This window comes from Phyllobates terribilis, unplaced genomic scaffold, assembly GCF_046119375.1.
Source record: "Phyllobates terribilis strain yellow unplaced genomic scaffold, ASM4611937v1 Scaffold_12__6_contigs__length_324123572, whole genome shotgun sequence".
Classification (NCBI taxonomy): domain Eukaryota; kingdom Metazoa; phylum Chordata; class Amphibia; order Anura; family Dendrobatidae; genus Phyllobates; species Phyllobates terribilis.
Window position 1 is genome coordinate 232,550,310 of NW_027362772.1, and position 72,089 is coordinate 232,622,398.

The window sequence follows — 72,089 nt, forward strand, 5'->3', positions numbered from 1 at the left end:
TAATAATAATAATAATAACAATAAAAAAAAAATATATATATATACAGTAAAGACCAAAAGTTTGGACACACCTTCTCATTTAAAGATTTTTCTGTATTTTCATTACTATGAAAATTGTACATTCACACTGAAGGCATCAAAACTATGAATTAACACATGTGGAATTATATACTTAACAAAAAAGTGTGAAACAACTGAAAATATGTCTTATATTCTAGGTTCTTCAAAGTAGCCACCTTTTGCTTTGATGGCTGCTTTGCACACTCTTGGCATTCTCTTGATGAGCTTCAAGTGGTAGTCACCGGAAATGGTTTTCACTTCACAGGTGTGCCCTGTTAGGTTTAATAAGTGGGATTTCTTGCCTTATAAATGGGGTTGGGACCATCAGTTGTGCTGTGCAGAGGTCTGGTGGATACACAGCTGATAGTCCTACTGAATAGACTGTTAGAATTTGTATTATGGCAAGAAAAAAGCAGCTAAGTAAAGAAAAACGAGTGGCCATCATTACTTTAAGAAATGAAGGTCAGTCAGTCTGAAAAATTGGGAAAACTTTGAAAGTGTCCCCAAGTGCAGTTGCAAAAACCATCAAGCGCTACAAAGAAACTGGCTCACATGAGGACCGCCCCAGGAAAGGAAGACCAAGAGTCACCTCCGCTTCTGAGGATAAGTTTATCCGACTCACCAGTCTCAGAAATCGCAGGTTTACAGCAGCTCACATTAGAGACCAGGTCAATGCCACAGAGAGTTCTAGCAGCAGACACATATCTTCAACAACTGTTGAGAGGAGACTTTGTGCAGCAGGCCTTCATGGTAAAATAGCTGCTAGGAAACCACTGCCAAGGACAGGCAACAAGCAGAAGAGAATTGTTTGGGCTAAACAACACAAGGAATGGACATTAGACCAGTGGAAATCTGTGCTTTGGTCTGATGAGTCCAAATTTGAGATCTTTGGTTCCAACCACTGTGTCTTTGTGCGACGCAGAAAAGGTGAACGGATGGACTCTACATGCCTGCTTCCCACCGTGAAGCTTGGAGGAGGAGGAGTGATGGTGTGGGGGTGCTTTGCTGGTGACACTGTTGGGGATTTAATCAAAAGTGAAGGCATACTGAACCAGCATGGCTACCACAGCATATTGCAGCGGCATGCTATTCCTTCCGGTTTGCGTTTAGTTGGACCATCATTTATCTTTCAACAGGACAATGACCCCAAACACACCTCCAGGCTGTGTAAGGGCTATTTGACCAAGAAGGAGAGCGATGGGGTGCTACGCCAGATGGCCTGGCCTCCACAGTCACCAGACCTCAACCCAATCGAGATGGTTTGGGGTGAGCTGGTCCGCAGAGTGAAGGCAAAAGGGCCAACAAGTGCTAAGCATCTTTGGGAACTCCTTCAAGATTGTTGGAAGACCATTTCCGGTGACTACCTCTTGAAGCTCATCAAGAGAATGCCAAGAGTGTGCAAAGCAGTCATCAAAGCAAAAGGTGGCTACTTTGAAGAACCTAGAATATAAGACATATTTTCAGTTGTTTCACACTTTTTTGCTAAGCATATAATTCCACATGTGTTAATTCATAGTTTTGATGCCTTCAGTGTGAATGTACAATTTTTACAGTACAGACCAAACTTTTGGTCTGTACTGTATATATACTGTATATTGTACCCATAAATAAATATTATTAAAAAAAAAAACAATAAAAGTACTGATATTTGGTATCGCCACATCCGGAATGACCTGACCTATAAAACTTTCCCACTAGTTAACCCCTTTAGTGAACACGTTAATAAAAATAAATAAAAAACGAGGCAAAAAACAATGCTTTATCATCATACCGCCATACAAAAAGTGGACTAAAACGCGATCAAAAGGACGAATGTAAATAAAAATGGTACAGCTGAAAACATCATCTTGTCCCACAAAAAACAAGCCACCATACAGCTCCATCAGCTGAAAAATAAAAGTTATAGCTCTCAGAATAAAGCGATACAAAAAATTTTTTTTTTTCTACAAAATAGTTTTTATTGTGTAAAAGCGCCAAAACAGAAAAAAGATATAAATGTAGTATTGCTGTAGATGTACTGACCAGAAGAATAAAGATGCCTCATCAATTCTACCACATGCGGAACGGTATAAAAAAAAACACAAAAAAAATATTTTTGAATTGTTGGTTTTTGTTTATTCTGCCTCTCAAAAATCGGAATAGAAAGTGATCAAAAAATGGCATGTGCCCGATAATTGGACCAATAAAAATGTCAACTTGTCCTGCAAAAAATAAGCCCTTACATGACTCTATAGGCCGAAATCTGGAAAAATTATAAGCTCTCAAAATATGGCGATGCAAAAACTAGTCTTTGGAAAAAAAAGTTTTTTAGTATGTGACAGCTGCCAAACATAAAAACCCAATATAAATCTGGTATCACATATACCGCATGAGGACAGCATAAAAAATAAATAAAACCAGTTCTTCACCTGCTGCTAATTTGTTCATTCTGCCTCCCAAAGATCGCAGTAAGGCTCGGCTCACATTTATCCTGCGCTCTGCGCTGAGTGCTTACGCCAAGGTGTCCATGTAAATCTCTGAAATACGTAATTCAGACAGAACCCCCATCAGAAGATTCCCTGTAATGAGTTAGATGGAGGCACCGTGGGTGCAGTCTGGCCTGTGATCCCACAGTGTCCATCTTTTTATTAGGCATGCATAAAAGTGTCATTGAACAAAGTTTTGTGAACCTCTGAAAAACAAGGACACAGCTAAACAGAGGCCAGATGGAGTCCAGAGTAAGGCCGGTTTCACACATCCTAATATTTCCGGTACCGGAAAAAAACAGTACCGGAGATATCCGTGTCTATGTGCACCTGTGTGACATATTTGTGGCAACCGTGTGCCTCCCATGTGCCAGAGCAGGAGCACACATACTTGGGCCTGGGAATCAGTGGTACAGTTAGCGCTATTCCCAAGTGACGGGTGCTAAACGCTGCTATCATCATTGTCCCCTGCTGGCACTGCGATCAGCGCGAGCAAGGGGCAATGTTGAGAGTAGTATTCTGCTCTCGCTGTGTCCTGGTGTAAAAATAAGAATAAAATAAAAAAAATCCTTATACTCACCTGTCCGAAGATGTTCCCCACTGTAACCCATTTGACCGCTCACGCCAAGGAGCCGGGGAGAACGACTCTCTCCATCGAGCAGGCCCTGGAACTATGCTCAGCGAGCCTTGTCCTGTCCCTCACTGAGCTCAGCACAGCTCCAGGGCTCACTCGCTGGAGCGAGTCATTCTCCCCGGCTCCTCTGCATGAGTGGTCAGGTGGATTACAGCGGGGGACATCTTCACACAGGTGAGTATTAGGATTTTTATTATTTTATTCTTATTTTTACATCAGGACACAGTGGGAGCAGAATACTACTCTCAACATTGTCCCTTGCTCGTGCTGATTGCAGCGCAAGCAGGGGATAATGATGAGGGCAGCGTTCAGCACCCGGTAATTGGGAACAGCGCTAAATTACGCTCATTCCCAGGCGCCGGTACATGTCACACTGATGACACACGGATGTCATCCATGTGTCATCAGTGTAGGACGCTTTTCAGCCCGTGCAGAGCGAAAAAAACAGACATGTCAACATGCTTTGCCCACGAACACACGGTCCGTGGAAACAATCTGACATGTGCATAGACTCATTCATTTGTGTCTCTGGTCCGTGTGGAAACTGTCACCACACGTACCGGACACACCGACATGTGAAAGAGGCCTAACTCGGCTGCCTAATTTAGTGAATGGATCCCTCTGGGGTTTAACCCCTTTACGACCAAGGGCGTATTAGAACGTATCTGTGCCCTGGGCCTTATGGACCTGATACGTATTAGTACGCCCTGGCGATTTCGCCCGCACACAGGCTGTGCAGGCGCGATCGCCGCCGGGTGTCAGCTGATTGTCACAGCTGACACCCAGGGCTATGTGCAGGGAGCGGTCCCACACCGCTCCCAGCACATTAACCCCCGCAATGCTGCGAGCGAAGTCAATCGCAGTCGATCGCAGCATTGCGGTGGCAAGGGGAGGTGATCGCCGATTCTCACCTCCTCTTCTGGCCTCCAGCGATGTCTGCCGCTTCTTCCAGGATGTTGCCATGATGACCCGATGTCGTCATGACAACATCCAGGTCACCAGACAGAAGGAAGATTTTTTGGACATGCGCAGTGCATCTCCAAACTATCTTCTCCCTGTCCAGCGCTGACAGCCTGCATTGCACAGGGATGGTGCTGCATTCCTGTGCCATGCAGGCGATCAGAGAAAAAAAAGTGAAAGTCCCATAGTGGGACAAAGTAATAAAGTATAAAAACTATCAGAAAGTGAAAAAAAAATAAAAAAAAAATTGCAAAAATATAAAAAAAAAAATAAAAAATATAATCCACCAAAAATAAAAATATAATGTACCCATCAATAAATATTATTATAAAAAAACAACAAAAAAAACAATAAAAGTACACATATTTGGTATCGCCGCGTCCGGAACAACCTGACCTATAAAACTGTCCCACTAGTTAACCCCTTCAGTGAACACGGTAAAAATAAAAAATAAAAAATGAAGCAAAAAACAATGCTTTATCACCATACCGCCAAACAAAAAATGGAATAACACGCGATCAAAAAGACAAATATAAATAAAAATGGTACCGCTGAAAACGTCATCTCGCCCCGCAAAAAACAAGCCACGATACAGCTCCATCAGCCAAAAAATAAAAAAGTTATAGCTCTCAGAATAAAGCTATGCTAAAAAATATTTTTTTCTATAAAATTGCTTTTATTATGTAAAAGTGCAAAACATAGAAAAACGATATAAATGTGGTACCGCTGTAAACGTACTGACCTGAAGAATAAAGCTGCCTTATCAATTTTACCACACGCGGAACAGAATAAAAAAAACCAATTCCTGAATTGTTGGTTTTTGTTTATTCTGCCTCCCAAAAATCGGAATAGAAAGCGATCAAAAAATGTCACGTGCCTGAAAATGGCACCAATAACAACGTCAACTCATCCCGCAAAAAACGAGCCGTCACATGACTGTCGGCCAAGATGTGGAAAAATTATAGCTCTCAAAATATGGCGATGCAAAAACTAGATTTTACAAAAAATGTGTCTTTTAGTGTGTGACAGCTGTCAGTCATAAAAACCCCATATGATTCTGGTATTGCTGTAATCACACCGACCTGAAGAATAAAGTCGTATAATCACTTATACCGCATGAGGAACAGCGTAAAAAATAAACTCTCAGGTTAGGGTTGGGCTAGGGTTAGGGCTGGGTTTGGGGTTAGGGTTGTGATGGGGTTGGGATTTTTTTCAAAAGTAAGAAAAAAAGATGATGATATGGCGACTAGTGTTGAGCGCAAGTGCTCGCTACTTGAGTTTGCATTGGGTGTTCTGGTATGCATTGAGTATCATGGGTATTTAAGTGACATGCTCGATTCTCCGCCCCATATGCTTCGCGGCCAAAAAAACTTTGCGGGGATTGCCTGCCATGCACGAGCGATCCCCGCATGTTTTTTTTGGGGTGTCTAATAACCGTGAAACATGCGGAGCAGGGACTCGAGCATGTCACTCGAGCACACGCTGTACATGGTGCATACCTGAGTACCCGATGCAAACTCAAGTAGCGAGCACTTGCGCTCAAGACTAATGACAACTTATTCAATATGATGACCTAATGTTATCAAATTCTGTGTCGTACCTCTGGGTTCAAAATGTTCACTATACACCTTAATAAAATCCTTGAGGGGTATAGTTTCCAAAATGGGGTCACTTGTGGGGGAGCTCCACTGTTTAGGCATATCAGGGGTTCTCCAAACGCGACATGGTGTCCGCTAACAAATTGAATGGAAAATCGGCTCAAATTGTTAGCGGACGCCATGTTGCAACATGGTGTCCGCTAACAATTTGAGCCGGCAATTTGTTAGCCGATACCATGTTGCATTTGAAGAGTCCCTGTGTGCCCAAACATTGGAGCTCCCCCACAAGTGACCCCATTTTGGAAACTAGACCCCCCAAGGCACCTATCTAGATGCATAGTGAGCACTTGGAACCCCCAGGTGCTTCACAAATTGATTCATAAAAATGAAAAAGTGGTTTTTTTTTTTCACTTTTTCATTTTTACGAATCAATTTGTGAAGCACCTGGGGGTTCCAAGTGCTCACTATGCATCTAGATAGGTGCCTTGGGGGGTCTAGTTTCCAAAATGGGGTCACTTGTGGGGGAGCTCCAATGTTTGGGCACACAGGGACTCTCCAAATGCAACATGGTATCTGCTAACAAATTGTCGGCTCAAATTGTTAGCGGACACCATGTTGCGTTTGGAGAGCCCCTGTGCGCCCAAACATTGGAGCTCCCCCACAAGTGACCCCATTTTGGAAACTAGACCCCCCAAGGCACCTATCTAGATGCATAGTGAGCACTTGGAACCCCCAGGTGCTTCACAATGAAAAAGTGATTTTTTTTCACTTTTTCATTTTTACGAATCAATTTGTGAAGCACCTGGGGGTTCCAAGTGCTCACTATGCATCTAGATAGGTGCCTTGGGGGGTCTAGTTTCCAAAATGGGGTCAATTGTGGGGGAGCTCCAATGTTTGGGCACACAGGGGCTCTCCAAACGCAACATTATGTCCTCTAAGAATTTGAGACGATTTTCCATTCAATTTGTTAGCGGATACCATGTTGCATTTGGAGAGTCCCTGTGTGCCCAAACATTGGAGCTTCCCCACAAGTGACCCCATTTTGGAAACTAGACCCCCCAAGGCACCTATCAAGATGCATAGTGAGCACTTGGAACCCCCAGGTGCTTCACAAATTGATTCGTAAAAATGAAAAAGTGAAAAAAAAAAACCACTTTTTCATTTTTATGAATCAATTTGTGAAGCACCTGGGGGTTCCAAGTGCTCACTGTGCATCTAGACAGGTGCCTTGGGGGGTCCAGTTTCCAAAATGGGGTCACTTGTGGGGGAGCTCCAATGTTTGGGCACACAGGGGCTCTCCAAACGCAACATGGCGTCCGCTAATTATTCAAGCAAATTTTACAATCAAAAAGTCAAATGGCGCTCCTTCCCTTCCGAGCCCTGCCGTGCGCTCAAACAGTGATTTTTCCCCACATATGGGGTATCTGCGTGCCCAGGAGAAATTGCACAACAAATTTTGAGGTCCATTTTTTCTTGTTACCCCTGTGAAAATAAAAAAAAATGAGTCTAAAGTAACATTTTTGTGAAAAAAGTTAAATGTTCATTTTTTTCTTCCACATTCCAAAAATTCCTGTAAAGCACCTGAAGGGTTAATAAAGTTCTTGAATGTGGTTTTGAGCACCTTGAGGGGTGCAGTTTTTAGAATGGTGTCACTTTTTGGTATTTTCTGTCATAAAGACCTCTCAAAGTGACTTCAAATGTGATGTGGTCCCTAAAAAAATGGTTTTGTAAATTTTGTTGGAAAAATGAGAAATCGCTGGTCAACTTTTAACCCTTATAGCTCCCTAACAAAAAAAATTTTGGTTCCAAAATTGTGCTGATGTAAAGTAGACATGTGGAAAATGTTATTTATTAACTCTTTTGTGTGACATATCTCTCTGATTTAAGGGCATAAAAATTCAAATTTTGAAAATTGCAAAATTTTCAAAATTTTTGCCAAATTTCCGTTTTTTCACAAATAAATGCAAGGGATATTGAAGAAATTTTACCACAATCATGAAGTACAATATGTCACGAAAAAACAATCTCAGGATCAGGGGGATCCGTTAAAGCGTTCCAGAGTACTTACCTCATAAAGTGACAGTGGTCAGAATTGTAAAAATTGGCCTGGTCATTAACGTGCAAACCACCCTCGGGGGTAAAGGGGTTAATCTGAATTATGTCACTCGGAGATTTAAATAGAAACCACGATATCAGTGCTCAGCGTAGAGCACAGGATAAATGGGAACATTTTACATAACATTTTGGATCACAATAAAAGCCTCGACTCAATCCACAAAAAAAGCAAGTCCCCACTCAGGTCCGTCATCTGTTAATGGAAATATAAGGGGCGTCCATGTTACTAGTAGCACAAAGACTCTGGAAAAGCGAAAAGGCACTTGTCCCCCAAAAGAAATTCAGCAAATTCTGTGCTCTCAAATACAAATGCCCACCTCCCTTTTGAGCCCCACCTTGTGCCTAAACCGCAGTTAGCATCCACATGTTTGACATTTTTGTAGCAATGAGAGTTCGCCTAATTTATGGGTGCATGTCTCCAGAAGAATGAGCTGGGCATAATGTACTGGTCACTACAACGGCAGTTTGCAATTTTCACTCAGCAGCATCCACTGCTGCTTGTTTCTGGAAAATACCCATGAAGTTAAAATCCTCACCACACCTGTAGATAAATTCCCAAAGGGGTATAATTTCCAAAATGGGGTCACATGAGGGGGGATTCTGCTCCTCTAGCATTTAAAAGCTGTGTATATGGAATCTGCATATTATTCTAGGAAAATCTGCGTTCCAGGAGGCAAATAGCGCTCTGTCCCTCCCGAGTCTCGCCGTGTGGCTAAGCAGTACTGCACATCCACATATGGGGTATTTCTACATTCAGCAAAAATTGTGTGACTAATTTTGGTGTCATTTTTACCCATTTCCCAGTGTGAAAATGTAAAATCTGTGGCTAAAACAAAACTTTGGTGGTAAAAATGGAATTATTCTTTCTTCACTGCTCAATGAGAGGTGTAGGTTGTAAAATGGGGTTTCTTATGGGGGGGTTCTGCTGTTCTGGCATCTTAGGCGCTCTGCCAATGTGACACGGCACCATCAAACCAGCCCAGAAAAATATCTTCAATATGGAACTTCTTCTCTTCTGAGCTTTGCACTGTGCCTCAAAAGTAGTTTTTAACCTCATATGGGGTATATTTGTGCTCAGGAGAAATTGCACAACAAATTTTGGGATCTATTTTCTCCTGTTACTCTTGTGAAAATAATTTTCTTTTGGCTAAAATAACATTTTTGTGGAAAAAATTAGATTTTTTTTTATTTTCACAAGTCAAGGTTATAATTTTCTATGAAGCACCTCATAGAAAACTACACATCTAGGTAAATTCATTAGGGGGTCTAGTTTCCAAAAAGTGGGCACCTGTTGGGCATTTCCACTGTTTAGGCACATTAGGGGCTCTGCAAACGCGACATAATGCCTGCAGACCATTCCAAGTCTTCATTACAAAACATCACTCCTTCTCTTCCGAGCCCTGACGTGCGCCTAAACAATGGTTTTCTCCCACATATGGGGTATCAGCGAACTCAGGAGAAATTGCACAACAACTTACAATTTCTCCTGTTACCCTTGTGAAAATAAAAAAATGGGGCTAAAGGATAATTTTGTGGAAAAAAAGTGATTTTTGTATTTTCACAGCTCTACGTTATAAGCTTTTGTAAAACACTTGGGGGTTCAAAGTGCTCACCACACATCTAGATAAGTTCCTTAAGGGGTCTAGCTTCCAAAATGGGGTCACTTGTGGGTTTTCCACTGTTTAGGCAAATCAGGGGCTCGCCAAATGCGGCATGCTGTCGGCTCTCAATTCCAGCGAGTTGCATAGAAAAAGTCAAACGGTGCTCCTTCCCTTCTGAGCCCTGCCGTGCGCCCAAACAATGGTTTTCCCCCAGACATGGGGTATCAGCATACTCAGGAGTAGTGTTGAGCCACCCCCGTAGTGTTCGAGTTCGGTTCGGTTCGTCGAACACCCGTGTGTTCGCCGAACTGTTCGTCGAACTGTTCGTCGAACACCTTCGAACACCGTTAAAAACAATGGCAGGCAAACAAAAACACATAGAAACACATAGAAAACACCTTCAAAGGTGTCCAAAAGCTGACAAACTGCTCAGAAGACATAACTAACACATGGAAAAGTGACAAGTACATATAGTCATGCGAAAATAAAAGAGGTGGAGGAGTAAAAGGAGGGGGAGACACAGATATAGGCATGTCATGCCCTTCTAAAATCCAAAAAGTGAGAAGCCGACACGGCCAGTCCGCTCCTGCCCGTGTCACCTCCGTGTCGCCGGGTTTGTGCCAGAGCCGCGGTGAACCCTGACGGCCAGCCCCCCTCTCCCAATACTGGTGCCTGTCCGCTGGTGGGTCGAGCGAGCCCCCCTGTGGTGGAGGCAGCTCTAAGCTTTTTAATTTAAATTGTCTCTCTAATTTGAATGAATACACTTTAAATCCATTTACAAGGATCTATTGGAGGGCAAGTCTCATGCCAGCAGCCGCGTAATTCCAGCTCCAGTAGCGTCCACTAAAGCTTCTGCAGTTAAAAAGCTTTTATAAGGATCGAGCTCGGCTGTCCACCGCAAGGCATCCTAATGCCAGTCCCAGCCCCTATGCCTTGGGGTGCCTCCTGATGCTCTTCACTAAGTATCCCATGGTCCCGAATCATTTCCTTTGAAAAAATTAAGTGTCTAAACTACAGGTGGTGTAGCTTGCTTAACAGCCGGGATAATCCGCTGACTAGCAGACACTGCTACTAGGCACAAAGTATTTCCTGGGCTAGATGCAGTTAAAAATTTGTAATTAGATACTCTCGTTGGATGCTGAGAAAGCATTCCATAGAGTCTCTTGGCACGCCATATATGATTCTCTTAAAAAGCTTGGGGTAGGGGTCTAGGGGACCCTTTTATAGCCAAAATCACGGCCCTGTATCGCAATACGTCACCTAGGCTGAAGATAAATGGAACTGTAGCACCCTGAGGGCTCGGTTGCTACAGACGTATTGCACCTCACCCAGAGGTGTGATATCTCACTCTCAGGTAAGGATGGAGTGTGGATCAGGACCCGACACCTGCATGCATTACACCACATTGCCGTGGGGCAGGGCGACCAATATGCCCCTGAGATGGGCACGACAGTCCCTGTCCCTGGCTGGAGTGGGGGGAGGGAACACTGAGGAAGGGGAACCCTGTAGTGCAGGAGCAGGGAGGAAGCAGTTCCTGGGTGCATTGAGAAGGGAGTATAAAAGGTGGGCACCATCTTAGTTCAGTGCAGAGAAGTCTGAGCAGAAGTGGCAGGGAGCAGGGGCTCTGCATGAGCTCTGCTCCGGAGGCGGACCTAGTAACAGAGGCCCAGGCCTGGAAGAGGGAGAAGGAAGGAAGAGGAGCGGAGAAGGCTCCAGGAACGAGGAATGAAGGGATCCCAGGGGTGCGGACGGGCGAGTCGCCACCGCACGCCCGAATCCACCTGCGTGGAGGGGTCAGGCCAAAGGGGGAGACCGGTCCCCGAACTAGTGGAGGCAGGAAACGACCCTCAGCTAGAAACCGGAGGCTCTGACATTTTATGTGGCGCAGCCCCTCGCTACACCCGCTAGGAAGGCACCACATAGGGTCAGGGAAACTGGCGCCAAGTTTACCAAGAGGAGGCCCGAGGCAGCCGGACAGAAGTGTTGGTAAGAAAGGCCAGACAAAGGACACACAAAGGGGGTCCTGTGAAGTGCTCCAAAGTTATCTGGGAGTTGTCTGAGCCCCTCACCTGGTGAGCACAGTACGACGTGGGCAGCCGTTACCTGCAGACGTGGTCTGGATAATAAGAACTGTGAGTAAAGGCCCTGGACTGCATCACTGACTCCGTGTCGTTACTGCTGCTGCCCTGCACCATCACCCCCATCCTCCGCATACACTGCCCTGAGGCTATACTCCTCCCGTGGGGAGTTATGCTACGCTCTGCTGCACCCACAACACCAGCCTCAGCGGTCTGCCCTGGAGCGGCGGTTCACTCTGACCGCAATCCACGGGTGGCGTAGTCGGACATTTAAACATCAAAACCACATAAATAGTTCCGCCACTGGTTTGACCGCCCTGAGCCACGGAACCGGGTTGCCGCCACGGAGACTACAACCACCAGCATCCACCAAAAAGGGTCCGGCTCCGGGTGTCCCAAGGCCCAGGGGGCGCGTCAGAACATTTTCATCACCTTTCACAATCACCAATGGGACAAGGCAGGGATGTTCTCTGTCCCCTCTCTTATACATCCTAGTGACGGAGCACCTGCTCTCATCAATTCGCCATAACCCCAATATTAGGTGGATTGAGGTGGGAGGCACCGAGTACAAGTGCTCTCTATTTGCTGATGATGTCCTAGTATATATCACTCAATCACATATATCCATCCCTGCTGTTATGGCTGAAATAGATCACTTTGTTACATGGTCAAATTTTAAAATCAATGCAGCGAAGTCTGAGGCCCTCGATGTCTCCCTCCCCAAATCCATATAGGATTCCATCCAGTCCAACTTTCCCTTTGCCTGTCCCTCACAGGGTATCAAATACTTAGGAATTCCTATTCATAGAGACCTCTCCCATCTATGTTATCTTAATTTTGGGCCCTTTATTGAACAACTCCATACAGACCACGGTTGGCAAGTTAGAACTGTAAGATTCACTACGTGAACCGCTGGTGTTTTGTGGAAAAGCACATGTACACTGCGTTCCAAATTATTATGCAAAAAGTGTTTAGGAGTGATAAGGGAAGAATTTGTTTGTTTGTCAGTTAAACTCATTGATGGTGATGTGTGTCAGGGCTCTTTATATCACTGTAAGCAATTGCAGACACCTGTGCTAATTAACTTGGCAGGTGTGTCCAATGAAAGGCAAGACTACTTAAGAAGGCTCTCTCACATTATTAAGCAGCCTACATTTTCTGCCAAACTGGGAAAGAAAAAGGATGTGTCGACTGCTGAGAAGCAACAAATTGTGGAGTGTTTAGGTCAAGGCATGACTACAATCAACATTGTGCGATGATCAGGATGAAGTGTCTTGGCAATCAAGAAGTATGTAGCTGATTCACAGTACACACGTGTGCGTGCTGATAAGGGCAAATTGAGGACTCTTTCCTACAGGCAATTACGTCAGGTTGAAAGAGCAGCGGCAAAAAAGCCTTGTCATAGCAGCAGACAAGTTTTTGAAGCTGCTTGTGCCTCCAACGTCCCCCGAACAACAAGATGCAGGGTCCTTCAGAGGTTTGCAGCTGTGCATACGCCATCCTGTCGACCTCCTCTATCCACTTCACACAAGCAGAAACGGCTCCAGTGGGCCAAACATTACATGAAGACTGATTTCAAAACAGTTTTGTTCACGGATGAGTGCCGTGCAGCGCTCGATGGTCCAGATGGATGGAGTGGAGGATGGCTGGTTGATGGACACCCCACGCAAACACGGCTACAGCGCCAACAAGGAGGAGGTGGAGTAATGTTTTGGGCTGGAATCATGGGGAGAGAGATTGTCGGCCCCTTTAGGATCCCTGAAGGCGCTAAAGATGAACTCCATAATGTATGTGGATTTTCTCAAACAGCACTTCCTGCCATGGTTCAAGAAGAAGAACCGTGTATTTCACAGCAAGATCATTTTTCTGCATGATAATGCACCATCTCATGCTGCACATAAAACATCTGCATCTCTGGCTGATATGGGCATAAAAGGGGACAAACTTATGGTGTGACCCCCATGCTCCCCTGACCTCTACCCCATTCAGAACTTTTGGAGCATCATTAAAAGGAGTGTCTATGATGGCGGGAGGCAGTTCACATCTAAGCAACAGCTCTGGGAGGGTATTCTGTCCTCATGCAAAACAATTGAAGCAGAAACCATCCAAAACCTGACAAATTCAATGGACGAGAGAGTTCAGAAGCTCCTTTCGAACAAGGGGTCCTCTGTGAAAATGTAACATCACCTAGAATAAAGTTTTGAGTTGAAAACTGTTTGATTTCAGTTTCTAACAACCTGCTAATGCTTATAATTTCAAAAATGACCATTTTTTTGGTCTTTATTAAAATGAAAAGGTTGATCGAAAAGTTTGGGGGATCTAAGAGTGTGGCAACCCAGTAGTCATGATTACTTCGAATTCTGACAATATGAGGGTCATGCTGCAGGTAGTGCAGCAAGAAGGCACTTATGTGTCTTGCGCATCTCGGAGCCCCAAAATTATTTTCCGGGCTAGATGCAGCTAAAAATTATTTTAAATTTTAAATCTGGTGAAGCTTTAGTATAGATGGCCTAATAGGATCAGTGCTGCACACTGCTGCAAAGCCCAAATTATTTTCCAGTCAAGATACAGATAAACATGATTAGTAATTTGAAAGCTTAAAACGGTTGGTAGGGTGATTTTAACCAATCATCAAGCTTTTACTCTCCCCAGGATGACACAGGGGTAGAAAAGTCGTTTCGGATCCATGATTTGTTCATCTTTATGAACGTGAGTCTGTCTACATTATCAGTGGAGAGCCGCGTGCGCTTATCTGTCAGCACACCACCAGCAGCGCTGAACACACGTTCAGACAGAACGCTGGCTGCGGGGCATTACAAGATCTCCAAGGCGTAAGTGGCTAGCTCCGGCCATTTATCCAGATTGGAAGCCCAAAAAGAGCAAGGGTCCAGTGACACAGTCGTGGCTTCAATGTTTACTTGGAGATACTCCTGTACCATCGTCTCTAGGCGTTGACTATGTGTCAGACTTCTTGTCTCCTGTGGCCTTGCAAAGGATGGGCTAAAAAAGTGGTGAAATGATTCCGCAAAATTGATGTTACCAGCAGATACTGTGGTTCTGTTACGGTTTGAGTGCTGAACACTTGACGGTCCCACGGTTGGCAAGTTGGAACTGTGAGATTCACTACGTGCACCACTGGTATTTTGTGTCAAAAGCACATGTAAGATTCTGCAACAGTCTCTGCTGATACTCCTGCATGCGTGCATCCCTTTCTATGGCAGGAATAATTTCTGCAAATTTACTTTTGTACCGGGGATCTAACAGTGTGGCAACCCAGTAGTCAGGATTATTTCTAATTCTCACAATTCGAGGGTCATGTTGCAGGTAGTGCAGCAAGAAGGCACTCATGTGTGTTGCGCATCCAGGAGCACCAAGTCCCTGTTGTGTTGGTGGCGAGGTAACAATCATGCTTCCTTCCTCTGTCCTCTCCCCCCAACCTCGCACAACAGAAATGTGATCAAGGTCTCCCTCATCTGATGAGTCTTCCATCAGTTCGTCCTCCACTTCTTCCTGGGCTCCTGCACCTTCCTCACTAGTTTGGCTGCTACCATGCGCCCTGGTAAAACCATCTCCCCCACCCTCACATGCCTGCCGCCTTGGTGCTGCCGACCGTCTGGACCTTGCAGATGTTAGCCCTTCCGCATACAACTCCTCCTCCTCTACTTCCTCCACCTCCTCTTGTGCCACCACCTGACTCCGAATTCTGTTTAACATGTGCTCCAGCAAGTAAATCACCGGAATAGTCATGCTGATAATGGCATCATCAGCACTAAACATCTTCGTCGCCATTTCAAAACTGTGCAGAAGGGTACATAGGTCCCTGATCTGAGACCACTCCTCCAGCGTGATTTGCCCCACCTCTGGATCTCGTTGGCCCAGGCTATACGTCAGAACGTATTGCACCAGGGCTTGTCGGTGCTGCCACAGTCGCTGCAACATGTGCAGAGTTGAATTCCACCGGGTAGGCACATCGCATTTTAGCCGGTGAAGTGGCAGGCCCAACGACTTCTGTAGAGATGTAAGTCGCTGAGCTGTGGGATGCGAAAGGCGGAAGTGAGCACACAGCGACCGTGCCCTCTGCAGAAGGCCATCTAGTCTGGGATAGGTTCAACACGTGAGCCATACAAGGCACGTGTGTGACATTGCCCCGGCGAAGGGCCGCACCCAGGTTTGCAGCATTGTCGCACACGGCCTTCCCTGGTTTCAGGTCCAGTGGAGACAACCATTCATGAAATTGGTTCTCCAGAGCTGACCACAACTCCTCAGCTGTGTGACTCACATTTCCCAGACATTTCAATGTAAAAACCGCCTGATGATGTTGAGCCCTACTGCCAGCATAGTAAGGAGGTGTGCAGGATCCCTTCTGCGCAGTTAGAAAGCTTGTGGCATGACCAGACAGGCTTTGGGTGCAGGTGGAAGACCGAGAGGAGGTTGAGGAGGCAGAAGCAGTGGAGGAACTTTGACATAAAGAGGATTGACGCACAACTCGTGGGGACGGCAAGACTTGGACAGCAGCCCCTTGTCCTGCTGTCACCATAGTTACCCAGTGCCCAGTCAGCGACATGTAACGCCCCTGTCCATGCCTACTCATCCAAGTGTCTGTGGTGAAATGCACCCTGTCACACACAGAGTTTCTCAAAGAAGCGGTGATGTTGTGTGCGACATGCTGGTGGAGCGCAGGCACACCTTTCTTTGAGAAGTAGTGCCGACTGGGCATCTGGTACTGGGGCACTGCGACGGACATAAGGTCTCGAAAATCCTCTGTGTCCACCAGGCGGAAAGGCAGCATTTCTGTAGCCAAGAGCTTGCAGATGGTGAAATTCAACCTCTTAGCTTTCTCATGGCTAGGAGGAAATGGTCTTTTACTTGTCCACATCTGAGGGACCGAGGGCTGGCTATTGTGCTTAGACGGGGTTGATAAGGGTGTCCCCGGCAAACTGCCGGTCTGTGAGGAAGATGCAGGCGGACATGTTAGGTTGCCTTGATCCAAAGGTGGTGCTATCGATGTCGGACAGCGCTCAACACCAGCTGGTGTTCCCACCTCCAAAGAAAATGATGACCTGCCAATCACGCTGGCTGTTGCGGGTAAAGAGGTGGCAGGTCTGCGCCCCAAAACAGGTGTGACTGCTGTCCCCCCAGTCACAGAGGATGAAGAGGCCGCGGATGCACAAGATATGGCAGACGGTGGTTGGCCCGGCCGGCTAGGCCGCATTGTAGCACACTGAGCTTCCCACTGCAACTTATGCTTCATGTCCATGTGCCGGTTCATGCATGAAGTACTCAAACTATGTATTTTTTGGCCTCTACTTACCTTTTGCTGACAAATGTTACAGATAACACGAGTTGGGTCATCTTTATCGATCTGAAAAAATGCCCAGGCTATGCAAGGCTTAGCACCCATGCGACCTGAAGAGCCACCACGACTTGTGGTGAGAGGCAGAGTTGTGTTTGAGGATGCAGTTGTTGACGTGCTTCCAGTACTACGTCTCTGTCCAGGAAGGCGCAACCTGACCTCGTCGTCACTAGCATCTTCCTCCACCTCCTCTGCTGACCTCATCTCTTGGCTGACTGTGGGTTGACAGTAAGTGGGATCTCCAACCTCATCATCATCACCCTGTGTGTTATCACACCCGTCGTCCTCAGAGCCAACCTGTTCCTGCCCTGACAAAAAACTAAAGTTGTCGCTCCAATCAGGTATTTGAGTCTTATCATCGTCTTCCTCATTGTCTCCACCAACAGGAGTTACAGTTTGGGAATGAGGGTCTACATTATGGTCAGAACCTTCTGCGTCTGGTCCTGGATCCGACTCATAAAGATTCTGGGCATCAGTGCAGATCATTTCCTCGTCTGGATTCACAGAAGCGCTGGAGTCGACCTCTGATTCCCAGGCTATAGTATGAGTAAACAGCTCTGCAGACTCAACCATCTGTTCTACCTCATACTCAGACGGGCAGCTGGAGATTTGGGAGCTGTGAGGAAGCAAGTGCGATTTGGGTGACACCTTTGAGGACTGGAGTATTTGTGATGTTGAAGTTGATGTGGAGGAGAGCCCACTTAAAGGAGCACTTGATATCCGTTGAAGCACCTGCTGTTTTTGTGCCTCATCTGGAATTTGTAGCGATTGGCGTGGCCGTAAGAAAGGGATCTTATCACATTGTCCGCTAAAAGAAGTAGACATTTTAGTTTGGCTGGAAGATGGTCTTTCTTCTGCAGATGTTACTGTTGCTTTAACACCTACCCCACGGACACAACCTTTTTTCCCCTTCCCAACACGCCTATTCCCCTTTCCACCAGCAGCAGGCCTTTTTCCACTCATTTTGGTGGTTAACTAATTCACAACTCTGGAGTTGTTTGCACAAAAAAACAATGGATGGTAACCGAGCAGAGCTGAGTGGCCAAACTGTGGTATTAGGCCAAAACTATTGGCTGGGTTAGATGCAGAAAAAAATTATATTCAATTTGCAACCTGATGGAGGTCAGTATAGATGGACTAATACAACAAGTCCCACACACAGCTAGAAGCCCAATATTTTTTCAGAGGTAGATGCAGAAAAAAATATATTCAGTTTGCAACCTGATGGAGGTCAGTATAGATGGACTAATACAACAAGTCCCACACACAGCTAGAAGCCCAATATTTTTTCAGAGGTAGATGCAGAAAAAAATATATTCAGTTTGCAACCTGATGGAGGTCAGTATAAGTGGACTAATAGAACAAGTCCCACACACTGCTAGAAGGCCAAATATTTTTTCAGAGCTAGATGCAGAAAAAAATTATATTCAGTTTGCAACCTGATGGAGGTCAGTATAGATGGATTAATAGAACAAGACCCACACACAGCTAGAAGCCCAATATTTTTTCAGAGGTAGATGCAGAAAAAAATATATTCAGTTTGCAACCTGATGGAGGTCAGTATAGATGGACTAATACAACAAGTCCCACACACAGCTAGAAGCCCAATATTTTTTCAGAGGTAGATGCAGAAAAAAATATATTCAGTTTGCAACCTGATGGAGGTCAGTATAGGTGGACTAATAGAACAAGTCCCACACACTGCTAGAAGGCCAAATATTTTTTCAGAGCTAGATGCAGAAAAAAATTATATTCAGTTTGCAACCTGATGGAGGTCAGTATAGATGGATTAATAGAACAAGACCCACACACAGCTAGAAGCCCAATATTTTTTCAGAGCTAGATGCAGAAAAAAATTATATTCAGTTTGCAACCTGATGGAGGTCAGTATAGATGGATTAATAGAACAAGACCCACACACAGCTAGAAGCCCAATATTTTTTCAGAGCTAGATGCAGAAAAAAATTATATTCAGTTTGCAACCTGATGGAGGTCAGTATAGATGGATTAATAGAACAAGACCCACACACAGCTAGAAGCCCAATATTTTTTCAGAGCTAGATGCAGAAAAAAATTAGATTCAGTTTGCAACCTGATGGAGGTCAGTATAGATGGACTAATAGAATGATGCTATGCCCAAAAGATTTTACTTCACTAGGTGCAGTAAAAAAATTGGTATTCTATACACAGGTGGTATATCTTGCAACACAGATAGGCTACTCCACTGACTAACACACTCTGCAATAGGCCAAAAAGGATTAGCTTTGCTAGATTCAGCCAAATGCTGTGAAAAAAACTTGCACAGCACTGGCACAGACCTGCCTGGCAAAAACTGATAGGAACTGATGTAACCTAGTCCTGAAAAGGACTCCAATTACAATTAGTCTTTACTCCCACAACCTATCTATTTAAGAGCACAGACCTGCCTGATAAAAGTCGTAGGAAATGCTGTAACCTAGTCCTTAAAAGGACTGCAATCACAACTATTCCCTACTCCCAAGCTATCTGTATATTTGTGCGAAAATTGGCTTGAAATTAACAAGGTATAGCGCACACAGCAACAGCGGTGCCGTCTAACACGCAGCTGCAGCAGTGAGAAAATGGTGGCGACGGGGAAAATGGCTTGGTCTTATAGGGCAAGGACATGTGACATACACTGCCAATGACACATGCCCTTGCTTGTGTGAAAAAAAGCACTTCGCTCCGTGTGTGCGCTGCTGATAGGCTGACAGATTGCACCTCCCCACTGTAAATGCGGGAAAGAGAAAAAAAAATGGAGATCTTCATTGTTCCTGCAGAGATCCATCCCCTGCCCCTCCCCCCACCCCGCTGTACACTCAAACTGCGTATTAACATTAATTTTCATCATTACTGAGAAAAAATCCAGTTATGATTTTGGTGCACGAACAGTTATCGAACATAACCTCGAACAGCCGAATTTTTCTCAAATTGTTCGTGTTCGCCGAACGGCTCGAACACCGCCCAAAACAGCTCGAATTTGAGATTGGCGAACAGTTCGAGTAGAACAACGCTCATCTCTACTCAGGAGAAATTTCACAATAACTTTTTGGGTCCAATATCTCCTGTTACCCTTGTGAAAATGAAAAAATTGGGGCTAAAAGATAATTTTTGTGGAAAAAAAGTGATTTCTTTTATTTTCACTGATCTACATTATAAACTTTTGTGAAACACTTGGAGGTTAAAAGTGCTCACTACACATCTAGATAAGTTCCCTGAGGGGTCAAGTTTCCAAAATGAGGGGGTTTCCACTGTTTAGGCACATCAGGGGCTCTTCAAATGCAACATGGCGTCCACTAATTATTCAAGCAAATTTTACATTCAAAATGCAAATGGCGCTCCTTCCCTTCCGAGCCCTGCTGTGCTGCCAAACAGTGGTTTTATCCCACATATGGAGTATTGGCTTACTCAGGAGAAATTGTTCAACAAATGGTATGGTGCAATTTCTCCTGTTACCCTTATGAAAATGCAAAATTGGAGGCTGAAAAACATTTTTGTGGGAAAAATGTGAACATTTTATTTTTACAGCACAATGTTATAAACGTCTGTGAAGCACCTGAGGGTTCAAGGTGCTCACCACACATCTAGATAAGTTCCCTGAGGGGTCTAATTTCCAAAATGGTGTCACAGTGGAGGGGTTTCCACTGTTTAGGCACATCAGGGGCTCTCTAAATGTGACATGGCGTCCGCTAATTATTCAAGCAAATTTTACATTCAAAAAGTCAAATGGCGCTCCTTCCCTTCCGAGCCCTGCCGTGCGCCCAAACAGTGGTTTTCCCCCACATATAGGGTATCGGCATGCTCAATAGAAATTGAACAACAAATTTTGGGGTCCACGTTTCCTGTTACCTTTGCAAAAATAAAAAAAATTGGGTCTAAATTTAAATATTTGTGAAAAAAGTTAAATATTCATTGCTTTCTTCCACATTCCAAAAATTCCTGTGAAGCACCTGAAGGGTTAATAAACTTTTTGAATGTGGTTTTGAGCACCTTGAGGGTTCAGTTTTTAGAATGGTGTCACTATTTGGTATTTTCTGTCATAAAGGCCTGTCAAAATGACTTCAAATGTGATGTGGTCCCTAAAAAAATGCTTTTGAAAAAGAATGTTGGAAAAATGAGAAATTGCTTGTCAACTTTTAACCCTTATAACTTCCTAATCCTAACAAAAAAAATTTTGGTTCCAAAATTGTGCTGATGTAAAGTGAACATATGGGAAATATTATTTATTAACTATTTTGTGTGACATATTTCTCTGATTTAAGGGCATTAAAATTGAAAGTTTGAAAATTGCAAAACTTTCAACATTTTTCGCCAAATTTCTGATTTTTCCAGAATTTATCGCCAGCCATATAAAATAAATTTTACCACTATCATGAGGTACAATATGTCACGAAAAACAATCTCAGAATCAGTGGGATCCGTCGAAGCGTTCCACAGTTATTACCTCACATAATTATACTGGTCAGAATTGTAAAAATTGGCTTGGTCATTAACGTGCAAATAGCCTTCAGGGGTTAAGCCCTCTTAGCGCTTAGATAGATAGATAGATAGATAGATAGATAGATAGATAGATAGATAGATAGATAGACAGACATTATTTTCCACAAATCAAATTTTTGGGAAAAATTTGGAGGAGTTGAAGAATACAAGTTTCAAAAGTTTTGCTAATCTGTATTACATATAAAGGTATTCACGGATAATATGGATTTACAGTTTTTCTTTTGATTAGCTGCAGTGATGTCATGTCATTATTGCGGCGTGACGCACATGTGACGTTGCGCCAGGTCAGTTAATCAAAAGAAGAGACGTAGATGCTGTCAGTTAAGAGTCGGTTCTTCCACTGCCGTGCAATGGTCACACAGCATGGTCGTGGCCAATAGAAAGGGACGTGCAAATTGATTCGCCTCAACTCTAATGATATTTATTATAAGGAAGATGAATAAACTGTTCTTTCTGGCGCCAGTGAATTATATAACGTATGCTTAATTTTATCATCTGCACAGGGTTTCTGGCAGTGCCTGAAAACAAAGGTACAGAGTGAAAACCAAATAATGGTTTTCTTCTTCCATGTGTATGCCTGAGGACCACCGCAGACAATGGAAACAATGTATTTGATGTAATTTTGTGCTCTGCGTGCATACAAACCAGTTTTAAAGAAATATTCCAGATTATTTCTGCTCTTCCTCCATACAATGCTGTTATCTGACCATTGCTGGTGTTTTTAGACGTGCTTTATAAATATTGAGAGTTATTCATCGTATCTCAGTGGGACATTATGGAGACAGAATAAAGGATCACCGCTGTCTCTGTGTTCTTTAAACTAACAAGGTTCTGCATTGTCAGGGAAACAGAATATATAAATATATTAACTGATATTTTTTCTGTTTTTCTTTTAACATGAAGAGACCAATGGCTGATTTATTCCGAATTGGGCTATTATGGGCGTTCATAATGGTAATTACCCAGAGAAAAGGAGTAAAGTTAAAAATGTTAAAAGTAAATTCCATTCAAAATTCACTAATTAGTAAAATGGATCTACTACGGTTATATAACCATAGGGTGGTTAATTCTTTACTTTTGGTCACTCAAATTCAAGTTTTCATGGCACGCTGTACTCTATGGGCCCAAATCATGAAGGTGTTTTCACCAGAATTCTGAAATATTTCAATTTTGTGATTTTTGCTGTTTTAACAACAGTCCCAGTCAACTCCACTAAAGTGGGCAGATCTGGGACGGAATGGGGCATGGCTAAGCCCACCTGGCAAATTCATCATAATTAATGCCACAAAAATGTGCGCCAGCCCCTGAATATTGGAACATTTCTGGCAAAGGGGCATGCATCTTAATTAAGTTAGGCACATCTTACTCTTCCAACCTACCTACATTAAGACTGGCGTAAAAAAGACCAGCTTGACTTATTCAGTATGGAGCATTAGTGCCACGCTTGGAAATCCCGACACTTACAGCCTCGGCTGCTACCAATGAGGTTATTAATGGTATCTGAGGAATATTCTGCCTTGCTGAATACAGTTTGGTATGAAAATCATCAAGATCCACTGCTGGCAGCTCCCTTTCCAATTTCAGACCAATGATGTCCCAGGTGTGTTCAACAGAAGACAAGTCTGGAGATGCTGCAGGTCACGGTAGCACGTTCAGTGCAACAGAACATTCCTCAGTCAACAATTAATAACCTCAATGATAGCAGCCAAGGTGTATTGGTGGCACTAAAAAACTATACTGGATAAATTGAGATGCTTTGATCATTTTGTTTCCATTTTTTCATTATGTGCATATCATTAACGTGTCTATCCATCCTGTAAGTTTCAGAATTCCATGACTTCTTGATATTGCAATTTCAATGTTGAGGAGTGTATTATTATTGTATTATTATAATAAGAGCTTTCTGCTCCATTTTAGCTTCTGACTTTTAGAAGAGAATCCTTGCAGTGCACAATGCGTGAACTGGGAGGATTTACAAGTCTGCAGTCATACAGAGTGACTGTAGACTTTTCATTTTAGACAGGACAATGCCTTTAAGTTTTGAACAGCCCCTTTAAGGATTTTGTCATGAATAAGAATACATTTTGGGGTATTTCGCTTTCTCTACTGGTAAAAAGAGAAGAGAATGTTTTGTATCATCTATATTTGTATTTCAGAGCTGGCCATTTATATCAATTTACTATAAAATACTTGTGCATGTCCACAGTTCAGATTGCATTATATGTCATAATTAAGGAGAAATTGAATTTTGGTTCTGTAAAATTCGGAGACATATGTTCCTTTCCATGACACACATTGCAATGAATATTGTAAACAAATATAAACTATTAGAACAGATTTAGAACAGATGATCAGCATTCTGGGGTTCAGAAGTGATCCAGCGCTGCAAATGTCTTGGGGACTCATCTCTGAAGAAGTAAAAAAAATCCAAGGTAATTAGAGGCAACACCTGCTTTGGAGCACCTCAGGTAAGAGCTATAATAACACAGGGCTATGACATTCTGTCAAGTGTCTTCACTGATGAAGTAGCCCTACAGCAGATGGATAGCTTCAATTATTTGGCTCCACGACAAATATAAATTGCATTCTCCTTTGAGATCTTTTTGCATCCTGGCAGTGGCTCAATCAACAATAGCACAAATGGTAAAGATGTAGATACTTTCACGTTTTGTCATATCAACAATGCAAAAATGTATTCTTGTGCTAAACAAAGCCATATTGGCATGCACATTAAAAACGAGGACAAACAGATGTCTGCACAGAGGTGAGGGGAGGAAAGTCTTGTGACGGGTTACATAATCACCAGCTTTCTGCTTTGGACAATCCATACCTGCTAAAAGGGTCGTCTTCCTTGGCAAAAAGTTGATCGCAAAGTGCCTCCCTGCTGGAACTCCCAGCGATCAGTTATAATTAGAGTTGAGCAAATCTGGCAAGATTGAAATTTGGCAAATCGCTTGAATTTGGAATGGAATTCGATTTGCACCGAAGTTATTGAATGCAAATCTAATGTTCCTTATTATGCACTGAGGTCTCTCCAGAAATCAAAATATAATAAACATATGGTGCAAAGTCAAAAATGAATCCTCACCTTGTCGTTCACCTATCCCACCGTCACTGCAGCCAACCGTGAAGTCCTCACCTCCAACCAACCTCTTTCCTCCATCCTCCGGCATAAAATGTCTTCTTTGAGCAAGGGTCCTCTTTGTGCATAGGGTGTACAAAAATAAAAATTAATCCTCATCTTGCCACTCACCTGTCCCACCGCCACTGCAGCCCAACATCTCGTCCTCACCTCCAACCAGCCTCTTCTTTCCTCCTTCCTCCAGCGCACAATGTCTTCTTTGGTAGTGTTGAGCCACCCCCGTAGTGTTCGAGTTCGGTTCGGTTCGTCGAACACCCGTGTGTTCGCCGAACTGTTCGTCGAACTGTTCGTCGAACACCTTCGAACACCGTTAAAACCAATGGCAGGCAAACAAAAACACATAGAAACACATAGAAAACACCTTCAAAGGTGTCCAAAAGCTGACAAACTGCTCAGAAGACACAACTAACACATGGAAAAGTGACAAGTACATATAGTCATGCGAAAAGAAAAGAGGTGGAGGAGTAAAAGGAGGGGGAGACACAGATATAGGCATGTCATGCCCTTCTAAAATCCAAAAAGTGAGAAGCCGAGACGGCCAGTCCGCTCCTGCCCGTGCCACCTCCGTGTCGCCGGGTTTGTGCCAGAGCCGCGGTGAACCCTGACGGCCAGCCCCCCTCTCCCAATACTGGTGCCTGTCCGCTGGTGGGTCGAGAGAGCCCCCCTGTGGTGGAGGCAGCTCTAAGCTTTTTAATTTAAATTGTCCCTCTAATTTGAATGAATACACTTTAAATCCATTTACAAGGATCTATTGGAGGGCAAGTCTCATGCCAGCAGCCGCGTAATTCCAGCTCCAGTAGCGTCCACTAAAGCTGCTGCAGTTAAAAAGCTTTTATAAGGATCGAGCTCGGCTGTCCACCGCAAGGGATCCTAGTGCCAGTCCCAGCCCCTATGCCTTGGGGTGCCTCCTGATGCTCTTCACTGAGTATCCCGTGGTCCCGAAGCATTTCCTTTGAAAAAATTAAGTGTCCAAACTATAGGTGGTGTAGCTTGCTTAACAGCCGGGATAATCCGCTGACTAGCAGACACTGCTACTAGGCACAAAGTATTTCCTGGGCTAGATGCAGTTAAAAATTTGTAAGTAGATAGTCTCGTTGGATGCTGAGAAAGCATTCCATAGAGTCTACTGGCACGCCATATATGATTCTCTTAAAAAGCTTGGGTTAGGGGTCTAGGGGACCCTTTTATAGCCAAAATCACGGCCCTGTATCACAATACGTCACCTAGGCTGAAGATAAATGGAACTGTAGCACCGAGGGCTCGGTTGCTACAGACGTATTGCACCTCACCCAGAGGTGTGATATCTCACTCTCAGATAAGGATGGAGTGTGGATCAGGACCCGACACCTGCATGCATTACACCACATTGCCGTGGGGCAGGGCGACCAATATGCCCCTGAGATGGGCACGACAGTCCCTGTCCCTGGCTGGAGTGGGGGGAGGGAACACTGAGGAAGGGGAACCCTGCAGTGCAGGAGCAGGGAGGAAGCAGTTCCTGGGTGCATTGAGAAGTGAGTATAAAAGGTGGGCACCATCTTAGTTCAGTGCAGAGAAGTCTGAGCAGAAGTGGCAGGGAGCAGGGGCTCTGCATGAGCTCTGCTCCGGAGGCGGGCCTAGTAACAGAGGCCCAGGCCTGCAAGAGGGAGAAGGAAGGAAGAGGAGCGGAGAAGGCTCCAGGAATGAGGAATGAAGGGATCCCAGGGGTGCGGACGGGCGAGTCGCCACCGCACGCCTGAATCCACCTGCGTGGAGGGGTCAGGCCAAAGGGGGAGACCGGTCCCCGAACTAGTGGAGGCAGGAAACGACCCTCAGCTAGAAACTGGAGGCTCTGACATTTTATGTGGCGCAGCCCCTTGCTCCACCCGCTAGGAAGGCACCACATAGGGTCAGGGAAACTGGCGCCAAGTTTACCAAGAGGAGGCCCGAGGCAGCCGGACAGAAGTGTTGGTAAGAAAGGCCAGACAAAGGACACACAAAGGGGGTCCTGTGAAGCGCTCCAAAGTTATCTGGGAGTTGTCTGAGCCCCTCACCTGGTGAGCACAGTACGACGTGGGCAGCCGTTACCTGCAGACGTGGTCTGGATAATAAGAACTGTGAGTAAAGGCCCTGAACTGCATCACTGACTCCGTGTCGTTACTGCTGCTGCCCTGCACCATCACCCCCATCCTCCGCATACACTGCCCTGAGGCTATACTCCTCCCGTGGGGAGTTATGCTATGCTCTGCTGCACCCACAACACCAGCCTTAGCGGTCTGCCCTGTAGCGGCGGTTCACTCTGACCGCAATCCACGGGTGGCGTAGTCGGACATTTAAACATCAAAACCACATAAATAGTTCCGCCACTGGTTTGACCGCCCTGAGCCACGGAACCGGATCGCCGCCACGAAGACTACAACCACCAGCATCCACCAAAAAGGGTCCGGCTCCGGGTGTCCCAAGGCCCAGGGGGTGCGTCAGAACATTTTCATCACCTTTCACAATCACCAATGGGACAAGGCAGGGATGTCCTCTGTCCCCTCTCTTATACATCCTAGTGACGGAGCACCTGCTCTCATCAATTCGCCATAACCCCAATATTAGGTGGATTGAGGTGGGAGGCACCGAGTACAAGTGCTCTCTATTTGCTGATGATGTCCTAGTATATATCACTCAATCACATATATCCATCCCTGCTGTTATGGCTGAAATAGATCACTTTGTTACATGGTAAAATTTTAAAATCAATGCAGCGAAGTCTGAGGCCCTCGATGTCTCCCTCCCTAAATCCATATAGGATTCCATCCAGTCCAACTTTCCCTTTGCCTGGCTCTCACAGGGTATCAAATACTTAGGAATTCCTATTCATAGAGACCTCTCCCATCTATGTTATCTTAATTTTGGGCCCTTTATTGAACAATTCCATACAGACCACGGTTGGCAAGTTAGAACTGTAAGATTCACTACGTGAACCACTGGTGTTTTGTGGAAAAGCACATGTACACCGCGTTCCAAATTATTATGCAAAAAGTGTTTAGGAGTGATAAGGGAAGAATTTGTTTGTTTGTCAGTTAAACTCATTGATGGTGATGTGTGTCAGGGCTCTTTATATCACTGTAAGCAATTGCAGACACCTGTGCTAATTAGTTTGGCAGGTGTGTCCAATGAAAGGCAAGACTACTTAAGAAGGCTCTCTCACATTATTAAGCAGCCTACATTTTCTGCCAAAATGGGAAAGAAAAAGGATGTGTCGGCTGCTGAGAAGCAACAAATTGTGGAGTGTTTAGGTCAAGGCATGACTACAATCAACATTGTGCGATGATCAGGATGAAGTGTCTTGGCAATCAAGAAGTATGTAGCTGATTCACAGTACACACGTGTGCGTGCTGATAAGGGCAAATTGAGGACTCTTTCCTACAGGCAATTATGTCAGGTTGAAAGAGCAGCGGCAAAAAAGCCTTGTCATAGCAGCAGACAAGTTTTTGAAGCTGCTTGTGCCTCCAACGTCCCCCGAACAACAAGATGCAGAGTCCTTCAGAGGTTTGCAGCTGTGCATACGCCATCCTGTCGACCTCCTCTATCCACTTCACACAAGCAGAAACGGCTCCAGTGGGCCAAACATTACATGAAGACTGATTTCAAAACTGTTTTGTTCACGGATGAGTGCCGTGCAGCGCTCGATGGTCCAGATGAATGGAGTGGAGGATGGCTGGTTGATGGACACCCCACGCAAACACGGCTACAGCGCCAACAAGGAGGAGGTGGAGTAATGTTTTGGGCTGGAATCATGGGGAGAGAGATTGTCGGCCCCTTTAGGATCCCTGAAGGCGCTAAAGATGAACTCCATAATGTATGTGGATTTTCTCAAACAGCACTTCCTGCCATGGTTCAAGAAGAAGAACCGTGTATTTCACAGCAAGATCATTTTTCTGCATGATAATGCACCATCTCATGCTGCACATAAAACATCTGCATCTCTGGCTGATATGGGCATAAAAGGGGACAAACTTATGGTGTGACCCCCATGCTCCCCTGACCTCTACCCCATTCAGAACCTTTGGAGCATCATTAAAAGGAGTGTCTATGATGGCGGGAGGCAGTTCACATCTAAGCAACAGCTCTGGGAGGGTATTCTGTCCTCATGCAAAACAATTGAAGCAGAAACCATCCAAAACCTGACAAATTCAATGGACGAGAGAGTTCAGAAGCTCCTTTCGAACAAGGGGTCCTATGTGAAAATGTAACATCACCTAGAATAAAGTTTTGAGTTGAAAACTGTTTGATTTCAGTTTCTAACAACCTGCTAATGCTTATAATTTCAAAAATGACCATTTTTTTGGTCTTTATGAAAATGAAAAGGTTGATCGAAAAGTTTGGGGGATCTAAGAGTGTGGCAACCCAGTAGTCATGATTACTTCGAATTCTGACAATATGAGGGTCATGCTGCAGGTAGTGCAGCAAGAAGGCACTTATGTGTCTTGCGCATCTCGGAGCCCCAAAATTATTTTCCGGGCTAGATGCAGCTAAAAATTATTTTTAATTTTAAATCTGGTGAAGCTTATTATAGATGGCCTAATAGGATCAGTGCTGCACACTGCTACAAAGCCCAAATTATTTTCCAGTCAAGATACAGATAAACATGATTAGTAATTTGAAAGCTTAAAACGGTTGGTAGGGTGATTTTAACCAATCATCAAGCTTTTACTCTCCCCAGGATGACACAGGGGTAGAAAAGTCGTTTCGGATCCATGATTTGTTCATCTTTATGAACGCGAGTCTGTCTACATTATCAGTGGAGAGCCGCGTGCGCTTATCTGTCAGCACACCACCAGCAGCGCTGAACACACGTTCAGACAGAACGCTGGCTGCGGGGCATGACAAGATCTCCAAGGCGTAAGTGGCTAGCTCCGGCCATTTATCCAGATTGCAAGCCCAAAAAGAGCAAGGGTCCAGTGACACAGTCGTGGCTTCAATGTTTACTTGGAGATACTCCTGTACCATCGTCTCTAGGCGTTGACTATGTGTCAGACTTCTTGTCTCCTGTGGCCTTGCAAAGGATGGGCTAAAAAAGTGGTGAAATGATTCCGCAAAATTGATGTTACCACCAGATACTGTGGTTCTGTTACGGTTTGAGTGCTGAACACTTGACGGTCCCATGGTTGGCAAGTTGGAACTGTGAGATTCACTACGTGCACCACTGGTATTTTGTGGAAAAGCACATGTAAGATTCTGCAACAGTCTCTGCTGATACTCCTGCATGCGTGCATCCCTTTCTATGGCAGGAATAATTTCTGCAAATTTACTTTTGTACCGGGGATCTAACAGTGTGGCAACCCAGTAGTCAGGATTATTTCTAATTCTCACAATTCGAGGGTCATGTTGCAGGTAGTGCAGCAAGAAGGCACTCATGTGTGTTGCGCATCCAGGAGCACCAAGTCCCTGTTGTGTTGGTGGCGAGGTAACAATCATGCTTCCTTCCTCTGTCCTCTCCCCCCAACCTCGCACAACAGAAATGTGATCAAGGTCTCCCTCATCTGATGAGTCTTCCATCAGTTCGTCCTCCACTTCTTCCTGGGCTCCTGCACCTTCCTGACTAGTTTGGCTGCTACCATGCGCCCTGGTAAAATCATCTCCCCCACCCTCACATGCCTGCCGCCTTGGTGCTGCCGACCGTCTGGACCTTGCAGATGTTAGCCCTTCCGCATACAACTCCTCCTCCTCTACTTCCTCCACCTCCTCTTGTGCCACCACCTGACTCCGAATTCTGTTTAACATGTGCTCCAGCATGTAAATCACCGGAATAGTCATGCTGATAATGGCATCGTCAGCACTAAACATCTTCGTCGCCATTTCAAAACTGTGCAGAAGGGTGCATAGGTCCCTGATCTGAGACCACTCCTCCAGCGTGATTTGCCCCACCTCTGAATCTCGTTGGCCCAGGCTATACGTCAGAACGTATTGCACCAGGGCTTGTCGGTGCTGCCACAGTCGCTGCAACATGTGCAGAGTTGAATTCCACCGGGTAGGCACATCGCATTTTAGCCGGTGAAGTGGCAGGCCCAACGACTTCTGTAGAGATGTAAGTCGCTGAGCTGCGGGATGCGAACGGCGGAAGTGAGCACACAGCGACCGTGCCCTCTGCAGAAGGCCATCTAGTCTGGGATAGTGGGCTAAAAATTGCTGGACAACCAGGTTCAACACGTGAGCCATACAAGGCACGTGTGTGACATTGCCCCGGCGAAGGGCCGCACCCAGGTTTGCAGCATTGTCGCACACGGCCTTCCCTGGTTTCAGGTCCAGTGGAGACAACCATTCATGAAATTGGTTCTCCAGAGCTGACCACAACTCCTCAGCTGTGTGACTCACATTTCCCAGACATTTCAATGTAAAAACCGCCTGATGACGTTGAGCCCTACTGCCAGCATAGTAAGGAGGTGTGCAGGATCCCTTCTGCGCAGTTAGAAAGCTTGTGGCATGACCAGACAGGGTTTGGGTGCAGGTGGAAGACCGAGAGGAGGTTGAGGAGGCAGAAGCAGTGGAGGAACTTTGACATAAAGAGGATTGACGCACAACTCGTGGGGACGGCAAGACTTGGACAGCAGCCCCTTGTCCTGCTGTCACCATAGTTACCCAGTGCCCAGTCAGCGACATGTAACGCCCCTGTCCATGCCTACTCGTCCAAGTGTCTGTGGTGAAATGCACCCTGTCACACACAGAGTTTCTCAAAGAAGCGGTGATGTTGTGTGCGACATGCTGGTGGAGCGCAGGCACACCTTTCTTTGAGAAGTAGTGCCGACTGGGCATCTGGTACTGGGGCACTGCGACGGACATAAGGTCTCGAAAATCCTCTATGTCCACCAGGCGGAAAGGCAGCATTTCTGTAGCCAAGAGCTTGCAGATGGTGAAATTCAACCTCTTAGCTTTCTCATGGCTAGGAGGAAATGGTCTTTTACTTGTCCACATCTGAGGGACCGAGGGCTGGCTATTGTGCTTAGACGGGGTTGATAAGGGTGTCCCCGGCAAACTGCCGGTCTGTGAGGAAGATGCAGGCGGACATGTTAGGTTGCCTTGATCCAAAGGTGGTGCTATCGATGTCGGACAGCGCTCAAGACCAGCTGGTGTTACCACCTCCAAAGAAAATGATGACCTGCCAATCACGCTGGCTGTTGCGGGTAAAGAGGTGGCAGGTCTGCGCCCCAAAACAGGTGTGACTGCTGTCCCCCCAGTCACAGAGGATGAAGAGGCCGCGGATGCACAAGATATGGCAGACGGTGGTTGGCCCGGCCGGCTAGGCCGCATTGTAGCACACTGAGCTTCCCACTGCAACTTATGCTTCATGTCCATGTGCCGGTTCATGCATGAAGTACTCAAACTATGTATTTTTTGGCCTCTACTTAGCTTTTGCTGACAAATGTTACAGATAACACGAGTTGGGTCATCTTTATCGATCTGAAAAAATGCCCAGGCTATGCAAGGCTTAGCACCCATGCGACCTGAAGAGCCACCACGACTTGTGGTGAGAGGCAGAGTTGTGTTTGAGGATGCAGTTGTTGACGTGCTTCCAGTACTACGTCTCTGTCCAGGAAGGCGCAACCTGACCTCGTCGTCACTAGCATCTTCCTCCACCTCCTCTGCTGACCTCATCTCTTGGCTGACTGTGGGTTGACAGTAAGTGGGATCTCCGACCTCATCATCATCACCCTGTGCGTTATCACACCCGTCGTCCTCAGAGCCAACCTGTTCCTGCCCTGACAAAAAACTAAAGTTGTCGCTCCAATCAGGTATTTGAGTCTTATCATCGTCTTCCTCATTGTCTCCACCAACAGGAGTTACAGTTTGGGAATGAGGGTCTACATTATGGTCAGAACCTTCTGCGTCTGGTCCTGGATCCGACTCATAAAGATTCTGGGCATCAGTGCAGATCATTTCCTTGTCTGGATTCACAGAAGCGCTGGAGTCGACCTCTGATTCCCAGGCTATAGTATGAGTAAACAGCTCTGCAGACTCAACCATCTGTTCTACCTCATACTCAGACGGGCAGCTGGAGATTTGGGAGCTGTGAGGAAGCAAGTGCGATTTGGGTGACACCTTTGAGGACTGGAGTATTTGTGATGTTGAAGTTGATGTGGAGGAGAGCCCACTTAAAGGAGCACTTGATATCCGTTGAAGCACCTGCTGTTTTTGTGCCTCATCTGGAATTTGTAGCGATTGGCGTGGCCGTAAGAAAGGGATCTTATCACATTGTCCGCTAAAAGAAGTAGACATTTTAGTTTGGCTGGAAGATGGTCTTTCTTCTGCACCTACCCCACGGACACAACCTTTTTTCCCCTTCCCAACACGCCTATTCCCCTTTCCACCAGCAGCAGGCCTTTTTCCACTCATTTTGGTGGTTAACTAATTCACAACTCTGGAGTTGTTTGCACAAAAAAACAATGGATGGTAACCGAGCAGAGCTGAGTGGCCAAACTGTGGTATTAGGCCAAAATTATTGGCTGGGTTAGATGCAGAAAAAAATTATTTTTAATTTGCAACCTGATGGAGGTCAGTATAGATGGACTAATAGACCAAGTCCCACACACCGCTAGAAGCCCAAATATTTTTTCAGAGCTAGATGCAGAAATTTTTTTTATTCAATTTGCAACCTGATGGAGGTCAGTATAGATGGACTAATAGACCAAGTCCCACACACTGCTAGAAGCCCAAATATTTTTTCAGAGCTAGATGCAGAAAAAAATTATTTTTAATTTGCAACCTGATGGAGGTCAGTATAGATGGACTAATAGACCAAGTCCCACACACCGCTAGAAGCCCAAATATTTTTTCAGAGCTAGATGCAGAAAAAAATTATATTCAATTTGCAACCTGCTGGAGGTCAGTATAGAAGGACTAATAGAACAAGTCCCACACACTGCTAGAAGCCCAAATATTTTTTCAGAGCTAAATGAAGAAAAAAATTATTTTTAATTTGCAACCTGATGGAGGTCAGTATAGATGGACTAATAGACCAAGTCCCACACACTGCTAGAAGCCCAAATATTTTTTCAGAGCTAGATGCAGAAAAAAATTATTTTTAATTTGCAACCTGATGGAGGTCAGTATAGATGGACTAATAGACCAAGTCCCACACACCGCTAGAAGCCCAAATATTTTTTCAGAGCTAGATGCAGAAATTTTTTTTATTCAGTTTGCAACCTGATGGAGGTCAGTATAGATGGACTAATAGACCAAGTCCCACACACTGCTAGAAGCCCAAATATTTTTTCAGAGCTAGATGCAGAAAAAAATTATTTTTAATTTGCAACCTGATGGAGGTCAGTATAGATGGACTAATAGAACAAGTCCCACACGCTGCTAGAAGCCCAAATATTTTTTCAGAGATAAATGAAGAAAAAAATTATTTTTAATTTGCAACCTGATGGAGGTCAGTATAGATGGACTAATAGACCAAGTCCCACACACTGCTAGAAGCCCAAATATTTTTTCAGAGCTAGATGCAGAAAAAAATTATTTTTAATTTGCAACCTGATGGAGGTCAGTATAGATGGACTAATAGACCAAGTCCCACACACCGCTAGAAGCCCAAATATTTTTTCAGAGCTAGATGCAGAAAAAAATTATATTCAATTTGCAACCTGCTGGAGGTCAGTATAGAAGGACTAATATAACAAGTCCCACACACTGCTAGAAGCCCAAATATTTTTTCAGAGCTAAATGAAGAAAAAAATTATTTTTAATTTGCAACCTGATGGAGGTCAATATAGATGGACTAATAGACCAAGTCCCACACACTGCTAGAAGCCCAAATATTTTTTCAGAGCTAGATGCAGAAAAAAATTATATTCAGTTTGCAACCTGATGGAGGTCAGTATAGATGGACTAATAGAATGATGCTATGCCCAAAAGATTTTACTTCACTAGGTGCAGTAAAAAAATTGGTATCCTATACACAGGTGGTATATCTTGCAACACAGATAGGCTACTCCACTGACTAACACACTCTGCAATAGGCCAAAAAGGATTAGCTTTGCTAGATTCAGCCAAATGCTGTGAAAAAAACTTGCACAGCACTGGCACAGACCTGCCTGGCAAAAACTGATAGGAACTGATGTAACCTAGTCCTGAAAAAGACTCCAATTACAATTAGTCTTTACTCCCACAATCTATCTATTTAAGAGCACAGACCTGCTTGATAAAAGTCGTAGGAAATGCTGTAACCTAGTCCTTAAAAGGACTGCAATCACAACTATTCCCTACTCCCAAGCTCTCTGTATATTTGTGCGAAAATTGGCTTGAAATTAACAAGGTATAGCGCACACAGCAACAGCGGTGCCGTCTAACACGCAGCTGCAGCAGTGAGAAAATGGTGGCGACGGGGAAAATGGCTTGGTCTTATAGGGCAAGGACATGTGACATACACTGCCAATCACACATGCCCTTGCTTGTGTGAAAAAAAACACTTCGCTCCGTGTGTGCGCTGCTGATAGGCTGACAGATTGCACCTCCCCACTGCAAATGCGGGAAAGAGAAAAAAAAATGGAGATCTTCATTGTTCCTGCAGAGATCCATCCCCTGCCCCTCCCCCCGCCCCGCTGTACACTCAAACTGCGTATTAACATTAATTTTCATCATTACTGAGAAAAAATCCAGTTATGATTTTGGTGCACGAACAGTTATCGAACATAACCTCGAACAGCCGAATTTTTCTCAAATTGTTCGTGTTCGCCGACCGGCTCGAACACCGCCCAAAACAGCTCGAATTTGAGATTGGCGAACAGTTCGAGTAGAACAACGCTCATCTCTATTCTTTGGGCATCTCAACTCCAGAGGCAAGTAGGTCTCTGAGGTCATGGCACATGTTTAAACCTTTCAACATGCATCACCCGAGGACTAGCCATGGCTACGGAAAAAGCATGTTCCGCGACGTTAGAGGTTTATTTGGCATTGAAAACCACTGCACAAAGTGAAAATGCTTGAAGAGGATGAAGAGGACGTCATGCACTGGAGGAAGAAGGAAAAAGAGGTCAGATGGACCAGAGGACCGGACTGTGAGCTGTGGCAGTGGGACAGGTCAGTGGCGAGGTGAGTATTAATTTTTTTTACTCCTTTCCCAAACCACTTCAATTCAGCCACATTGCGGCCAGCTGGCCATCATTTTTATGAATTTTCAAAAAGCAAATCTAAAAGTAAATCCAAATGTTTTGAAACAATTTCGGAAAAATTAAATTTATCTTGACAAAATTCGCTCATCTCTAGTTCTAATTTTTATGGAAAATTGGTAAAGAGTATATTATTTCTCTGCAGTGCCATCACAGGAGAAATGTAGCATTACATTGTGCCCATTCACATCAATAGGTTGTCTGTGCTGTTTTATGCAGTATAGGTCACTAGCAGTCTGACAGACCTATTAATTACTCCAGAAATTGTCAGAATTGTTGATAATAGTGGGCAAATATTATTACCGTATATAAGGACCGTCATGGTGCATACATTTTATTAGTAGGCATGCACTATCATAATAAATTTGGTGCATTTTACTCCAGTTTAAGATCGGCATATTAAACAATTGTTTACGTAAATCTCTCCAATAAATTTCGGCAGCATTTATATAATGCTTAAACTTAAAAGGAGTTATTCCAAATTCTCAGTCAGAAGAGTCCAGGCATTGTGGTCTCAATATGGACCATGAAATACTTTTTTAATGTGCTATTTATAATTTTAGGAATAATTTGGTCTTTTTCCTCCTTCAGAAATCTACTGTGTATCTGCTTAGTGCTGCAGGTGCTCATTTTATCAATACAATCTTCTGCACATTTTAGACATTGATTTTTCACTCTCCTTGCAGGAAACTGCTCACCCATGACTTTTTTAACAAGTTGAGATTTTTTCACCTTAACTCTTTCCTTACCAGTTTGAAGAAATCCAGAATAATGAAATCAGGTGTTTAGTGAATTTCCATTTAATGTGGGGCTACCTTACTACATGTATCGTAACACAGTTCATAAAGTACCTTGACCACTGCAAGCAAGTCGCAATAATAATCCAACTTTTTTTCCAGCTTGCTTGTTGCAGCACCTTGCGGTTTGCAAATGAACCATATTTAATTGCATTATGCTGCAATATAACAGTGGCATACAGTGATTTTGACTGTGAGACCTGTGTCAAGACAAAGGTCACCTGTGGTGATGAGCAAGCACTAAAATGCTCAGGTACTCGTTGTTCGAGTCGACCAAATTGGAATGCTTGAGTGCTCGGTCCGAGTAACGAGCCCAATGTAAGTCTATGGGAAACTAGAGCATTTTTCCAGCGGCTCCCCCAGGCGGTCTACAGAGGGCCTAAAAATTGCCCAAATCGATGGGAACAGTGCTCAAATGACATGGGAACAGCTTGGGGAAGATCCCTAAAGCATTTCTGACACCTAGGTCACTGCTGTCAACAATGTTGTCAGAGGTATTACATCACTTTTACAGATTCACAATAAAACATACAAAAACGAAACCAAAATGGATTTTCCTGGGCAATATGTTAAGGAACATCTTTTCCAGGGTAATGACTTGTATATAAGGCAAAATAAATAACCAAAAACAAAAATGCTCCTCCACACCATGGACTATGTTCACACTCCCAGGTCACTGCCTAAAAGTGTGCCCTTCATAAGTGATCCTTGGCACATGCGAAGATGCCTCCCGACATGCACCTGTCATTGCAGACTTGCAACAATCACTGTCCACGTCCTTGTCCCAGCGCAGCGTTCAATTGTCCCTACCCCATTCCTTGGCATGCAAGCGCAAGTATGCAGCCAGCCAGCCAGCCATACTATACTGCCGAATTTTTGACAGCTGCTTGTACTTGAAATGTGGTCTTTTAGGCTCATGGAGGTGGAAGCTGTCCACATCCTTATGGCGGCGGCTTCCGGGTATCCATGCTCGTTTCCCAGCCGCCACTATTTGTTCCGGTGTCTGCTATACAGTTAAAGGGTATGCAGTGAGTCCAACAGCTGCCAAAATGTAGGAAAAAACCCACTAACAATTTAAAGACACATAGAGCAGGGCCACAGTAACGACATATTCCCATTAGAAAGGAACGGGTCTCCCATACTGTTTGCCTATTCAGTGACTGCAATGGCTGTCAAAAATTTGGAGGAACTCCAATGCCCCTTGCAAGAGATGTAGAGGTCGTAGGTCCTCCTGAAAGAAATGTTCCCATTATTAGGAATTGGGTCTCCCATACCGTTTGCCTATGCACTGAAGCAACGGTTGCCAAAAATTTGGAGGAACTCCAATGCCCCTTGCAAGAGATGTATATATGTTGATATGGTACACATGGTGGTAATATGGTGGTGGAGGATGAGGATGCAGAGAAGAAAGAGGACACGAGCAAATACGGGAAAAGGCAGCGCAACATAAACTCAGCCATGTGTGCCAGACTGCAAAGAGGCAAGACTTCCATGTCCTTACCAAGAGGATGACTGACCATGCTCTCCTCTTCAACCTCCTACTCTTCCTCCTACTCCCTGTTCTCAGGCCATCGGTATGACAGTTGTGCAGGTGGTACAGTCTATAGCGCAGGAAACTAGCTCCTGTTCTTCCTCCTCCTCCTCTTCCTCATTGTCACCCAATCCACATTGGGATGAGATGAGGCTGGGCAGTGTGTAATCACCCTGTATGGTTCCTTCCTCTATCTCATCGTGCTCCGCCTGCAATGCATCCTCTTTAATTGAAAGCAGAGAGTGTTTCAGAAGACAAAGAAGCGGGATGGTGACGCTAATTATGGCATCATCGTCGCTCACCATCTTGGTGGAGTCCTCAAAGTTTTGAAGGATGGTACATATGTCTGACATCCATGTCCACTCCTGAGATTTTATGTGTGGAGTCTGACCTGAATACTAACGGCCTTGTTGATGCTGGTAGTCAACAACTGCCCTTTTCTGCTCACAAATCCTTCCCAACATCTGCAATGTAGAGTTCCAATGCGTGGGGACATCGCAGATCAGTCGGTGAGCTGGAAGCTGCAAACGCTGCAAGGGCGGCGGAAGCTGTAGCTGACTTTCTAAAATGGGCAAACAGGTGGAGTACTTTGACAAGCAGATATGACAGATCCAGGTAGGTTTTGAGAAACCGCTGAACCACGAGGTTAAGCACATGTGCCAGGCATGGTACGTGTGTGAGCTCGCTTTGCCTCAGAGCCGCCACCAGGTTCTGGCCATTGTCACACATGACCATGCCTGGCTGTAGGTTCAGCGGTGTCAGCCACAGATCTGCCTGCTCTTTCAGAGCTGTCCACAACTCTTCAGCATTGTGCGATTTGTCACCTAAGCATATTAGCTTCAGCACAGCCTATTGCTGCTTGGCTGAGGCAGTGCTGCAGTGCTTCCAGTTTGTGACTGATGTGGTCATTTCGGAGATAGAGGCTGAAGAGGAGGAGGAGGATGAGGTGCAGGTGCTGTAGAATGTGGGGGCAACCCGGATTAACCTAGGGCCCGCAATCCTTGGCGTTGGGAGGACGTGTTCCGTCCCAAGGTCCGACTTGGTCCCGGCTTCCACTATGTTAACCCAGTGTGCCGTCAGCGAGATGTACCGTCCCTGCCCACAAGCACTTGTCCACGTGTCCGTGTTTAGGTGGACTTTCCCAGTAACTGCATTGTTGAGGGCACGGCTAATGTTGTGGGACATGTGCTTGTGTAATGCGGGGGCAGCACACCGGGAGAAATAGTGGTGGCTGGGGACCAAGTACTGAGGGACGGCTGCCGCCATCAGGCTGCGGAAAACTTCTGTCTCCACGAGCCTAAAAGGCAACATTTCGAGTGCAAGCATTCGCGAAATATGTGAATTTAGTAGTGTGGCCTGTAGGGGCGTTAGCTGCGTATTTGCGCTTGCGTTCTAAGGGCAATTGTACTTTGCGCTGGGACAAGGACGTGGACGTGCTTGCTGATGGTGCTGGTTGAAAGTGTTCAACGACAGGTGCAGGGTGGGAGGCATCTTGGCATTCGTCATGGACAGGGTATTCGTGTGCATGCACAACAGCAGAACAAGCAATGGTGCCACCTGCAGACACTGTTGCTGGACCCTGGGGTTCGGCCCACTTAGTCGGGTGCTTTGCTGCCATGTGCCTCATCATGCTGGTGGTGGTCAGGCTGCTAGTTTTGCTACCCCTGCTGAAGCTCGCCTGACAGGTGGTACAGATGGCCTTTTTGGGGTTATCGGCAGAGTCTTTAAAAAACAACCAGACTCGGGAAGGCCTAACAGTTGTACTGGCAACTTCTGTCAGGGTGATGTTACGGGGAACGGTTGCCCGCCTTCTGTCTGCGACCACCATACTGCTTGTTCTTGCCTGTTGTGGTGCTACACCTCCCTCTCCCTGTGTGCTGCTGTCCTCACTCTGCATGTCATCTTGCCAGGTTGGGTCAGTGACTTCATCGTCCACCACCTCATCTTCCACTTCCGCACCCTGGTCCTCCTCCTGACTTTCTGGAAATTGTGTCTCATCATCATCCACCTCTTGTGACAGTTTCCCACCGTCGCCTTCGTGTGACTGTGGCTGCTCAAATATTTGGGCATCGCTACATGCGATCTCCTTTTGCCCTGCTTCAAGTGGACCGGGCGAGAGGCCCGAATCTATAAATGCAAAAGTGAACAGCTCTTTGGAGTGTCCAAGTGTGGGATCAGTTGTCTCCGTGCACTCGGAATGGTGGGAGGAAGGAGGATCAGGGTGAGGAATATGCAGTCCAGACTCACGGCTACTGAGACTTGACCGTGTGAAGACAGGGTGGTGGTGGTGGTGGCTAAGTGACTGGAAGCAGTATCTGCTATCCAACCAATAACCATTTGATACTGCTACTTCAATAGTGATGTTCTGTGGTCCCCTATTAATTGGGACAGGAAGGTCGAGCGACAAGACGTGGGTGTTTGTTGTGACACAATTTCAGCTTGCCCACGGCCTCAGCCTCGTCCTCTGCATACACCATCACCATCACGTCCACTTCCCCATCCCTTGCCACGCGTCTTGCCCATTTTAAATGGAAGACAATATTTTCCACGTTCACTAAAAATGGCTGAATTTGGAGCACACTTATATGTGATACGTGTGATGGAAAACCAAAGTTTTAAATAGCTGGCCTGTAGGTTACTATTTTTCACAGCGACCTCGTGTTAATAACTTCACTGACACACTGCGACAAAATTTAAATGGAGGCCAGAAATGGCTGAATTTGGAGCACACTTATATGTGATAGGTGTGACGGAAAAACAGAGTTTTAAATAGCTAGCCTGTAGGTTACTATTTTTCACAGCAACCTCATGTCAATAACTTCACTGACACACTGCAAAAAAATTTAAATGGAGGCCAGATATGGCTGAATTTGGAGCACACTTATATGTGATACGTGTGACGGAAAACCAGTTTTAAATAGCTGGCCTGTAGGCTACTATTTTTCACAGTGACCTCGTGTCAATAACTTCACTGACACACTGCAACACAATATTTTCCATGTTAACTACAAATTTCTGGATTTTTATCGCTGTAATATGGAAAGGATCTGGCTGTATTCTGCAGTGCCAACAAGCAAATGGAGCAGAAAAATGGTGTACTCTGGATTGCTTTTTAAGCAAATAACCAGGATTAAGATCAAATTTTTTTTTCCCTGGCCCCTGATATCTGGGGCTATGTCTACAAATATCTGTAAGAACAGCAGCAGAAGGAACGTTCAATGGATCCTCTTGCACTATATGTACTGCAGTTTGCCACATACTCTGCCTGCCTGCCTAGCACTGATTATATGCAACTTAATTAGTCCATAGAAGGACTGTTAGTTCAGATGGATATAGATATACAGTACAGACCAAAAGTTTGGACACACCTTCTCATTTAAAGATTTTTCTGTATTTTCATGACTAGGAAAATTGTACATTCACACTGAAGGCATCAAAACTATGAATTAACACATGTGGAATTATATACTTAACAAAAAAGTGTGAAACAACTGAAAATATGTCTGATATTCTAGATTCTTCCAAGTAGCCACCTTTTGCTTTGATGACTGCTTTGCACACTCTTGGCATTCCCTTGATGAGCTTCAAGAGGTAGTCACCGGAAATGGTTTTCACTTCACAGGTGTGCCCTGTCAGGTTTAATAAGTGGGATTTCTTGCCTTATAAATGGGGTTGGGACCATCAGTTGTGTTGTGCATAAGTCTGGTGGATACACAGCTGATAGTCCTACTGAATAGACTGTTAGAATTTGTATTATGGCAAGAAAAAAGCAGCTAAGTAAAGAAAAATGAGTGGCCATCATTACTTTAAGAAATGAAGGTTAGCCAGTGCGAAAAATTGGGAAAACTTTGAAAGTGTCCCCAAGTGCAGTTGCAAAAACCATCAAGCGCTACAAAGAAACTGGCTCACATGAGGACCGCCCCAGGAAAGGAATACCAAGAGTCACCTCTGCTTCTGAGGATGAGTTTATCCGAGTCACCAGCCTCAGAAATCACAGGTTAACAGCAGCTCAGATTAGAGACCAGGTCAATGCCACACAGAGTTCTAGCAGCAGACACATCTCTACAACAACTGTTAAGAGGAGACTTTGTGCAGCAGGCCTTCATGGTAAAATAGCTGCTAGGAAGCCACTGCTAATGACAGGCAACAAGCAGAAGAGACTTGTTTGGGCTAAAGAACACAAGGAATGGACATTAGACCAGTAGGAATCTGTGCTTTGGTTTGATGAGTCCAAATTTGAGATCTTTGGTTCCAACCACCGTGTCTTTGTGTGACGCAGAAAAGGTGAACGGATGGACTCTACATGCCTGGTTCCCACCGTGAAGCATGGAGGAGGAGGTGTGATGGTGTGGGGGTGCTTTGCTGGTGACACTGTTGGGGATTTATTCAAAATTGAAGGCATACTGAACCAGCATGGATACCACAGCATCTTGGAGTGGCATGCTATTCCATCCGGTTTGAATTTAGTTGGACCATAATTTATTTTTCAACAGGAAAATGACCCCAAACACACCTCCAGGCTGTGTAAGGGCTATTTGACCAAGAAGGAGAGTGATAGGGTGCTACACCAGATGACCTGGCCTCCACAGTCACCAGACCTGAACCCAACTGAGATGGTTTGGGGTGAGCTGGACCGCAGAGTGAAGGCAAAAGGGCCAACAAGTGCTAAGCATCTCTGGGAACTCCTTCAAGATTGTTGGAAGACCATTTCCGGTGACTACCTCTTGAAGCTCATCAAGAGAATGCCAAGAGTGTGCAAAGCAGTCATCAAAGCAAAAGGTGGCTACTTTGAAGAACCTAGAATATAAGACATATTTTCAGTTGTTTCACACTTTTTTGTTAAGTATATAATTCCACATGTGTTAATTCATAGTTTTGATGCCTTCAGTGTGAATGTACAATTTTCCTAGTCATGAAAATACAGAAAAATCTTTAAATGAAAAGGTGTGTCCAAACTTTTGGTCTGTACTGCATGTTGTGGAATACCTATACTAACAGGACGTTCAATGGACCCTCTTGTGCTGTATCACGCACTGCAGTCTGCCACATACACTGCCTGCCTAGCACGGATTATATGCAGCTGGATTAGTCATCTGCAGGACTGTTAGTTCAGATGGATATTATAGATATATGTTGTGGAATACCTATACTAGCTCTAAACAAGCAAATATCTCCGTCACGCAGCAACACCTCTCCCTACCCTGCCTGATTCCAGGGTAGACTGTGACGAGCACAGCGGTGCCAGGTCTGATATAGACCGGATGACGCTGTGCGGCCAGACAATCACTGTAATGCCACAACAAACATGGCTACGGCATTACAGTGCATGGCAGGCAATCCTTGCATGTTCATTGGCTCTCTAGAGAGCTCCAAACATGCAGGGAGGAGACCCAAGCTCCCGCCCCAGCAACCCGGAAATACTCGTCGAGCGCCGAGCATCTCGAGCAATGAGATGCTCGGGCGAGTACCGAGCAGTGGCGAGCATGCTCGCTCATCACTAGTCATCTGCATTACATTTAAGGTTAATTAAATGATTCAGTTACAGTCATTTTGAATCATACTTAAAAAAATCATGTTGGAGTTTTGGTGTTTTGAGCCTTTTTCATTCTAGTTCATTAAAGGTGTTGTCCGGCTTTAGGTTACAAGTCTACAGTCACTGTATGAAACTGCAGGCTTGAGAATCCTCACATTGCGCATATTACATGCTGTCAGGGTTCTCTGGTGCAGGGAGTGGGCATTCATGTGACCGCAATTATGCGATTTGTATGATTGCAAGTCACATACTTGCGGTCACGTGCCAGCCCGTTGATACCGGAAAATCCTCACAGCGCTCAGTGCGCACGATGTGAGGATTCACAAGTCTGCAGTCACTTAGGCTACAAGTCTGCAGTCACTCTAAGGTTGGACAACCCCTTTAAGGTAAAAGAAAACATTAAAACAGATTGTAATAATATGGTATTGATAAACAATAAACTAATAAGGCACGTTAAAAGGTCAATATTCACTTTTAGGATTGTTACCTCCAAAAGATGGTACTAAAGTTCAAGTCCTTTTCCTCTCTGAAGTGACAATTTGCATATTTAACTCCCCAGAAGAGCATTGCATGGCTTATAAGACTCCTTACTTTGGCACTTCAGATATGTCACTTTCCACAAAGAGAAACATTACCCGTTAGACCCCAGTCAGAAGCCTCTCATACAGCCAAATCAGATCGTATGCTTAGCACTGAGGAGGGACAACACTCCAAAACACGTGTCTGGTTTGACTTTTATCCTAAGTCAAGGACAAGGCTCGTTAAAGAGTCGATATTGACTTTTTAAATTGCTTCTTCCAATAGGTGGCACTAGAGATCAAGTCCTGTTCCTCTCGGAAGAGGCAATTTGCATGCAGCAAAGATGTGATGCTTATCATTGACGTGACTGCTGCAGTCAATCACTGCCGTCAGTGGACAATCAGGCATGTATCGCATGTGACTGCTGAGGCCAGTGGTTGGCTACAGCTGTCTTTTGAATGATAGACATGATACTTATTGCTTGGTGGAATTAAATAGGTAGGCAATGTTTTATTTTCATAATTACATACCGTTGCCTGCCGTTATCCCAGTTTTTTAAAACTTTTTGAGACTATAGATACATATATATAGTTCGAATTCGACCAAGGATAACATCTGCATGGAGAGTGTATGATCTCCCTGTGTCCAGGTACTCCAGTTTCCTCTGAAGGCCCTCATACATATTAGACTAATGTCATAATGTCAACTTATCGCACTGATATTGATGGGTTCAGCCAAAAGTTTGAATGTCTATAGAGGTGCCGGCTGACTGATGGTTGGGAGAGATGTTGATCGGACATGTCTGATTTCGGACTGCTGATCGCATTGTTTTCTTGGAGATAAGCCACCAGCCAATGTGTCAGCTGACATCTTTCTCATACTGAGCGAGTGCTCCGTTGTGCGGGAGAGTCGACTGAGGTGACTGGCGTTCAGCCGACTGCCATTTAATGTGTATGGCCAGCTTAACACTCCAAAAGATATACTGAGAGTATAATTGGCGTCCTTTGCAATTGACCCAAGTGTGTGTCTACTAAGTAGCAGCTTTGCTTTCGTGTTGTTCTTACTGGTAATTAAAGAATGTTGGTGGGCAGTTCCATTCTATGATGAAAAATTATATACACACTATTTTTGAAGAGAGAGACAACTTCCTATACAAATTAGTTGCGAGGAAATGCCAACTTATTTCCCCAAGCCCTACTCTTGGCACCCTTAGTAAACTGCTGATTTTGACAGGAGACAATATGGAAAACAAGGCTACCACTGTAGGGAAAATGCATTATTCATATTAATGGCCATCTTTGTAACACAATGATCTTTGGCTCTCAGGAAGTTGTCCCAAGCAAGGGGCCACCCTCTACAATGTCCATATGCCCTAATGAGACACATTGGCAGGAGATGTCTCCAAGAGAACCTCCAGTCCTCTTTAAACTGAACTGAGCATCACATATGATTTATCTCAAGTCAAGGAAGAACTGTACAATAAATATCTGTATTGCATTGCTGTATTTAATTAGCAGCTGGAGTTGGTATAAGAAAATATTGTTCATGTTGAACGTGATGCATCATGTTCTGCTGAGAATATGTTTCCTAAAGACCAAATCGATGGATTCATTCAGTCATTGAGCAGAGTTTTCCCTGGTCGGAGTAGACAGATGAAGAAGACATTCACAGTCTGACAGTTCACAATAAGAGATTGTACAATGCAAGGAAAGTATTGAAGACTTAAAACCTTAATCCAGCGTTCTCAATGTTTTCTCTCACTAAAGGAGACACATTAACCTAAACACTGGATTATAGTCTTCAGACTTCATTACTTGAAGTTCCTCAGATAATATATTCCAAGAGCAAAAGGCTTCCATTGCTATTCCTGATCCAGGTTTCATTGTTATCAGGTAGGTTTCGCAAAGGAAAGCAAATCCATCACCGGATTTCACAAAAGAAGCTGCATAAATGATTAAATATACTTCTAGTGATACTGGTGTACATCCTATGAAAATTCATGTATTAAGGTCTAATGCCTCAAATTACAATGTGCAGGACTAAATCTATGCAGCGAGTGTTGTGAAATCCAGTGATAGATCTGCTCTATTTTACCTCCTCTATTTCATTTCCCAGATGAGCATTGCATGGCCTATAAGTCTCCTTACACTGACATGTCAGGCATGTCACTCTCCACAAGGAGAAACATTAGACCCCGGTCAAAGGCCTCTCATACAGACAACACCCCGAATCACGTGTCTGCAAATTGAGATTCTGGTTTGGCTTTTGTCCTAAATCATATTGCAACACTCATTAAAGGGTCAATATTGACTTTTAGGATTGCTACTTTCAATAGGTGGCCCTAGAGTTCTAGTTCTCTTACTCTCTGAAGAGGCAATTTGTGCATCGTGAAATCCAGTGACTAATCTGCTCTATTTTACCTACTAGAATTTGCACTATTTACTGAAGTTGAGGAAAAATATTCACAGTCCATGATCGCCAGATCAAAGCATTATGAACTTCCTATTATTACCTACCAGCATCCCTCATTTCTTTTCAGATTACATAGGTTGTCAGGGCATCATGCCACACTGATGATGTGGCGCCCCTGCTACGCATTGGTGCCACAGAACCCAGAAGGGTACATGGATGGATTTCTCCACAAGAGGCCCTCACTACATCCACACACCTCCACCTTACACCTCATACCAGCAGAGGGAGCCCTGATAGGGATAAATAAAGAGAAGGTGGAGCCAGGCAGCTCAGTTTAGTTAGAGTCTAGTGATTAGATTAGTTACAGTGCAGTGTGCTCTAAAGAGAGAGCAGCACGCAGGCTGCTGTGTGAGGCAAGCTAGGCCTCCAGCAGCCCTGAAGCCTAGTGAGGGCCCCGAGTGTGGTTGACGGCGAGGAGAAAAGGAAAGTGGAACCAAGGGGGCAGAGGAGCATAGGAAGCTCACCCCGTTATATTACCGGACACTGGGTCTGCGCCTACAGGGACTTACTATACCCATTAGGAACAACCGGAATCCCAGGAGGACTACAAGTCCCTGGCAAACCTGAAGCTAGACACACACAGGATCAGGAACCACAAAGGCCCCGACGTCCAGGGAAAGTGGTTACCAACCAGAGGTCCTACTTCAGAGCAACAGGTGAAGTAAAAGCAGAACACATAATCTAGGCTCAGTTCCAGGCTGGCCAGGAGCATACACGGAGACAGACACGGATCAGGAGGCCTTATACCCGCTCCCTGGGGAGAAGTCCAAAACTGCGCCCTTCACCTGGGGTACCCAGGACTGTACTTAACAGCTGTACCAGTAAAGGTAACGAAGCAAAGTCCCTGTCTCTGTCCGTTACTCCTGCGGCGCCATCCTTCCTCCCCCGCACTACAACGCCCAGAGCACCATTCATCTATACTACACTGCCCTGAGGCCCGCTCCGCCTGTGGGGAGCCGTACCATCTTTAGCTGTCCTAACATCTGCCTCAGAGGACTGTTGCAGCGCTGGTGATCCTCCCCAGACACCACAGGTGGCGTCACAAACTCTTTGAACATTAGCTATTAATCGGTATCCCCTTTTGTGCACTGACCGCCCTGGGCCAGCCACCGTGACAACCCCAGTGATCTGCCACCGGCCCCTGGGAGCGAGTCATCCAATTGGCGTCACGAACAGGATTGCGTGCCCGTTGCCACCGCGCACTGTGCGCCTTAAAGGAACTGTAACCCTTACTGTGGTGAAGTTTTCCTGCCATTCTTGAAGTTTTCCCGCCATATCCGCCTTTTTTCCCTGTTGCAGCACGGGAAGAAGAGGTTCGTAACCGCTGGAATCGCGCAAAGCCTAGGACACGCCCCGCCCCTGACGTCGTATCAGAAAGCGTCAGGTCCTGGAAGGAGCCAGAGGACGCTCTGACGTCAGACGCGAGCGACGCAAAGTCCTGAAAGAAGACCGTCGCCCGCGGAGCTGTGGCCTACCTTAAAGAAAAGTGAAGAAGGTAGGCTCCGGTTCACTAGGGGGGCGCAACCATGGCCGACAATCAGCAAGCCGCCGGAGCACCGGCCCAAACTGCACAGGCCGGAGCGGCTGCTCCACCAGCAGGAGTCGTAACCCCGTTGATACCTATGGCCCTGCCGTATATCCCTGGAGCGAAGTGGTTTCCCCAGTATAACGGCAAACCGGACACACTGTCCGGATTCAAGAGGAAAATATACTGGACATATACTCTATGACTAGCAAGCAGAGAGCCGCTGTAGTGTTAGGACAATTGACTGGTGCTGCTGAGCGAGAAGTTGAAACCTGGCCAGCCACAGACCACGAATCAGTGTCCATCATCTTTAAAAGATTGCAAAGAGCGTTTGAAAAACGCACTGAGACAGATCTCCGGATGAGGTTCTACCAGTGTGTCCAGAAACCCGAGGACAGTATCCGGGACTATGCCTGGCGCTTACAGGAGGCCCTGTGGGCCCTGAAACAGGTTAATCCAGCCAGCATCCATGAGGAAAATAAAATGCTGACGGAACAATTCATCCGGGGGTAGAAGTCCCAGGAGGAGAGCAGAACTGTACGGTGGTGGGCCTTAGACCATCCAGATGCCACCTTTGACACCCTTAAGGACATGGCTATAGAGGGCCTGCAGCCCCTGGAAACCACAAACACTGCTATCCAGCGATACCAGGGTGGGGCCACCCCAGTGCCTGCAGCACCCATCGCTCCTTCACTAACGGCCGAAACAACGATGCAAACAGTGCCCCCTAGCGAGCTGGACAGCTTACGCTCTGAAGTGCGCCAGTTAAGTAAAACCCTGGCAACTGTTCTGGGCACCCTGCAGCTGGACAAGGAGCCTGAGCCGGAAGGAAGGATCCTGCTAGCCGACAACCCTGAGGATGTCCCCTGGATGAGAAGAAGAAGGAGGATAACCCCACCCCGTAGGATGACAACGCCGCCCCGGATTAGAATAACGCCACCCCGCGGGAGGACCAACGACCCTCCAGAAGGCTTCGTCTGCTACCGCTGCCATAAAGCAGGCCACACCACGCGGACATGCCCTTTAATTGAGGAAACCCTGGGGCCGAGGGCCGACACCCAGGAGTAGACCAACCAGGCCCATAAAACGGGTACCGCCAATTTGAAGGAAGAAGACCTTTCCTGTCCATTGTGCTGGACGGCATCGCGACACCTGCCCTGCTGGACACAGGATCTCAGGTAACCATCATGCTTGATGTCCTCTACAAAAGGTTCTGGTCCATAGACGAATTTCACCCGCGAGATCCAAACCTTTCCGTTTATGCCTCTAATGGCCTCCCCCTTCACCTAGTCAGGGTTAAGGATGTGGCAGAAAAGGTGGGAAGAGTGGAACTGAAGGACCAGGGACTAATTATAGTAGAGACTAATCCTGATGATACAGACTTGTATATGGTACTTGGCACAAATATTGTTAGCAACTGTTTGGGAGAAGTGTTGTTCTTGCTCCAACAGATGGCTGACACCGCCAGACCAGGGCAGAGAAGGGTGCTCCAGAAAGAGATCCGAGCCCTTATGTACCAGAAACTGGTAAAGCTATCAGGTGGTGAAATTGGTAATGTATGGGTGACAGACCCGATACCCATTGTGATCCCCCCGATGAGTGAGATGCTGATTTGGTGTAGAGCAGCAATAGGTCTCAAAGGACGGAGCTACCAGGTGGTAGTAGAGCCCCTTAGCTCGGAGCATAGACCTACACTCTTGACTGCCAGAGGGGTGGTGGATGTACGCAATGGGAGGGTGCCCGTACACCTCCTAAACTATGGGGAGGACGAGCTTAGATTACCATGCTACGCCACTGTTGCCAAACTGTACACAGTAAATAATAACTGCATACACACGGCAGAGTCCTTAACCTCACCAGACGAAGTGGAGGATAATGACCCGGGAACTCAGGTGGAGGATTGGTGTCAACAGCTCCATGTTGGGACAGACACCACTCCTGCCCTTCAGAAACAGGGTGTACACCGGGTGGTTCAGGAATACGAGCAGGCATTCAGTAAACACCCCCTTGACTTTGGGAGGATTAAAGGGGTACAACACCATATACCCATAGGTGACCATCCACCCATCAAAGAACGTTACAGGCCCATACCACCAGCACACTACCAGAAGGCGAGGGAGATGTTGCACGACATGAAGAAGGCAGGGGTAGTAAGGGATAGCTGTAGTCCCTGGGCAGCTCCCCTGGTCCTAGTCAGGAAAAAGAATGGAAGCATGAGAATGTGTGTAGATTACAGACAGGTAAATTGCATAACACACAAAGATGCAGTCCAAAACTGCGCCCTTCACCTGGGGTACCCTGGACCGTACTTAACAGCTGTACCTGTAAAGGTAACGAAGCAAAGTCCCTGTCTCTGTCCGTTACTCCTGCTGCGCCATGCTTCCTCCCCTGCACTACAACGCCCAGCGCACCATTCATCTATACTACACTGCCCTGAGGCCCGCTCCGCCTGTGGGGAGCCGTACCATCTTTAGCTGCCCTGAAATCTGCCTCAGAGGACTGTTGCAGCGCTGATGATCCTCACCAGACACCACAGGTGGCGTCACAAACTCTTTGAGCATTAGCTAATAATCGGTATCCCCTTTTGTGCACTGACCGCCCTGGGCCAGCCACCGTGATAACCCCAGTGATCTGCCACCAGCCCCTGGGGGCGAGTCAATGACATTGCGTTGGACCTACTAATCAGAATAGGCACTGGGGATGCTAACATATAGAAGGAGATTTTCAGGAATCTTTTCCAAAGGACACACACTACCGATGTGACTGCTGGACAATGCTCCTGCAAATCTTTTTGCCCAACTCTACTATTCAGTAAACGGAGATTATATGGCCAAAATCCTGGAGCTTTCCTGCTCCAATAGCAATACTTCTGTTATGACTGTATAAGCACACTCACACGGGTTATGTATAAATCAGGGCAAATGATAAACCACTGGAACCTTTTCAGATTAGGCAGTCCCTAAAATGGCCTTGATTTGTCCCTGCCTGACAGCAGAGGTTGGCACCCTAAGTTAACGTAATGGCGCCCCCACTCAATGTACGTCGGCTGATCCTGAATTCCTTAGCTCCACCCTAAACCACACACACTGTGTGCTCCAAAACAACAACAACAGAAAGTAGTGACCACAAGCATAGGGTGAGAAGAAAGGCTAAGGACGTGTTCACACAGTCACACAGGAAAGACAGAAGAAAATAAAAAGAACCAAACAACAAACGGAATACTTGGGAAACCTCCAAGACCCTAAAAGTAAAAGAAAGAAAAGGGAACTGTGGAGGAAGACACACAAACAAACTGTAAGAAAAGCAACAGAGATTAGTAAGGCAGTTGGGAAGAAAAAACACAGACTGTGGTCCAGCAGGTAGGGATACCGACCACCAGCCAGAGATCACCAGATCAAGTCCCGGAGACGAGCCATGACAATTTCCTGTTCTGTACACAGACAGTGTTGTCAAAGGGAAATTGTAAGCAACCATCTACATCTATGCACACATTGTGATGAGCTTGAATTGCAGAAGGGATTTGTATTATAACAGGTCATGGCAGTTTAAACAATGAGACCATTTTTTGCAACCTTGGAAGCAAAGTTCTCAATGAAATGACAAAAAATAAAAAAATGTTAATTTAAATTTTATAGAGGCTGTTCCAATAGGACTGCCCCTGTCTATATGCCCCATAAGAATATATGGTCATACAGGGACAGGGGTCCTATATACAGTATAGGACTAAGGACGTAACTTCACTCATTACTTTATATTACATTTGGCTCCTCCAAGAGACACTACTGATTATCAAGTTTGAAAGTTGTAAAATGAAAATATACAGAATAAATCCTTTGTTTCTTATTTTAATTAGGTCAACTGTACCTGTATCAGAATGACCCACCACTAGGGATCAGCGGACCCCGTTGGCAACGGATCATTCAGGATACTATCAAAGCGTGTTGACAACAGAACAAAGCTTTAATTAGCTATAAACAGGTACAGATATGATAGGCTTTGTGGAAACAGGAATATACATATTTTAAGTGTCTCTGTGCAGCATCAGCAGGCTGCTTCTCCTCTCATGCACAGACACAGGAAACTGGATACAGTCACATGGTCTTTTCTGTGTGTGAGCCTCTAGGAGTTTTTTTTAACTTTATAGACAATGCACAAACCTAGCAATAGAACACTTACATACACAGGAATGGAGTTGTTGCATTAAACATATTCCAACACCACCACTCAACAACTACTTATACTGTTAGTACCATTGTGGTTCTGAAGTCCTCAAACTTGGCTCTTGGCAATGGATTTGTCATAGAATCAGCTAACATCTTGTCAGACTTGCAATAGACAAACTCTAGTACACCCCGTTCTACTAAGTCACGTAAGTGGTGATGTTTAACGTCCATATGTTTAGTCCTTGCACTAATCTTCTCACTGCTGGCAAGTTTAATACATCCTTGGTTGTCCTCACAGATAACTGTTGGCTGAGCTAGTGGCTTGCCGAAATCTTGCAAAAGTTGTTTCAACCAAATAACTTCTTGACTTGCATAAGCAGCTGACACATATTCTGCTTCCCATCGACAGGCAGTTTTTGCATCTCTTGCCATGACTGTGGCTCTGGCTCAGGAAGTGTTCTGACCATTAGTGTTGAGCGAGCACTAAAATGCTCGGGTGCTCGAAGCTCGGGCCGAGCTCACCGTGATACTCGGGTGCTCGACCCGAGCAACGAGCCCAATGTTAGTCTATGGGAGACCCAAGCATTTTTGCGGCGGCACCCCCGGCAGTCTGTAGAAAGCCTAAAAAGTGCCCAAAACAATAGTGACAGTGCTCAAAAGACATAAGGGCAGCATGGGGATCGCCCGTGGAAGCATTTCTGACCCCCAGGTCACTGCTGTCAACAATGTGGTCAGAGGTATTAAGCCACTTTTACAGGCTCACAATAAAACGTTCAAAAACGAAACTGAAACGGTTTTCCTGTGAAATATGTTAAGGAATTTCCTTTCCAGGGTAAAGACTTGTGTATAAGGTAAAATAAATAACCAAAAACAAAAATACTCCTCCACACCTTGGGCTATGTTCACAAGTAGCATTCTTCATGCGTTTTTGCACTTTTGTATTGCTTTCAACTGTGACAAATGCATTCACCGGGAAATGTCATTTTAATATTTTACAAACTTATCTGGCCATGTGCTGTGTGACACATGCATACAGTGCTGAAAAGACATGGAAACAGCATGGGGAAGACCCCTGGAAGCATCTCTGACTCCAAGGTCACTGCCTAAAAGTGTGCCCATCAGAAGTGATCCTTGCCGCATCAGAAGAAGCAGACTTGCAACTATCCCCGTGCAAGTCCTTGTCCCAGGGCAGTGTTCAATTGTACCTCCCCCATTCCTTGCAATGCAAGCGAAAATATGCAGCCAACCACCCACCCACCCCCAGGCTGCAATACCATACTACTAGCTTTCACTTGAAATGGGGCCTTTTAGTTTGGAGGAGGCCGAAGCTGGCCACTACCTCATGGCTGCTTCGGCAGCGAGGTATCCATACTCAGTCCCCAGCCGCCCGGCGGCCGGGTGTCCACACTCGGCCCCCAGCCGCCAGGGGGCGGCCGGGTGTCCATACTCGGTCCCCAGTCGCCCCGCGGCCGGGTGTCCACACATGGTCCCCAGCCGCCTGGGGGCGGCCGGGTGTCCATAAACGGTCCCCAGCCGCCCCTATTTCTCCTCTCACCTTCCCACACACTTTTCTTAGCCTGGCCTGCTTTAGGGCAGCATTAGACGAGCCCACCAGAGAACCAGACTCCTCCGGTGGGCCCTGGCTTCTCCATCAGGGGTGTTGAGAGTGCCAAGGTGAGGAGCATGATGATGATGATAGAAGTTAGCATCTGCTTTGTTTTCTTTTAATTCAAGCGTAAGTGTGCAGCCTGCCACCCACTCACCCCCAGGCTGCAATGCCATACTGCTAGCTTGCCATACTGCTAGTGAGGTATCCATACTCGGTCCCCAGCCGCCCCTATTTGTCCCGGTGCGCCTTATACATAAGATTAAGCGCGCATACCAAAACATTACCTGTGCCCTCCCCAGTGCATTTAGTGTGAAGGGCAGCCTATTCCGCTGTAGTGTGTGCATGCCAACCCCCTGTTCACGGCACATGCGAAGATGCCTCCCACCCTGCACCTGTCGTTGCAGACTTGCAACTATCCCCGTTCAAGTCCTTGTCCCAGGGCAGTGTTCAATTGTACCTCTCCCATTCCTTGAAATGCAAGCGCAAGTATGCAGCCTGCCACCCACCCACCCCCAGGCTACAATACCATACTGCTTTCTTGCTTGCACTTTAAATTGGGTCTTTTAGGCATGTGGAGGCGGAATCTGGCCACCACGTTATGGCTGCGTTGGCGGCCTGGTATCCATACTCAGTCCCCAGCCGCCCGGCGGCCGGGTGTCCACACCCGGTCCCAAGCCGCCAGGGGGCGGCTGGGTGTTCATACTCAGTCCCCAGCCGCGCGGTCGGGTGTCCACACACGGTCCCCAGCCACCTGGGGGCGGCCGGGTGTCCATAAACGGTCCCCAGCAGCCCCTATTTCTCCTGTCACCTTCCCACGTACTTTTCTTAGCCTGGCCTGCTTTAGGGCAGCATTGGACGAGCCCACCAGAGAACCAGACTCCTCCGGTGGGCCCTGGCTTCTCCATCAGGGGAGTTGAGAGTACCAAGGTGAGGAGTATAATGATGATGATAGAAGTTAGCATCTGCTTTGTTTTCTTTTAATGCAAGCGTAAGTGTGCAGCCTGCCACCCACCCACCCCCAGGCTGCAATGCCATACTGCTAGCTTGCACTTGAAATGGGGCCTTTTAGTTTGGAGGAGGCCAAAGCTGGCCACTACCTCATGACTGCTTCGGCAGCGAAGTATCCATACTCAGTCCCCAGCCGCCCGGCGGCCGGGTGTCCACGCTCGGTCCCCAGCCGCCAGGGGGCGGCCGAGTGTCCATACTCGGTCCCCAGCCGCCCCGCGGCCGGGTGTCCACACACGGTCCCCAGCCGCCTGGGGGCAGCCGGGTGTCCATAAATGGTCTCCAGCCGCCCCTATTTCTCCTGTCACCTTCCCACACACTTTTCTTAGCCTGGCCTGCTTTAGGGCAGCATTGGACAAGCCCACCAGAGAACCAGACTCCTCCTGTGGGCCCTGGCTTCTCCATCAGGGAAGTTGAGAATGCCAAGGTGAGGAGCATGATGATGATGATAGAAGTTAGCATCTGCTTTGTTTTCTTGGAATGCAAGCGCATGTATGTAGTAGCGGCTAGCCCTGAGGTGGTCAGCGTTTTGGCGCATATCCTACCTCCTCCGAGGATTTCTGGATGTTTTCCTGCTACTATCCCAGTTCTGTGACTCCCGTTAAAACAAACCTTCAGGTGATAAATGATGGATTAGGTGGTGGCAAAGGAAAAAGAGCAGGAGGAACAGGGACCATTCACATCAATATCAGGCCAGTCAACCACACATGTCTTGTAGGATATGTTTCTGTAACAGAAGGAGCGGTTTGACTACACAGTTATAGGGCATACAGTGAGTGCAATGCCTACCAAAAATTTTGTGGCACTCCAATGCCCCTTGGAAGTGACATGGAGGTCAGAGGGCCTTAACTAAACTGTTTTTTCCATTTATAGCAACTGGGTCTCCTGTATACTGTTGGCCCAAGCAGTGAATGGAAGGCTTTCCAAAAATTATGAGGAACTGCAATGCCCCTTGAAACAGACGTGGATTACAGCGTACTAAAGACCTTCTACCCATTATTGGGGAGTGGGTCTCCCTTAGTTTTCGCCTTTGCATCGAAAAGCAAAAGCTGACTAAAATTAGGAGGAAATGCAATGCCCGTTGGAAGAGTCGTGGAGATTAAAGGTAATTAAAAACAACATTTCAATGACTCTTGGAAGAGCTGTGGAGTTCAGAGTGGTTTAAGAAGATGCTTTTAATGCCCCTTTGAAGAGACGTGGAGGTCACAGTAGCTTAACAAGATGGTTTTAATGCACCTTGGAATAGTGGTGGAGGTCACAGTAGCTTAACAAGACGGATTTAATGCCCCTTGGAAAAGTGGTGGAGGTCACAGTAGCTTAACAAGACGGTTTGAATGCCCCTTGGAAAAGTGGTGGAGGTCGCAGTAGCTTAACAAGATGATTTTAATGCCCCTTACAAGAGCCATACAGTACAGCATCTTAAAAACATTATTCCCATTATTGGGGATTGGGTCTCCCATAGTCTTTGATTATGCCTTCCAAGCAAAATCTGCCAAAAATTAGGACGGAGGAACTTGCAATGCCCCTTACAAGAGCCATGCAGTACAGCATATTGCAAACATTATTCCTATTATTGGGGAGTGGGTCTCCCATAGTCTTTGCTTATGCCTTCCAAGCAAAAGCTGCCAAAATTAGGACGGAGGAACTTGCAATGCCCCTTACAAGAGCAATGCAGTACAGCATATTACAAACATTATTCCCATTATTGGGGACTTGGTCTCCCATAGTCTTTGCTTATGCCTTCCAAGCAAAATCTGCCAAAAATTAGGACGAGGAACTTGCAATGCCCCTTACAAGAGCCATGCAGTACAGCATATTACAAACATTATTCCCATTATTGGGGAGTGGGTCTCCCATAGTCTTTGCTTATGCCTTCCAAGCAAAATCTGCCCAAAATTAGGAGGAAATGCAATGCCCGTTCGAAGAGTAGTGGAGGTTAGAGTTAATTAAAAACAACATTTCAATGCCCCTTAGAAGAGCTGTGGAGTTCAGAGTGGTTTAACAAGACGCTTTTAATGCCCCTCGAAAGAGATGTGGAGGTCGCAGTAGCTTAAAAAGACGGTTTTAATGCCCCTTGAAAGAGTGGTGGAGGTCGCAGTAGCTTAACAAGACTGTTATAATGCCCCTCGGAAGAGACGTGGAGGTCGCATTAGCTTAACAAGACGGTTTTAATGCCCCTCGGAAGAGACGTGGAGGTCGCAGTAGCGTAACAAGACAGTTTTAATGCACCTTGGAAAAGTGGTGGTGGTCACAGTAGCTTAACAAGACGGTTTTAATGCCCCTTACAAGAGCCATTCAGTACAGCATCTTAAAAATATTATTTCCATTATTGGGGAGTGGGTCTCCCACAGTCTTTGCTTATGCCTTCCAAGCAAAAGCTGCCAAAAATAAGGACGGAGGAACTTTCAATAATGGCAACACGGACCACGGTCACCCTGGTGGTATAGTGGTGGTGGAGGCTGAGGATAAGGAGAAGAACATAAAACAGCCGAAATGAGGAAGCGTATACCCATGTGTGGGTGTGAAGCGGTGTGAAGCGGTGCATGTGAAAACACCTCCCGAAATAACACAGTGGATTTGACTTTATGTTACTCTACTGTCATTTCGTGGTGATGAGAAGTCTGGCCCAATCCTGCCCTTTTTCATTTTAATAAGGGTCAGCTTGTCAGCATTGTCGTTGACAGGCGAGTGCGCTTATCAGTTATAATTCCCCCAGCGACACTAAAAACACGCTCCGATAACACGCTAGTAGCAGGTCAGGCCAGGACCTCCAAGGCGTACAGAGCGAGTTCATTCCAAGTGTCCAGCTTGGATACCCAATAATTAAAAGGCACAGAGGAATCATGGAGGATGCTGGTACGGTCGGCAAGGTACTCCCTCACCATCTTTTGAAACTTTCCACTCCTTGTGAGAGTACCCCGCGCCTCAGGGTCTGTCCGAAGGAAGAGTCTGAGAAAACTGTCCCAGAACGTTCACAGTGTTCCCCTGCCTTTGCTGGATTGGAGTTGCGTCTCTCTCGCATGTACGCCTTGGTTGGGCAACGAACTGTGACCTCTGCCGCTAGCGTGTTCAGATGGGAATTTTTTTAACAGTTCTGCAGCAAGGGCCTTCTGGTACTGCCCCATTTTTGTAGACCTCTCCACCCCAGGAATAAGAGAGTGAAAGTTCTCCTTGTAGCGGGGGTCCAAAAGTGTCACCAACCAGTAATGACTGTCACCCAACATTTTGACAACGCGAGGGTCACGGTTAAGGCAGCGTAACATAAAGTCAGCCATGCGTGCCAGACTGGTAACGGGCAAGACTTCCGTGTCCTCACCCAGATGACGACTGACCATGCTCTCCTCCTCCTCCTCCCCCCTGTCCTCAGGCCACCCACGCGGAACCGACGGTATGACAGTTGTACAGGCACTACCGTCTACAGCGCATGATACAAGCTCCTGTTCTTCCTCCTCCTCCTCCTCCTCTCCATCATTGTCCCCCAATGCACGTTGGGATGAGATGAGGCTGGGCTGTGTGTAATCGCCCGCTACGGCTTCTTGATCCATCTCATCATACTCTGCAGAGAATTAAAGAGGAGGCATTGCAGCCAAAGAGCGCTGCAAAAGACAGACATGTGGAATGCTGACGCTAATGATGGCGTCATCGCCACTCACCATCTTGGTGGACTCCTCAAAGTTTGTCAAGATGTTACATATGTCAGACATCCAGGTCCACTCCTGAGGTCTTATGTGTGGAGTATGACCTGAATATCAACGGCCTTGTTGCAGCTGGTACTCCACAACTGCTCTCTTCTGCTCACAAATCCTTTGTAACATGTGGAGGGTAGAGTTCCAACGTTTGGGGACATCACACACCAGTCGGTGTGACGGAAGCTGCAAACGCTGCTGCAACACAGCAAGGGCAGCGGAAGTTGTAGCCGACTTGTGAAAATGAGCTGACAGGCGGCGTACTTTGACGAGCAGATCTGGCAACTCGGGGTACGATTTAAGAAACTGCTGAACCATGAGGTTAAGCACATGAGCCAGGCATGGTACGTGTGTGATCTCGCATCACCTCAGAGCCGCCACCAGGTTACGGCAATTGTTACACACGACCATGCCTGGATGTACGTTCAGCAGTCTCAGCCACAGATCTCCCTGCTCTTCCACAACTCACAAGCAGTGTGAGGTTTCTCACCTAAGCTTATGAGTTTCAGCACAGCCTTCCAGCTTGTAACTGATGTGGTGATATCTGAGATGGAGGCTGAACATGAGGAGGAGGATGATGTGCAGGAGCTGTACACTGTGGGGGCAACTCTGAATGACATAGGGCCCGCAATCCTCGGTGTGGGGAGGATGTGTTCCGTCCCAAGGTCCGACTGGGTCCCGGCTTCCACTATGTTTACCCAGTGTGCCGTCAGGGAGATGTACAATCCCTGGCCACAAGCACTTGTCCACGTGTCTGTTGTCAGGTGGACTCTCCCAGTAACTGCATTGTTGAGGGCACGGCAGATGTTTTGGGACACATGCTTGTGTAGTGCGGGGATGGCACACCGGGCAAAATAGTGTCGACTGGGGATCGAGTACCGAGGGGCGGCCACCGCCATAAGGTTGCGGAAGGATTCCGTCTCCACCAGCCTAAAAGGCAGCATTTCCAACGCAAGCAGTCGTGAAATGTGCGAATTTCTGACTGTGGCCTGTGGGGCGTTGGCTGCGAATTTCCGCTTTCGTTCAAAGGTCCGGGATATGGACAATTGAATGCTGTGGTGGGACGTGGGCGTGGACGTTGATGCTGTTTCTTGAGAAACTGCCATAACAAGTGAAGACTGAGAGGAGGGGCCATCTTTGCATGCAGTATGGACAGGGGATCTCCTTGCACACACAACAGGGGGTTCTATTGCACAACAGCGGAAGAAGCAGTGGTGACACCCGCTGACACTGGTCGTGGACCCTGGGGTTTGCCCCACAAGTCGGGTGCTTTGCTGCCATGTGCCTGATCATGCTGGTGGTGGTCAGGCTGATAGTTTTGTCACCCCTGCTGATGCTGGCATGGCAGGTGGTACAAATGGCCTTTTTGGGGTTATCAGCAGAGTCTTTAAAAAAATTCCAGACTCTGGAAGACCTACAGGTTGTACTGGCAACGTCCCTCTTGTTGGTGTTACGGGGAACTGTTGCCCGCCTTCTGTGTGCGGCCACCACACTGCTTCTTCCTGCCTGTTGGGGTACTCTGCCTCCCTCACCCTGTGTGCTGCTGGCCTCGCTCTGCATGTCCTCCTGCCACGTTAGGTCAGTTACTAGATCATCCACAACCTCCTCCTCTTCCACTTGCGTACCACGATCCTCCTCCTCACTTCCTGGCAATTGTGTCTCGTCATCGTCCACCTCTTGTGACAAATTGCCAACGTCGACTTCCTGTGGCCGTGGCTGTTCAAATATTTGGGCATCGCTATATGGGATCTCCTCTTCCACCACTTCAAGCGGAGTAGGCGAGGGGCACAAATCTGGAAATGGACCAGTGAACAGCTCTTCAGAGTGTGGGATCAGTTGCTGTCTGACGACACTCGGCATGGTGGGAGGAAGGAGCATCAGGGTGAGGAGGAGTATGCGAGACTCACGGCTACTAAAATTTGACCGTGTGGAAGACAGACCGGAGGTGGTGTTGCCCAGGTAACTGGAAGTATTATCTGCTATCCAATTAATAACTTGTTCACACTGATCAGTTCGCAATACTGGTGTTGTTCTGTGCTTCCCTAGTAATTCGTTCAAGAACTGGGAGTGAGAAGATGTGGCTGTTGGTTGTGGCACATTTTCACCTTGGCCACGGCCCCGTCCTCTGCACGCACCATTACCAGAACGTCCAGTTCCACGTCCCTTTCCACGCGCCTTGCCCATTGTAAATCAAGAAAAATAGCTTACACTCGCACTATCAATGGAAAAAGGGTAATAAAAAGGAGATTAGAACCGTGAAAGAGGAAAACCACAGTTCTATTTCTTTGGCCTACACCCGACTCTTTTAAACAATCTGAACAATCAGGGAGAAACTATTACTGATTTTCTTTACGGAAAAAATACCAAAAGCTGGATAATAGAGATTTTTTAACGTGGAACGGCAAAACCACAGTTATAATTTACTGGTGTATACCAGACTCTTTTAAACAGATATATTTGTGTCGGAACAATCAGAAGACACAATTACTGCTTTTCTTTACGGAAAAAATAGCAAAAGCTGGAAAATAGAGATTTTTTTACCGTGGAACATCAAAACCACAGTTATAATTTACTGTTGTATACCAGACTTTTTTAAATAGATATATTTGCGGCTGAACAGTGAGCGACACACTCAAACTGTTTTTTAGGTAAAAATGGGCCAAAAGTGGATAATACAGAGGTTTGAACCGTGGAACTGCAAAACCACAGTTCTATTTCTCTGGCCTACACAGACTCTTTTAAACAGATATATTTGTGTCTGAACTGTCACAGACACACTTTTTTTTATTTTTTTTGGGGGGGGTGGGACACCAAAAGGTTAATAAGATGGGTATTTGTACAGTGTGAAGGAAAAAAAAAAAAAGAAGAATTAGATGAAAAAAAAAGGATTTTTCCTGGCCCCCCAGGACCTGGAGCTAAGTCCAGAAATTTCAGCAACAGGAGCACACGGGACTGTAATGTAGCATTTGTTGGTATAACCACTGCGTCTCCTATACAGCCTGCCTGCCTGATATCTGGGATGGATATTAGTCCTGAGAAGGACTGTTTGTTTGATTTGGCAGCCTTTACAGACCCTATACTAACTATTTTGCAGTATATATCTCTCCCTAAATCAGCAGCGCTGTCCCAACACTGTCTGATCCCGGCCGTCTGTGTCCAAGATGGCGGCGCCCGGTTTTAAATACTCGAGGTGACGCTGTGCGGCCAGCCAATCAATGTAATGCCCACAACCAACATGGCTGCGGCATTACAGTGACTGGCTGGCAATCCCTGCATGTTCATTGGCTCTGTAAAGAGCGCCAAACATGCAGGGCAGAGACCCGAGCTCCCGCCCGAGTAACCCGGAAATGCTTGGTGCTCGCGAACATCCCGAGTAGCGTGATGCTCGGGCGAGTACCGAGCAGTGTCGAGCATGCTCGCTCAACACTACTGAACATATAAGAAAGGTGTCTAGCTGAGATATCTTTCTTTGGTCTTTCTGATCTCCTGACTGGAGGTTGACTTGGTTCTTTGGTTTCTTCCTTGCTGGCTTCAGAGCTTATCCAGACTTCAGTGTGTTCTTTTTCAGTGTCTGGGTTTGGTGATTGAGATTCTTGTTCTTGTTTCTTGGCTTGAATGACTGGTGTATCTTCATGGAATTTGAGCGAAACTGAGTTCTCATCAATCGCTACGTCTCTGCTGATTGTTAATGTGTTGGTCTCTGGGTGCAAGATTCTGTATCCCTTTTGAGTTTCGCTATAACCCACCAGGACTCCTTGCTTTCCATGTGATTCCCACTTGGAACGTCTTTCTTTGGGAACATACACAAACATTTTGCTTCCAAATATCATTAGGTGCTTCAGGTTAGGCTTCTCACAGTTCCATAGCTCATATGGAGTTTTATTTGTGGCTTTACATGGCAGTCTGTTTTGAAGATGGCAAGCTGTCGTGACGGCTTCTCCCCAATACGGTGTAGGTAGATTTGCATCAAACAACATACTTCTTCCACTTTCACAGAGAGTGCGGTTCTTTCTCTTTGCAATTCCATTCTATTCTGGGTTGTATGGGATGGTAGTCTGGAACATGATTCCATTCTTTTTCAAAATGGTTTGCACCTTACCACTTGTATATTCAGTCCCATTATCTGCACGGAGGGCTTTTGGCATTCCTTCAAATTTGTTAAATACTACGGCAAGATATTCTTCAAGTTTCTGTGAAACTTCATCTTTACTGTGAAGCAGGTAGGCGACTGTATATCTGGAGTAGTCATCAATAAATGTGAGAAAATATCTCTTCTTGCTTGGAGTTTGAACACTCATTGGACCGCAAACATCTGTGTGTATCAAATCCAGTGGCTGTGCAGATCTAGTGGTGTTTACCTTAGGAAAGGATTTTCTGGACATTTTCCCTTTACGATAGCTAGTGCACTTCATCATTTGACTACATTGCTTGATTTCCACACCATTTGCAAGTTGACCAAGTTTCCTTATTGCTTCAGGGTCTCTGTGCCCAAGACGTCTGTGCCATATATGGATACAGTACTTATGCAGATCTTGTCTAGCACTGTACACTCTTTCTTTGCATTTTAGCTGGTAAAGTTCATTTTGGATTTTTGCTTCTGCAAGAGTGTGACCCTTCTTTGATATAATGCAGCTGTTATCTTTAAAAGTAACTACATTCCCTTTTTGCATAAGCTTCTTTACTGACAGATGATTGCTTTCAAGACTGGGAACATACAGAACATCCTTTACTGTGATCTTTCTGCTTTGTGCTGAAGAAACTGGACAGTGGTAGCCGTCTCCTACTCCTTCTGAAGTCATATATTAGCTAAGATGACCTTTTCTGACTTGCTTTCATCAAGGTCAGTGAAGAAATCCTTGTTATTCATCATATGGCTGCTAGCACCAGAGACTATACACCACATATGCTTTGAAGATGACCCTGTACTGGTATTAACCCTCCGTCACATACAATATCAGTTCTAACGAGTTCACATACAATGTGACTGTCAGGCGCAGGCTAGAAAAATACGTATAATATCTAATGTTTGCAATTTCAGTGCTCTAAAAGTGATCAGTGACCTTCATAGGGATGTAATAAAAGAGACTACACATAATCAGGTGCAAAAAAACCCCATTTACTTAACATAAAACTAATAACTCTGAAATACAAACATTTCAAAACTCCCGCCAAATAGTCCCCAGTTCTATCAAAAAACTCTACAAAGAAAATTTATGGAAACAAACTTAATTTTAAGGTACCTTAAGTACTATTAAACACATATTCAATCAGAATTAGATCCTGAAGTTTCCCCAGAAAAATTACACTTGCAGAGCAAAGAGCAAGAATTACACATCATTTTTGCATGTGTCAGGCAGATTGCATTATGACATTTGTGACATTCATAATTAGAAAGCCTTCTGATTCCGCTTTCCGTGGTGCAAGTGGTGCATCTCCTTCTTTTGGGAGGTGGTGCAGGTGGTGAATTTTCACTATCATCTTCTGGGCGGAATCTTTTGAGCTGAACTTGAAGGCGAGAGGGGATACCGATTGTTTTCATACTTCTCCTGCGTAGCTCTCCAAGCACTAGTTCATGGGCCAATTTTTTCAGATAGAATCGTCTACGGAGTGGTTCAAGCTTGTTTTCAAGGTAAATGACTTGTGAATTTATACCACCCAAATACAACATAGCAAAAAATATGACCATTGGCCAGCGTTTGGTGTTTCTGCTGACATTGAAAGTTGAGCACATCTGATCAGCTGTATCAACACCCCCTTTGGTTGCATTATAAAATGTAATTATCTCCGGTTTTTTGTGTGCCTCTGTCCCAGGATCGATGGCATCATCATCATGAAGTGTTGATAGAAGAAGTACAATTTTTTTGCTTGTGGTACATAGGAAACCAAAACCTTTCCATTATGGAATGCAAACATACTGCTGTACTGTTGTCTCCCTTTCATACTTACAAACTGTGTAGGCAATTCTTTTTTATTTTTTCTTACAGTTCCGACATATGAAAGCTTCTGCATTTTCAGATAATCAATCAGATCACAATTTGAAAACCAATTGTCAGCTGTTATATAGCGACCCGATCCAAGTAAGGGCTCAGCCAGTCTTTTTACAACATCACTGGGTTTGTTGCTGACACAGTAAGGACCTTCTGGTTGTTTTCCTGCATAAACTTCCAGGTTGTAAGTGTAGGTCTTACTGGCATCAACAAGGGCATACATTTTTATTCCATATTTGTTAGGCTTTAATGGAATATATTGACGAAAGGCACATTTACCACGAAAACCAGGAAGCATTTCGTCAATAGTGAGATTCTCCCCAGGGCAATAGCTTTTTTTACAGTTTTCAACAAATTTTTGGAATATATCACGAATTGGAGCAAGTCGGTCATGTGTTTTACGTTCGGTTCGGGTAGTTCTGTCGTCAAACCGAAGGCAACGAATTAGAAGCTTGAATCTGTTTATGGACATAACAAGGCCAAATTTTTCAACTCCATCCCCATCTTTACTCCAAAGTTCCTCCAAACTTTGTCTATTTGCCCTATAAGCTCCTGCAAGGTATAATAATCCAAAAAAAGCACGCAGTTCTATTTCATCTGTGGCCTTGATGGTTCTGTTGCAGATGAACTTGTCCTTTATAATGTCTATATATTGGTTGGTATATGTGACACTAGAGTCCAGAATGTCATCTGTGAATAAACTATTCCAGCATTCAACTGCAGTTTTTGCATTACTTGCAGTTCCTATAACTGCAGGAAGGTGAGTAATAATGCTTTGAGGTTCCCTACGTTTTTTCTGGAGTGGCTTCTTGTTCCATTGTTTTTTTTTATCTTTTCCCATATAATAAGATTCTACATCTTCATCCTCATCACTGTCACCATCTTGCTCTGTTTCAGAATCCACTTCACATACTTCCACCTCATCATGAGAATCAATCTCACTTTCCTCTCCTAAATCCTCATTCAGTGTGGGGTCTGCATCATCTAACAGCATGTTTGTTACTTCCTCAACATCAAGGTTTTTTGATAAATGGTACATTTTCCTCTCCATTTCAGCAGATAATCTGAAGCAAGAGAAGGAGTATGTGTTAGGGAACTACTATATGCCTGAGCAGCACACTTTCTTTTTTAATCTGCCTTATTTCTATGAAATATCCTCACACTTTGTGCTATACATTCATAAAACAAGCTAAATAAACAATTGTGATGAATAAAAACATAAAATACCAACCTTATTGAGTGTGACGTGTTCACATACAATGAGCCTGAGAGATTAGCGCAGTTATATCTGTCCTCCTGAAGCTCTGCAATCCAACTGTGGTATGAGGTTTCACAGAGCTGCTAGAGACAGGAGACTACCTGGAGGGAGGGGATTTCCTCACAATCTGGTGAGGAAGGAGAAATGAAAGTAAAAGAGATGTGCCTGTCAGGCCTATTGTATGTGACGGAGGGTTAAATGCAGTTTCAACACATGCAGACTTTTCCTCTACAGCTGTTTTCACCTTTTGATCACTGTTCTGCTTTTTAAGGCTTTTTAAGCTGACTCATTCTTGCTTTCCAAATTCTGCAGTCTGCTTTAAGGTGGCCGGGCTTTTTACAGACAAAACATTTACGAGTTTCCCTTAGATTGCTCTTATTTTTAGAAAAGTCCTGTGTCTTTAATGCTGTTTCTGCTCTAGATTCATTACTGCTGCTTACATTGTGTGTTTTTTGCTTGAATTCATCTACAAGCTTGTCTTTGACATATTCTAGTGTTAGCTCATCATATGGCCGTGCATCTAGTGCAGTGACAAGTGTGTCATAACTTTCTGAAAGACGACTTAATAGTAGTGCAGCAACATGAAAGTCTTTAATTTCTTCTCCAATGCCCCTGAGACGCTCCACAATCTCTAGGGTGTTTCTTATATAGTCCTGCATATTCTGCCCATCACTTAGCTTAGATTGATACAGTTTTCTCATGAGATAAAGCTTATTGCTGAGATTTGATCTTTCATGCAATTTCTGTAATTCATCCCACATCTCTTTTGCAGCTGCACATTTGCATATATGCACAATCTGATCATCATCTACACTGAGGGAGATAGTGCTTTGTGCTTTCTGATCCTTCTGTAGCCAATCATCTGGTAATGGATGAGGCACTTGTTCCAGCGTATATTTCCACGTACCTTCTCTTATGAGCAGCATTTTCACCTTAAATTTCCAAGATTGATAATTCTGATTGGTGAGACTTTGCACTGAGAACTTGCAGCGATCCCTGCTTGTGGACATCTCTGTTGCTCTGTGCTGCTTTTGCTTTGGGCTTCTGTTACTGTATTACTCTTTTGTGTCACTCCTGGGGTTCTGTGTCACGTTGGGGTTCTGTGTCACCCTGGGCCCATAACCTGTTGGCAGCGGATCATTCAGGATACTCTCAAAGCGTGTTGACAACAGAACAAAGCTTTAATTAGCTATAGACAGGTACAAATATGATAGGCTTTGTGGAAACAGGAATATGCATATCTTAAGTGTCTCTGCAGCATCAGCAGGCTGCTACTCCTCTCATGCACAGACCCAGGAAACTGGATACAGTCACATGGTCTTTTCTGTGTGTGAGCCTTTGGGAGGTTTTTTTTTTTTTTTAACTTTATAGACAATACACAAACCTAGCAATAGAACACTTACATACACAGGAATGGAGTTTTGCATTAAACATATTCCAAGAGACCCGTAAATTTTCGGGTTTTGGTACCCGAGCCGAACTTTCTTCCAAAGGTCGGTTCGGGTACCAGGACTGTACCCAAACTTGAACCAGAATACGAACCCCATTGAAAACAATGGAGACCCGAACTTTGGGTCTCGGTAAGAAAAAAAAATCTCCGAACTTTTAAGATTGGGTTCGCTGATTTCTACTCACCACCCAAAATGTTTACATGGTCATGTTTCTTTCTCAAAGATAATGTCCTCCATATCTTCACTGATTTTTTCCATTGCTCCGTGACTGAAAAATCGCTGTTTTAATTTTTATGCAAATTACGCTTAAGTGCTCTGGGAGTGTTAAAAGCCTTCCCAAGTCTCTGCCTCAGTGAAACAGAGCAAGGGCTGGATAGGAAATTGAGCTAGGGAGGCAAAGGCTTGAGAAATGCTACAATTATGCCCAGAGCACACTAAATTCAGCTGCCGGCTTCTGCACCAGCTATGGAAGAGGAAACCACATGTCATGGCAGTGGGGAAAGGTAAGTAGAATTGCTTACTTTTCTTAATATTTGTTGGAGAAGAGCTGCAGAACAGGGACCTTATTACTGGAACAATCCCAGGATGGGGCACATTATACCAGGATGTGGGACATATATTATTTGAAGGGGTCCAGGATGGGGAACATTATACCAGGATGGGAGACATATATTACTTGAAGGGGTCCAGGATGGGGGACATTATACCAGGATGTGGAATATATATTACTGGCAGGGGCACAGGATAGGGGGCATTAAACCAGTAATGCGCCCAGGATACTGGACATTATATCAGGAAAGGGAGACATTATACCAGGAAAAGGTGCAGAAGGGGGGACATTATTACTCGAAGGGGCCCAGGTTGGGGGACATTATATCAGGAAAAGACCTAGGATGGAAGACATTAAACCTGGAAAGGGTCCAAGATGGGAGGCATTATTACAGGAAAGGGGATCAGGATGGGGGGCATTATTACAGGAAAAGGGATCAGGATGGGGGGCATTTATAGAGGAAAGGGGATCAGGATGGGGGACATTATTACAATAAGGGGCCAGCATCGTGGATATTATTAAAGGATGGGAGACATTATTAAAAGAGGTGGCAAACACGTATGTCTTCACATGATTTGGAATGCTACAAAAACCCATACATCTGGCAAATGTGTAGGTAGGGGCCAGGTCCAAATTTTGCATCGGGGCCCATCAGAATCTAGTTATGCAACTGCCTACTATGTAGAAACTATACCAATGCGATGACTGCAGAGCTTGTTCATTGTGTCAATAGAAACTATGTGGAAGCATTTTTAATGGAATTTTCTTTTACCTTTAATAGATACTTTTTCTATATTCTGTCTACATTTTTTTGTAAATAATCAACATGACCTTGCTTATTCTTAATTAGAAAAATGTGGTTACAGAACGATATCTCACATTGTTTATCCTCAAGTATCCAAAGAAATATTGTACTTGTTTACTATTATGAAAGCAAATACATTTTTATTCATTGTGACATATTAAGACTAGTGTTGAGCGAGCACTAAAATGCTCAGGTGCTCGAAGCTCGGGCCAAGCTCGCCGTGATACTTGGGTGCTCGACCCGAGCAACGAGCCCAATGGTAGTCTATGGGAGACTCGAGCATTTTTGCGGTGGCACCCCCGGCAGTCTTTTAAAAGCCTAACAAGTGCCCAAAACGATAGTGACAGTGCTCAAATGACATGGGGACAGCATGGGGATCGCCCCAGGAAGCATTTCTGACCCCCAGGTCACTGCTGTCAACAACGTGGTCAGAGGTATTAAGCCACTTTTACGGGCTCACAATAAAATGTTCAAAAACGAAAGTGAAACTTTTTTCCTGTGAAATATGTTAAGGATAGTGTTGAGCGATACCTTCCGATATCAGGAAATATCGTATCGGATTGGATCGGACCGATACCCAAAAAGTATCGGATATTGCCGATTCCGATACCGGAAACCAATGCAAGTCAATGGGACACAAATATCGGAATGAAAATAAACCCTTTCTTTCCTTGTAGGTTAATTCTACATGAAGTAAAACAACTAAGAATAATGTAGAATGACATGAAAAGCCGGCAATTCATCAGCGGCATACACCGGTACCCGACAATTTACAACAGAAAGAATAGAGCTTCACACATAGATTAGATAGATAGAAACATGTCAGTCACATATATATGAAGTGCAGTGACAGTGTTTCTTACTGTACTTGTAATTTAGTGTAAAGGATTTATTTAAAAAAATAATTGTGTTTTCATGCACTGTCTCTTTAAAAAAGCCGGCCGGCAATTCAGCAGCGGTACCCGACAATTTATAACAGACAGAATCGAGCTTCACACATAGATTAGATAGATAGAAACATGTCAGTCACATATATATGAAGTACAGTGACAGTGTTGCTTACTGTACTTGTCATTTAGTGTAAAGGATTTATTTAAAAATATAATAGTGTTTTCATGCACCGTCTCTTTAAAAAAGCCGGCCGGCAATTCAGCATCTGTACCCGACAATTTAGAATAGAAGGAATAGAGAATCATACATAGATTAGATAGATAGAAACATGTCAGTCACATATATATGAAGTACAGTGACAGTGTTGATTACTGTACTTGTCATTTAGTTTTAAAATAAAGGATTTATTTAAAAAAAAATTGACGTGGGGTTCCCCTTAATTTTAGTCTCTAGCGGAGGTTAAGCAGATGGCTGGGGCAGATGTTTGAAGCCTGGGAAGGGGGTAATACCCACGGAGCTTCCCAGGCTACTAATATGAGCACCCAGCTGAATACCTAGCCTTTACTAGCTATTAAAATGGGGGACCCCCTCAAAAAAATGACGTGGGGTCCCCCCTAATTTAATAGCTAGCAAAGGCTAGGCAGACTGCTGGGGGCTGATATTAATAGCCCAGGAAGGGTGCCATGAATATTGGCCCCCTCCCAGGCTAGAAACACCAGCCGTCAGCCGCCCCAGAAATGGCGCATCCATAGGATGCGCCAATTCTGGCACTTAGCCTCGCTCTTCCCACTGCCCTGTAGCGGTGGCAGTGGGGTAATAGGGTTGGGGTTGATGTCAGCTTATAATGCCAGCTGACATCAAGCCCAGGTTAGTAATGGAGAGGCGTCTATAAGACACCCCCATTACTAACCCCATAGTCAAAGTTAAAAAAAAAAACACAAACACCCAGAATAAAGTACTTTAATTGAAATAAACACACAATTCTTTATTGTTCTAAATTAAACTCTACTTACCATCACGCCCATTCCAGCTGAAGCCAACGATCTCCTGCAATAAAATAAAAATAATAAAGCAACCTCATCCTTACCTTTCCATGGTTCCCAGGACAGCTTCAGCTCTGCTACATCGAGATGACAGGCTGGACCGCAGCAGAACGCTGCCATCCAGCCTGTCATCCCGCAGACACTGAGAAGCGCAGGCATGCTTGCGTTCCTCAGTGTCTCTCTGTGACGTCATCCAGATGAGCCGAGGTCATGTCCAATGAACTCAGCTCACCTCATGTACGTCACTGACAGCGTGGGAAAATTCTCCTGCACTCAGCGCTTCAGTGTGAGAAATTTCCCACGCTGTCAGTGACGTGCATGAGGTGAGCCGAGTTCATTGGACATGACCTCGGCTCATCTTTATGCCGTCACAGAGAGACACTGAGGAGCGCAAGCAAGCCTGCGCTTCTCAGTGTCTGCGGGATGACAGGCTGGATGGCAGCGTTCTGCTGCGGTCCAGCCTGTCATCTCGATGTAGCAGAGCTGAAGCTGTCATGGGAACCATGGAAAGGTAAGGATGAGGTTGCTTTATTATTTTTCTTTTATTGCAGGAGATCGTTGGCTTCAGCTGGAATGGGCGTGATGGTAAGTATAGTTTAATTTAGAACAATAAAGAATTGTGTGTTTATTTCAATTAAAGGACTTTTTTCTGGGTGTTGTGTTTTTTTTAAATACTTTACTAGAAATTCATGGTGGTCATGTCTAATATTGGCGTGACCCCATGAATTTCGGGCTTTGGGCCAGCTGATAATGCCAAGCTGGCCTTAATCCCTTTATTACCCAGTGAGCCACCGCACCAGGGCCCTGGATGAGTTGGGTACAGCGCCAGAAAATGGCTCTTCTATGAGCGCGCCATTTTCCGGGGTGGCTGCGGACTGCAATTTGCAGCGGGTGGGGCCCAGAAAGTTTGGGCCTCCCTGCGCTGCGGATTCCAGCCCCCAGCTGCCTAGTTGTACATGGCTGGACACAAAAATAGGGTGAAGCCCCACGTCAATTTTTTTTTAATTATTTCATGAAATAATTAAGAAAAAAAGGGCTTCCCTATATTGTTGTGTCCAACCAGGTACAAATAGGCAGCTGGTGGTTGCCTGCTGTACCTGGCTGGACACAAATATAGTGCGAAGCCCCACGTCAATTTTTTTTTAATTATTTCATGAAATAATTTTTTAAAAAAAGGGCTTCCCTATATTGTTGTGTCCGGCCAGGTACAAATAGGCATCTGGTGGTTGGGCGCTGCCCGTTCCTGCTTGCTGTACCTGGCTGGACACAAATATAGGGCGAAGCCCCACATCAATTTTTTTTTAATTATTTCATGAATTTCCTGAAATAATTAAAAAAAAATTGACGTGGGGCTTCGCACTATATTTGTGTCCAGCCAGGTACAGCAGGCAGGAACGGGCTGCGCCCAACCACCAGCTGCCTATTTGTACCTGGCCGGACACAACAATATAGGGAAGCCCTTTTTTTCTTTATTATTTCATGAATTTCATGAAATAATTAAAAAAAAAAAACGTGGGGCTTCTCCCTATTTGTGTGTCCAGCCAGGTACAAGTAGGCAGCTGGGGGATGGAATCTGCAGCGCAGGGAGGCCCAAGCTTTCTGCCCCCC